Source organism: Theropithecus gelada, chromosome 20 (genome assembly GCF_003255815.1).
Source record: "Theropithecus gelada isolate Dixy chromosome 20, Tgel_1.0, whole genome shotgun sequence".
Lineage (NCBI taxonomy): Eukaryota > Metazoa > Chordata > Mammalia > Primates > Cercopithecidae > Theropithecus > Theropithecus gelada.
The window spans coordinates 15,532,902-15,602,081 of NC_037688.1; the positions used below are offsets into that span (position 1 = coordinate 15,532,902).

The 69,180-nt window shown below is 54.5% G+C and overlaps 2 protein-coding genes across 14 annotated transcripts in view; both read left to right on the forward strand.

Moving 5' to 3' along the window:
- Positions 1-13,605: 13,605 nt before the first annotated feature.
- On the forward strand, positions 13,606-57,175 carry ADGRG1 (adhesion G protein-coupled receptor G1). Of its 12 annotated transcripts, none has more exons than XM_025371203.1 (15): positions 13,855-14,049; positions 34,320-34,437; positions 42,620-42,718; positions 43,258-43,680; positions 45,268-45,400; positions 46,054-46,201; positions 47,431-47,562; positions 47,904-48,020; positions 48,259-48,304; positions 48,547-48,650; positions 49,398-49,516; positions 51,453-51,739; positions 52,914-53,022; positions 53,842-54,110; positions 55,598-57,175. In XM_025371203.1, the coding sequence occupies exons 3-15, from the start codon at positions 42,655-42,657 to the stop codon at positions 55,726-55,728; spliced, it is 2,082 nt and encodes a 693-aa protein (XP_025226988.1). In that variant the 5' UTR covers positions 13,855-14,049; positions 34,320-34,437; positions 42,620-42,654; the 3' UTR covers positions 55,729-57,175. The 12 variants fall into 12 exon arrangements, with proteins under 12 accessions (XP_025226997.1, XP_025226998.1, XP_025226988.1 ...); XM_025371209.1 differs by having other exon boundaries at positions 51,471-51,739; XM_025371204.1 differs by lacking the exon at positions 13,855-14,049 and adding an exon at positions 21,170-21,830.
- Positions 57,176-60,231: 3,056 nt separating this feature from the next.
- ADGRG3 (adhesion G protein-coupled receptor G3) overlaps positions 60,232-69,180 on the forward strand; it is a 21,864-nt gene continuing 12,915 nt past the window's right edge. Inside the window, exons 1-3 of one of the 2 annotated variants that reach the window (XM_025371215.1) lie at positions 60,232-60,440; positions 65,291-65,444; positions 68,210-68,348. In XM_025371215.1, the coding sequence (XP_025227000.1) occupies positions 60,386-60,440; positions 65,291-65,444; positions 68,210-68,348 (348 nt within the window). In that variant the 5' untranslated portion in view covers positions 60,232-60,385. The remainder of the gene's footprint in view (positions 60,441-65,290; positions 65,445-68,209; positions 68,349-69,180) is intronic. The other variant, XM_025371216.1, reaches the window with a different exon arrangement.

Genomic DNA, 69,180 nt, shown 5'->3' on the forward strand with positions numbered 1-69,180 from the left:
TTAATTACTGCAAAGTATATTACGCCAAAGAATAGGACCCCTAAATTTCCTTCAGTAGAGGGTTATGGCTAAATAATTTTACATTCTATGCAATGGAATTCTTGTATTAATTAAAAAGAATGAAATAGAACTGTACATTCTAAGCTGAAATGATATCCATTATAACTTGGCAAGAGAAAGAAAAGCAAGTTGCAAACACTATGTATAGCATACTAATTCTATTTTTGTAAAACAATTGCATATATGAGTTAAAGGGATATATAATAAAATGTCTTGCAGTTACTGAATGTTTACTGTATATACCAGGAGCACTGAATTATTATTACTCCTATTCTACATATGAGAAAACAGGAACAGAGTGGTTAAGTAATTTGCCCAAGGCGGCACAGCTGGTAAGTTACAGAGCAGGGATTTGAACTCTGGTAACCCAACTCCACAGTCTGAGCACTTAATCCTATACATGGCCTTATAGGCCAAAAACACTTCTGTTAACAGTGATGACCTGGAAAATCAACACTGGAGGGGCAAGGTCACTTTTTAATAAATAATTCTAAACAGACATTAAAAAAACATGAACTGGTAAAAAGGACTTATAATGAAAAGCCCCAGTTTCCTGCAAGCCCCCTCCCCAGAGGCAACCACTTCTAATAGTTTGAGCTCATGTGGCGTTACCTCCAGAGCCATAAATAACATGCTTATACTGCCATTTCCTGATTTATTAACCTTGGACATTGTCTGTTGACTTCTACAAACACTCAGAAAAGGAAAAATCAGCTTATCTTTTTTCTCCTTTCTTCTTGTTATGTTGCTTCTTGATAACAAGGCTGTTTGCTGCCACTGACTCTGGTCTAGACCCTGGACTGGACACTCGACCGCACAGTTGCCAAGACTAGGCCCACTGAGGTTCAAGACAGAAAAGGGACTTGCCCAAAGTCACTATGAGTTGGTGCTGGAGGTGGCACCCAGCCCCTGATCTGCGTGGCTCCAGGACCAGCCTGTCTCCGTGATGCCCTCTGGCCCACCCTGAGAGTGACTGTGACACGGGCCTCTCTCACTCTGGCAGAGGCTTAGCATGGCTGGGGTGGGTGGCCCTGGCTGGGTTCCCGCTGAGGGCTGGCTGAGGCCTCCTGCTGCTAAGGCAGGGGCAGGCGTATTTGCAGAGCGGCAGGTGCAGCCTCCCAGTGTTTTATTCTCCACCACTGCCGGGTCTAGACTTTGACCCTCAGGGACTTTTACACAGCTGGCCTTCCAGATCACTGCCCCCATAGCCTCTCTATCTCCAGGGGAAAGTCTGAGCCAGTGGCTGAGACTGGCAAAGCGCCGAGCACTGGATACCCGGGACCCTAAGGGCGAAACCACCAGACTCACGTGCCCTGACCCTGCAGTCACCTGGGGCCATCAGGCGGGGGTGGGGGTGAGGGTGTATAGGGGTGGAAGGAGCTTTAAAAAATTACCAATGCGTGCCAGGCACGGTGGCTCATGCCTGTAATCCCAGCACTTTGGGAGGCCAAGGCAGGCGGATCATTTCAGGTCAGGAGTTTGAGACTAGCCTGTCTCTACTAAAAATAGAAAAATTAGCTGGGCGTGGTGGCGCACGCCTGTAATCCCAGCTACTCGGGGGGCTGAGGCAGGAGAATCACTGGAACCTAGGAAGTGGAGGTTGCAGTGAGCCGAGATGGTGCCACTGCACTCCAGCCTGGGCGACACAGTGAGACTCCATCTCAAAAAAAAAAAAAAAAAAAAAAGAATGTCCTGAAGACCTCTTCAGCCCAGAGAGACATGAGCTCAGGGGCTGCGGACAGACAGCAAAGAAACACGGGGTTAGGGTGCAAGCCTGGGACTTGTAGGGGCCCCTAGCAGTGAAGAAAGGCTTTGCCTAGCACACAGTGGCCCCTGAAAGGGTGCGGGTGGCACGGTCCCCACCCTTGTATTCCCTTTTCCCGGATGTGAGCTCCTGGTAGCTTTATGTGGGGTAGAGGAAGGGTCCTGTTCATGATGTGTCTGCATTTACAAAGGCTGTTCACTCATGAAGTCACAGACTCCCCACCTTTCTGAACCTTGGTCTCCCCATCTGTAAAATGGGTACATGGGCAGGAATGGGGGTAGGAATTGAGGATTGCGGGAGCCTTCTGGCTTTAAAATTATGAGCCCTGAGGAAGGTCCCTGAAAAAGCCTCTGCTAGGTAGGTTATGACTTTGGCTGCTGTAACAAACTCAGAGTAAGAATCCATATAAACAAGAAGCTGTTTACTTCCATCCCATGCGAGGGACCAGGCTGCATGGTGGCTGTGGTGGCTTCTGGACTTTGGGCACTCATACCCCTTCCCTTTTTGCTCCTCCAAAAGGGTGCACCTCTTTTTTTTGTTAAGGGCATGATGCAAGAGTTGCAGACTTTACTTACGGCCGCATCCTATTTTTCAGAACTTGGTCATGTGGCCACCTAGTTGCAAGGAATGTTAGGTAATAATGTCTTTATTCTAGGGGGCCGTGAACCCAGCTGAAAATATGGGGTTCTATTCATATAGAAAGGGGAGGTGGATATTGAGGAACACTTACAGCTTCTGACCTGGGATCTAGAGGTTGCTTGCTGGAGGCCCCGTGGGTGAGATCTAGCCTTAGACAGGCTTTGTTTGGCTTAAGACAGGCTTTAAATCTATTTGAATTCATCCCCAACTTATAACAATTAAGATTTTCATACTAATTTCAAATTTCTGGCTTCCTTGAAAAAACTGAAGGATCAGGCCACATGGGGCTTGTATTTCCTCAAGTGACAGTTCACTGGAGCTGGGCAGTGCTTCCCAGCCAGCATGGCCTGTACTCTCCAGTTCACCCCAGGCGCCCCTACTTCCTATTGTCTCCCACCCTGCCCCCTCCTGCTCTCGTTAGCTTTGCTGCCTGGGCGCTGTGGGCACTGCAGTTTGTGATTCTTGGCCCAGCATAGCCACCAGCTTCTATAAACAAGGAAATTGAGGCACAGAGAAAAAAAGGGACTTGCCCAAGGTCACCTGGTGAGCCCGGACAGAGCTGGGACTGCAGCTGCCGCCTGCACACTCAGCCTCAGTGTACTTTCTGCCACACTGGTCACTTGAGGATCACCTGGGTGCCCATGTGCTCAGGAGAAAGGATGGCCCAGTGGTTGAGCCATTAGGTGCTGGAATCTGATGGGTCTGGGTTTGAATTTTGGCTCTGTCACTTTCCAGGGCAAGTAACATCAGCTCTCTGAGCCTTATTCTTTTTCTTTTCTTTTTTTTTTTTTCCTTTTTTGGACAATGGAATGGGATAATAATAGTTTGCCTAACAGAATCACATGAAGATTAAAGTGAGGTGCAGGGCCATTGGCACTGATGGTGGGCACCTCCTTACACGTTACACCCTAAGTATTTTGCTCTTTCCAGCCTGCACAAGAAATACTAATTACTGGGACAGGAATTCGGAGACAAGTGGAAAAGCAGAAGGCTTTATTCCTAGGCAACTGGGGGACGTGGCTTCCCCTTCTGTGCAGTGCAGCTCAGTTTCCTCCCTGTGGGGCCACCGCAGCCCCACACTGCTGAGACCAGTCTGCAGGGCGAATAGAATCTGTGTCAGGCTACAGAGTGGGCCTGAGCCACGTGTGTGCCGGGCTGTCCCGGAAACACAAACAGCCTGTCTGTCTTAGGAGCTGCGCCCACTTACCCTCTCGTTCTTCAGCAGCCAGAGCTGCCTGCTTGGGTTTTAGTTCTGGCATGAGTTGGCATAACCTCAGGGAGGCACCACTACATCTCCTGCCAGCTCTTCTAAAACCACGCCTCCAAGTATGGCGTGCTTTGGGGCCAGCTGTGACAGCTGGGGGGCAGCCCCAGTGCAACCCCACCACAGTCCAACATTTGGTTTCAGATTCTATTTACATAGATTTATGTACCTAGATACTTGTGGGTTTGGTTTGGTTTGGTTTTGATTGCACAAATAGCATTAGAACAGCTATAATGGAAACAATTCTAAAATGGAAAAAAAAAAAAAAAGGCACGCACAATGCTGTCAGTTGGTTTGGCTTCCTAAAAGCACTGCTTAGGTGCTGGCAATAAGCCCGACACTGTGCTGCCTATGGTTGATCTCACTAAAGCTGCACAACCACCCAGTGAGGAAGAAACCTGTCACAGATGGAGAAACTGAGGCACCAAGAGGTAGGTCACTTCCTCAAGGTCACACAGCGAGGACTGGAATCCATCTCCAGGGTCCTGTGCTTGCCCCCTCCTCAGGGCTGCCTCTCCTTGCCTCTCATCCCTGCCACCTCTCAGCTTGCCCTGGAAGCATCCATTTGACATCATTGTTCACTCTGTGCAGAGCTTTTCCAAGTGGCCCCTGGGTAGCAGCCCTGTCTTTGAGTGGGGAAACAGGTCCCTGAGACAGGTGGAGACATTGCCTTTGTTCTCTGCTTATTTCACTGGATTTTATATTACAGTCATCCCCCAATATCTGTGGGGGACCAAATTGTAGGATGCTCAAGTCCTTCAGTCATGCCCCCCATGACTTGTGCAGAGGGCCGACTGTATAAGCATTTTCCTTTTGTTGTGACCATATGACCATGAGCTGGGGGTGACCAACTCTCAGTTTACTGGAACTAAGGGATTTCCTGGGAGGCAGAGCTTTCAGTGCTAAGCAGAGACAGTCCCCAGCAAAATGAGATGGTTGGTGACCCCAGAGGACAAAACTGGGTTGTGCTTTCTGAGCCATCTCCTGGCTCAGCTGAGCACTTGGACAGCTCCGGCTCTCCACTGGTCAGGCTGGACAGCCCTGTGACCGCAGCTTGTTCCTGGAGTGTCTTTTCTTCAGGACCCCTCCTGGGTAGGAGGAGACCAGGCTTTGGAGGTTCCTCAGAGGAGATGTATGGGACCTGAATACAGCTTTCCTGACCCGCCGCTCAGAGGAGCCTGCAGGGAGGTGAGATGCGGACCCAGGACAGGGCTGAGGGCAGGCAAGGGCAAGGGGCATGTTGGAGCTTGCTGTTTTGGCTTGCAAGAACGGTGGTTAAATTTTTAGGCATTTTGTGAGTTCGTTGTTAAACATAGCCACTGTGAAGAATTAAATTACATACACAAAATTGAATTACAGTCATGCATTGCATAATGATGTTTTGGGCAATGACAGACCACATAGATGATGGTGGTCCCATAAGATTATATGGGGCTTGTAGAGAAAGCTACATATAGCACTTGATATTGGCCTTGCAGATCAACTAGGGGGAAATGATTGATATTCAGTAACAGTGCTGGGACATTTGGTTTTCCATGTAAGAATACATACATTTTAAAATGCATCCTCTAGGCTTGGATAAGTGCACTCTATGATGTTTGCACAACAGCAAAATCACCTAATGACACATTTCTCAGAACGTGTCCTTGTTGAGTGACTCATGACTGTATATTTAAAAAGATAATAAATATTCAGAATGAAACACTTTCTGATTATTTTACCACCATCATTCATTGTAATGGATTGAATCCTCTTCCTCTTTGCCCCAAATTCATATGTTAAAGTTCTAACCCTGAGTACTTCAGAATGTGAGCTTATTTGGAGATAAGGTCTTTACAAAAGTAAGCAAGTTAACTGGCGTTTATTAGCATGGGCCATAATCCAATATGACTGGTGTGCTTATAAAATGGGGGAATCGGGCAGAGACACACACACACAAGGAGGGCACCATGTGAAGATGAAGGCAGAGATCGGAGTGAAATTTCTACAAGCCAAGCAGTGCCAAAGACGGCCAGCCGACCACCAGAAACCAGGGGAGAGGTGTGGGACAGATTCTCTTTCATAGCCCTCAGAGGTACCAACCCTGCCGACACCTTGATCTTGGACTTCTAATGTCTAGAACTGGGAGAGAATACATTTCTGATCAAGCCACCCCGTTTGTAGCCCTTTGCTGTGATCGCCATAGCAAATGAATCCCTCTGTGCTCTTGAGGTTGCCATCTGTTGCATTTGTAGAGCAGAAAGAATGGTGAGTTTCTGTGCACCTTTTCCAAATGCTGTGTTCGTTTGCTATCTTGCAATTGGCCATGGCAGAAGTATTTATGTATTATAACTTTCCTTTTTTTTTTTTAGGTAGAGATTGGGGCGAGTCTCAGTAGGTTGCCCACGCTAGTCTTAAACTCCTGGTCTCAAGCGATCCTCGCACCTTGGCCTCCCAAAGTGTTGAGATTACAGACACTGCACCTAGTCAGAGAATATTAAAACCATGAAAATCTGCAAATGTTACAAATCAGGACTTGCTTTGTTGTTTTGTTGATTGTCTAGATAGAGTTGACAAAGTGATGAAATGTTATTACGGCACATTCCATGCAATCGATGTGTCATGTCTGTAGCAGTTACATCATGAACAGCACAAACAATTTGAAAACCATGATTGGATTCAGCCAACTATTCAAAACCTGTATTCAAAATCAGATTCAGCAAAGATTCCAGTATCTGAAGACTATTATCCCACTTGGCAAAAAATTGCTCACGTCATTGATGGACAAATGAGATACTGACATATCTTTGCTGTTTCCCTTTTTCTTTGTTAATGTAAATGAAAAATAGCAATATAGGTATCCAAACAACACTTAGAGAGCCAGTTGTTAATGTTTAGTAGCCCACCACTAATGTGGGGTGGAGGAGGCCAGCTCTGGCCCGTCCAGGACTGAGGGGCCCAAGGCTGCAGGGCCTGCACGGGTGGGTGGACCGACTGCCTGCCTTTCAGCTGCTCTGGGTAGACCAGTTCCAGTGTCTCCTCCCTGGGAGTGGGGTAGGGGAGCTGCCTTCCTACCCTCTACCCTGAGGGGCTTCTATAAGGCTTCTGCTTGGTCCCTAGTGACCTCTGGCTATCAGGATCCTGTGGTGTTAGCAGCTGAATTTATTTTTCTTTTTTCTTTTCTTTTTTTTTTGAGACGGAGTCTCTCTCTGTCGTCCAGGCTGGAGTGCAGTGGCACGATCTTGGCTCACTGCAACTCCACCTCCTAGGTTCAAGCGATTCTCCTGCCTCAGCCTCCTGAATAGCTGGGATTACAGGCGTCCACCACCACACCTGGCTAATTTTTTGTATTTTTAGTAGAGACCGGGTTTCATCATGTTGGCAGGCTGGTCTCGAACTCCTGACGTCAAGTGATCCGCCTGCCTTTGCCTCCTAAAGTGCTGGGATTTAGGCATGAGCCACTGCACCCAGCCAGCAGTTCAATTTCTTGATGGGGAAGTAAGAGAAGAAATTAAAAATCAATGAAGTAATTAATCAAGTAATTCAGTAAATATGAAGACAAATATATGTAATGAAAGGGCAATGAAGAAAGCAAACTAAAAAACAAAAGAGTGGAGATAATTATGCCTGGTCTGGCATGCAGGAGAGGCTGCTGGGCCTAGCATTGATCAATAGCCTTTATCTCGTCAGAGCAGAGCTGAGTCCTTCAGCCACCCTCCTTGAAATATAAATTGGTCCCCTCACTCCTTGTTTGAATCCACCCATAGCTTTCTGCTGCCCTGGGACTAAAACTGTACTTCCGTTTCTGTCTTCACAGCCCAGCTCTTTGCCCTCATCTCTTTTGCCTCTGTGCTCCAGTCACAATTACCAGATGCTAGTTTCTCCAACATGCTGAGGATATTCCTCACTCTGAGCCTTTGCACATGCTGTTCCTTCTGCCTGGTATGCTGAGCCCCAGGCCCACTCTTTCCAAGGCTGGCTCCTCCTTAGCCATCAGGACTTTGTTACAAACGTCACCTCCTCCAAGAAGCCTTCCCTAATTACCTGGCTACAGTGAATTTTCTATTTCATTTCATTTTCACTCTTTTGTTGTTTAGGTTGCTTTTTAAATTGCCTTCCCATTACATGTATTTGTCTTCATATTTATTGAATTATTTGATTAATTACTTCGTTGATTGTTTAATTTTTTACCTTACTTCCTCATCAAGCTATCAGCTCCATGAAGGCAGGGATGGTTTCTGGGCTCTGTCATGTATGCAGAGCCCAGCTTGAGGCCTGGCACTTGGTGGGCACTTAGGAAGTGTTCGTTGAATGAATGAATAAAATACATTCACTGAGAAACTGTATGACCTAGAGATAAATCATGGACCTATGGTTCAACAGAGATATGGATTCAAGTCCTGTCACTGGCACTGATTGCTGGTGTGCTCTGGGGCAGGTTCCTAAATCTCTTTAGGCCTCAGTCTCCCTGTCTATAACCCCCTATGTAATTCCCTTCAAATGATTGTTATGGTGATTAAATAAATCAATCCATGCAGTTTTAGGAATGGGCCCAGCACAGAGAGGTGCTTGGGAGTGTTGGATGTCAGTATTCTTATAAGTGAAGGGATGTGGGACTTTGGGGTTCAGGGGTTCAGGGGTTCAGAGCCTGACTTCCTATAAAAGAGGATGGGGGAACTCCAAGAGGACTTCTTGGAAGAAGGGGCACTTGAACTGGGCCATAAAGGGGGGTGGATGGCATTTCTCTAGGCAGAGATGACAGTAGGGAGATCAGGAGCCAGGAGGGACATCTGGTCCCAGAAAGAGATCTGCGGGTAGGCCAGGCCTGCTCTGGGGCTGGGAGGAGAGCCACTGGGTGCCAGGGATATGCTCAGTGTGAACTGCTTTGTTCTAGGCCACAGCCTCTGCCCCCTAGTCTTGACGTTTGGTTTTCACCTGTTTCCTCTGTGTAATTGACACAGCAGCTGTTGACTCTGAGGAGGCATGGGGAGGCCTGGCTGAAAATGCCCCCAGAAGAGGTGACTCAGTTGCTCCTATCTCGACCCTGGCAGAACTCAGGTAACTCAAAACACAGGGCAAACCTGGAGAGACCCCCGCTGCCATGCCAGGACAGCTCTGCAGTGTCACGGAACACACGGAAGTGGCCTGATGCTACTGACTCATGGAGGCTTGGTGGATTGCTCTGAGTTGTTTTCGGTCACCCTCCATCTCCTTGTCTGTAAAACGGGGATAGGCACTCCTCAGAGCTGCTGGGTCTGTCAGGGGAGCCTTTCGGTTGGCACCGTGTGTTTCAGAGTGGTTCTGTGTCCCCTCGGCCCCAGGTGTCTTCATGTGATTCGCTTGAAAACACAGAAGGACAGGTCCTGTCATTATCCCCATTTCACAGATGAGGAACACTGAGGCTCAGAGGAGGGCCCTGACCTGCTCAGTACCACACAGCTGGAGAGTGATAGACCCAGGGCTGGAGTCAGACCCCAGACAGTGCACAGATGGATGATCACGTATTGACAGAACTTGGGTGTGACCACAGGATACAGAGAGTGGAGAACTGATCTGATGAACTGATTGCAGGAGGCATGGTAATACCATTTCCTTTCTAGAAAGCATGGTGAGGATGGTGGGGCTGATCCTAGTGCTGGCTGCAGAGCAGTGGCATGGAGACCACCTTCCAGATGTGGCCAGAATGGAGGAAAGTTTTCCTATTGTTCTAATATGAGGAGGCAACACTGCAGCCAGAATGGTTTAAAAGGGCAGTAATTTATTTTTATTTTTATTTTTTGAGACAGAGTCTCTCTCTGTCACCCAGGCTGGAGTACAGCAGCACAATCTCGGTTCACTGAAACCTCTGCCCCCTGGGTTCTAGTGATTCTCCCGCCTCAGGCTGCCAAGTAGCTGGGACTACAGGTGTGCACCACCATGTCCGGCTACTTTTTTGTATTTTTAGTAGAGACAGCGTTTTGCCATGTTGGCCAGGCTGGTCTCGAACTCCTGGCCTCAAGTGATCCACCCACCTCAGCTTCCCAAAGTGCTGGGATTACAGGTGTGAGCCATTTCGCACAGCCCAAAGGTTAGTAATTTAAATTCTCCTCTGGATTTTGATGTGGCAAATGTTTACTGAGCACTCAGCCACGTGCCAGCCATGGGTGGAAGCGCTTAGCATTCGTTTAGTCCTCACAACTCCATGGATAGATACTGCCATCACGTCCATTCTGCAGAGGAGCAGACTGAGGCTAAGGGAGATAAACCAGCCGGTCAGTGGAGCTGGATGCCGACCCCAAGGCTCATCACGCCTCTGCTGCCTGCTCTGTGGACTGTTTGTTTTCTAAATAAATCTAAGGCCCTGGTACCCAGTAGTTGCTGTGCAAATATCAGGTTAGTGGATGCATACATGAATTAGTGAAGAATGGCCCAAGTGAAATAACCTGTGAGTAGGAAGAGATTTTAAGAGACCATTTAGACCTCCCTGTAGATGTGGCAAGTGTCTTATCTGCAATGCCCTAGCTGAACAACTCCTTGGCTTCCCTCTGAGACAGGTAGCTCACCCCCTGACCTTGTGGACGGCACCAGCTCTCAGAGGGAGCAGGGAGGCTGAGCCTGCAGCTCTGCTGGAGCACAAGACGTCAGAGCTGGGGACCCTTCCTGCCCCTCCACACCTCCTAAGTGCCCCAAGAGGTAAGGAGTCTGCATTTCCTGAGGCCCTCCACTGAGTGGGGGTGAGGGGTGTGCAGGCTGAGACTGGCTCGATAAGGGGCCTGGAGTCCTGGTGGGAGTTCTGGAGTCAGACTGCCTGGGTGGAACCTCCGTTGTGTTCCTGAACCCCCTGTGCCCTATCTGTAAAATCCACATTATAAAGTGGCTCCCTGAGGTCAGGAGTTCGAGACCAGCCTGGCCAACGTTGTGAAACCCCATCTCTACTAAAAATACAAAAAGTAGCCAAGTGTGGTGACACATGCCTATAATCCCAGCTACTTGGGAGGATGAGGCAGGAGAACTGCTTGAACCCAGGAGGCGGAGGCTGCAGAGAGCCAAGATCGCATCACTGCACTCCAGTCTAGGGGACAAAGTGAGACTCCATCTCAAAAAAAAAAAAAAAAAGTTGTAAAGTGGCTTCTGCCTCTTGGGGTATGGTGAGGAGTCCGTGGGCTGATCCCTGTAATGGGCCTAGCACAGTGCCTGGTTGCCAGGATTACATAATAGCTTTATTATTATCATCTATGGCTACCAGACATAGAACTGGACACTCTCTGGCTCTACCCCTTCATCCCAGGGGTGCTGGGCTAGGTCCTGGATTGGTGGTGGGGAAGGAGTCCCAGAGACAAAGCCCTCACCTCACAAATGCTCCCTAGGTACCTGCTGAAGCAATTTCCTGACGCTGTCTCTTTTCTTCCCTTTATTTTTATTTTATTTTATTTTATTTTATTTATTTATTTGAGACAGAGTTTCACTCTCGTTGCCCAGGCTGCAGTGCAATGGCACGATCTCAGCTCACTGCAACCTCCACCTCCTGGGTTCAAGCGATTCTCCTCCCTCAGCCTCCAGAGTAGCTGAGATTACAGGCACGCGCCACCACCCCTGCTACTTTTGTATTCTTAGTAGAGACAGAGTTCACCATGTTGGTCAGGCTGGTCTCGAGCTCCCGACCTCAGGTGATCCACTCGCCTCAGCCTCCCAAAGTGCTGGGATTACAGGCGTGAGCCACTGCGCCTGGCTTCTTCCCTTTACTTTTAGAAGGCAGACAAAGCAAAGGCATGTGCCCTCATTTACTAGATGATCTGAGGCACAGAGAGGTTAAGAAACCTCCCCAGGTGCACCTAGCAAGTGAAGGTCCCAGCCCAGGGTCTCAGGCCCAGCCCCTGCTGCTCTATCACAAGCCAGGGGCCCTGAGGCCAGAGGGCATGGGGGATGGAGCATGGGTGTCAGGGGTGGAGGAGTTGCCAGCGGATAGACAGGAAGTCACTGGGACTCCCCTGGTATTCTTATCAGGGTAGGTGGCATCTCTGGGGCTGTGGGGAAACCCTGGAGCCTAGAGGTCAGGCTGTCATCCCGCAGATCCTCCTTTCTCTGATACTCCACCTCCCTTCTGGTACCCCAACCCTGTCTGTACTCAAGCAGGAGACTCGTAGGGCAGAGCAGGCCTGCAGGCCCATGGTGCAGCAAAGGTGGCATCGGCTGGTGGGAATTTGCCATGGGGAACAGGGGCAAGAGGGAGCTGGGACTAGGAATGCCAGTGGGGTCTGGGCTGGTCTCCAGGAATGGATCTGGGCTGTGGCCAGCAGATACCCCTTCTTTACCACCTTGGGGAGTCAGAGAGGGCTCCAGTCCAGACCTGGCTCCACCAGACCTGGATTCACCTCTGCTCCCATCTGACCATCTGTCCACCCATCCCTGTTTCACCTCTTGTGTCTCACCTCTACCTCAGCTCCTTTTTTCAGCCGTGGAATCGAGCTGGCCTCCTCCTCCTTGCTTCTTAAACACCAAGCCCCGGCCTCGAGGGATGTCCCAAAGGCCACTTTCCTCACCATATTCAGTCCTCATGTTTCACTTCCCAGAGAGCATCTAAGCTGCCCCACCCCACCTCCATCACTCTTTCCCCTTTCCTGGCTTAATTTTGCTCCATAAGTCTTACCACTGGATTTATTTGTTTATTTATTTGAGACTGAGTCTCACTCTGTCACCCAAGCTGGAGTACAGTGTCACAATCTCGGCTCACTGCAACCTCCTCCTCCCGGGCTCAAGCAATTCTCCTGCCTCAGCCACCTGAGTAGCTGGGACTACAGGTGTGTGCCACCATGCCTGGCTAATTTTTGGTATTTTTAGTAGATACAGGGTTTCACCCTGTTGGCCAGGCTGGTCTCGAACTCCTGATCTCAGGTGATCCGCCTGCCTCAGCCTCCCAAAGTGCTGGGATTATAGATGTGAGCCACTGCACCCCACTGCCACTGGATATATTTAATACTTATTTGCTTATTCATTTCTTGTATCTCTGCCCACAGTTCTGAGGGCAGAGGTTTCTGTGTTTTCTTGGCTGCAGGATCCCCCATGCCTGGCACAGGACCTGGTGCACAGCAGGCCCTCAATAGACACTCACGGAAGGCATGGTTCATCCCCTGCCTGTCCGCACTTCCATCCATCCACTGTCTGTGCTTTCTTCCCACACTTCTTCACCCATCAATCACCCAGAATTTCTCAATTCCAGGCCCTGTGCTGGTTCTCAGGTTTGGTGCGCTAGCAGGGCACACAGATCAGGAAAGAAAGAATTCCCACACTTAGGGGTTGGTCCCAGTCGGGGGGGAGCCTGGGGGACTGTGGGAGAAGCAGTGGGGTGAGGGGAGGTGAGGGAAGGTTCCTAGGGTGCATTTAGGTGCATGCAGCACCTCGCACCAGCTGTGACCCACAGCGGCACCTGACAGAGACTTTGTAGAATAAATCAGCCATTGCCCGGATGGCTTCTAGAAGGGGTGGCGGGGCTCAGACGGTGTTCTCAATGTTGGGGATGTGACGTAGGAATCAGAAAGCATCTGGAGGAGGGGTGCCTGGGTGTGAGAGCTTGAGAAACTTCCTCTGGAGAATTGCCGGACTGAGACAAGGAGTGAAGGGTGGGGCAAGGGCCAGGGAGGCAGGGTTAGGGGTGAGTGGGCCAGGGCTGCCTGGAGGACTCCACTCAGCACCCTCCCAGGACACCTGGAGCAGTGGCCGCTGAGCTCTTTCCAGGAAGAGGCTTCCATCCCTGCCCCTTTTTCTACCTCAGTTCTCCCTTTGTCCGGTGTCCTGCAGGAGCCTGGACACTCAGAGAGCAGAACGAGTAGGACTCCCCATCCCCCTCACTTCCCGCCTCCTGACCCCACCAGCTGCTGGCTGGGGCCTGTTTTTATTACAGGCAGGTGAGTCTGGGCCCAGGATTCCAGGCGGGGCCTGGACTGAGGGAGGAGGCAGGAAGAAACTCACAAAGAGTTGGCAGATTACGGATGGAGGGCAGCATCTCCCAACAGCCTGGGCGGCCGCTGAGACCCTAAAACAACCAAGGACTCCCCCAGGCTCATCCAGCAGCCTCTGCTTCCCAGGAAAGAGGTGCTGAAGTCCATGGAGAGGTGAGGGGTGGGGGGCTCAGCACTTACGGGCCAGGTTGGCCCCTGCAAGGACACCTGGGAACAAGAGAGGGTGGCAGCTGCAATGGCTGTGGGGCAGCCGGAAATGGAGCGAGACAGGCAGGCGGAGCCTCACCTGGGGCTGCCCGCCAGCCCAGACAAGCTCAGACTGGGTGCCTGTGGCCCTGGGAGGAGGTGGAAGGGGAGGAGCAGGCCACACAGGCATAGGCCGGTGAGGGACCTGCCCAGACCTGGAGGTAAGAGATGGGTGGGGGACAGGGGTGGGAAAGATAAGTAGGGTGCCACTGCCAGCCTGTCCCCTTGACCTTGGCCATCCCTCAGGTCTAGTTCAATGCCCTGAGGGTCCCGATGTGTGTGGCCTGGCCCTTGGCCTGTTCAGGGTACTGGGCGTCTCTCAGTGGAGGCCCTGGCTATTCTGGGGTTACCCCTTGCAGTGCACAGCGTGGCCGGGCATGCTGGCATGGTGGTCATCCTGGCACCGGGAAGCTGGCAGGTGTGAGGTGTGTTCCCAGTGTCCAGAGGAGGACACTGCAGGACGCAGGGCAAGGGTGACGCTGTGGAGCCTGAGTGTGGACGGGAGGCGGGCGGCAGGACCTGAAGCCTCCTGCCTGCTTTCTGCAGCGCCCTGAGCAGCTTCCTGTTGGGATCCCACGGAAACTGGTTTGGGAGCAGGTTGGCCGAGGTTGTTTGACTTTTGACGGGTGAAGAAGGCAGCCTCCCCTGGCGAGCCAAGTGGAAGGAACGGGGTACAGGCCTGGGGGCGTGCCTGGCCAGTGGCCAGCAGAGGGTCCCCCTGCTCCCCCCAGTTCCCTGCACCCAGCAGCACAGCCCTCCCTGCCCTGGCTGCAAGAGGCAGGAGAACTTCAAACCGTCCCTCCCTCCACCGGCTGCTTGTCTCTTCTGGGCCAGGCCCCTCAATGGTGGCTGAGGACTCTTTGGAACAGGGTACTGTTGTGGAAGAAGGGGCCCGGCCCTGCCACTGCCTCCTGTGGGGCCCTGGGCCAGGCTTCCCTTCCCTCCAGGCCTGTTTCCCTGTCTGTTCCATGAAGGAGAGGCAGGGGCACTGGTCTGTAAACCCATAAGCTGCAGCAGTAGGCCCCTCGCCTGGTCTCTTGGGCCACACACGCCAGCCACCAGAGGTGGGTGTCTGGAGTTGCGGGTGGGGTGCTGGCACCGTGCCTTCTCTACCAACTTGGCTCCCTGGGGCGTGTGGGCAGCAAATGGGCCCCCCGCATTCCCTCTGTTAATTAGGCAGCACCTGCTAATGAGTGGCTATCATCATTGCTCCATTATGCCTTCTGCGCCATCTGTGCCCCAGCACTTAGGGGGAGACCCCAGGGGCTCCTGGCTGCTGGGCAGAGGCACATGCAGAAGGCGGCATTTCTGGGATGTGTTGGGGGACTGGGCGCTCCGTGGGCTTTCCACAAAGTAGTTTCAACTTCTGCTCTTCATTTTACCAAGAGAGAAGTGGTGGCAGTCCTGGTGTCCAGGTGAGGAAACAGTGGCGCCCTGTTTATGATTCTCCCAGTGGGAGGTCTCTTGTAGCCAACACCTTAACACATTCTGTGCTGGGCACTGATGGGGTGTGTGTATGTGTGTAGGGAGTGGGGGTGGAGGTGGGGTGCACAGGGAGATCAAAGCTGACATCCGGGGACACTGTGGCATCGAGTGAGATGATACACAGTCCTCTCGAGATGGACCAAGTCCTGCCATCTTTGCACACTGCCGTGCCGCCTTGTGGGTAGTCACTAAACCTCTCTGGGTCTCATTTGGCTCCCTTGGCACAGGAGCGATGATGCCTCACTGCCTGACCAGAGGCACCTGACCCGGGTCTGGCATCCGAGCAGCTGCTACTCAGACCTCACAGGCCAGGGCCAAGGATGCTGCTGATGCAAGAGGCACAATTTTAGAGGCAAGAACAGCAACTAGGATGGTCTTGAGGTAAGGGGTCTTGCTGGTGACCCCATGCCAAGGCTGGGACCCCTAGTTCAGGAAGGGAGGCTTCTACAGAGGAGTCAGAAGCCTCTCCTGCTGCCCTCTCCACTGGGGGAATTTGGATTTTAAAAGAGAACCCAAGCTGGGCGTGGTGGCCCACCTGTAATCCCAGCTCCTCGTGAGGCTGAGGTGGGAGGATCACGTGAGCCCAGGCGTTTGAGGCTGCAGGGAGCTCTGATTGCACCACTGCACTCCAGCCTGGGCGACAGAGCAGGATCCTGTCTCAAAAAAAAAAAAAAAAGAGAGTGGGGAGTTCATGCTAAACCAAACACACAGCAGTGGCAGTGACAGGTTCTCCAAGATAGACGGATATCCCCGTTTTACACATGAGAATGCTGAGGCACAGAAAGGTCAAATTTGATGCAAAATCTCACGGTTGGCTATTTGGAGGGCTTTAGGGTGACGCTGGTGGCATCTAGGCGGAGTGATGGGCAGTTTGGAGCCTCCCAACCACTGGCGCTCCTCCAGACAAGGCTGCTTCTAGCTGGGCGCCGGGCAGGGATCCTCCCAGGAGCCACACTCAGAGGAGGGGCTGTGCTTCTGGCTCCAATCCCCTGAGCTGCAGAGGGCACCGTGACATCCAGGGATGTGTAGAGTCTCACCCAAGAACCCAGACTTCTGGACGCCCAGCCGTGCACACTGCAAGAGGGGCCCAGGCTGGCAGGCATATGATTGGGTGAGGAAAGGGCTTGATAGAGGTGGCCCAGCCTTGCTCTGGGCTCAGGGCCTTCTGAAGGCTGGGAGCAGGGGTATGGCCAGAATGACCTATTCTGGATGGATCCAACCTTCCTGCCAAGTGCTCTTGGGAGGTAGGCAAAAGGTCAGACATTCCGTCATGCTTAGGGAGAGGGGGTGGCCATGCTGCCTACCTTCTATCTCGGGCAGCGGGGCACCCAGGCGTGCCTTCCCCGCTGGGGAGGTCAGCAGACGGGGGTGGGCCTTGGAGGCCCAGCCAGCCTGAACCCTAAGGAACTGCATTCTGCAGTGGCCCCTCCCCGGCAGGGCAGGGACAGGGTGACCCTGGGGAAGGGAGAACGTCTGCCTGCATCGGGCTCAAGGCCATTTTTTGTTGGCAGGTGGTCAAGATGCCATTGGAACCAAGAAGCGGGTATGGAGGGAAAAGCAGGACTGAAATAAGGCAGCTCTAACCCTGTGTGACCTGTCAGCCCCTTTCCCTCTCTGAGTCTCAGTCTTCTCCTCTCACAAATGGGGAAATCCTCCTTGACAGAGTTGTGGGGAAAAACGCAACTCACCTGCCTAGCACAGTATAAGTGTTCAACAGAGGTCCACCTGCTCCAAGTCTGGAACTTTCGGGGGCTGGGGTGGATAGAGGCCAGTGCTGCAGCCAGGTGTGGACACAGGAGCCTGACTGGCATCCGGGCAGTGCCTCCTCCCTGACCACAAGCTCCAGCGCTTTTGAAACCAGATGCAGGTTAAACATGGGCAAGGCACCTGCCCAGGCTCCACTCACCAAGGGAGCCAGCTAGATGGAGTCTGTCCTTGGAACTCCAAATAAGGTATCAGAAAATAGGCTTGGACCTGGGCACGCTCGCCCCTCCTGTGTGCCCAGCCTTTCATTCTATCATCTGAACTGGCACCGACCTCTTGCATCCCAAGGCTAGACCTGAAGCGCCATTAGACTTGTCCCATTTTAGCGGTGAGGATGACCTTGCTTCCCCCGCATCTCGGCTAGGCCAGGCTCCCTGCTTTTTCCCCGACTGGGGGATGGGCAGTGGGTGGGGGAGGCAGGCCTAGGGAACCAGACACACAGCTCCCTTTGTGAAGGAGGCTGAGTCACATGTGCAACGCAATCCCTGTCGGGCCCTGGGGCGGGTGTGATGGGAGATGGCGTTATCATGGGACTGTGGGTACCCCCACGCCTGTGTCCCGGAGGCTTTCCCACAGGAGATAGCAGGGAGATGGCTGGGAACACTGGCCGCCAAACACATGGTCTGAGCTCAGGTCCTGACTCTGTTGCCGACTTGCTGCAAAGCTTTGGGAAGGTCCTCTGTCTGAGCCTCAGTTTTCATCTCTGTGAAATGGGAATGATCATCACTGTTTTGTGGAGGAGGTAGTAGATGTGAAAGGGTTCTGCAAACTGCAAATGGTGGAGTGCCGGGCCTTTGGCATTCATGTGGGCTTTATGATGATAATAATGATGTTGGCAAAGATTTGTTGAGCACCTACTGTGTGCCAGGCATTGTGCTCAATGATTTACATAGTCACTCCGCTTACAAGGGGAGAAGCCTGGATGTGAACAGCTCTTGTCTAAAAATACCCACCTCTGAGGCTGGGTGCAGTGGCTCATACCTGTAATCCTAGCACTTTGGGAGGCCAAGGTGGGAGGATTGCTTGAGCCCAGGAGTTCAAGACTAGCGTGGACAACATAGCAAGACCCTGTCTCTCCAAAAAATACAAAAGTTAGCCTGGTGTGGTGGGACATGCCTATAGTCCCAGCTACTTGGGAAGTTGAGGAGGGAGGATCGTTTCAGCCCAGGAGATTAAGGCTGTAGAGAGCTATGATTGCATCACTACATTCCAGCAAGGGCAACAGAGTGAGACCCTGTCTCGAAAACAAACAAAAAACCCACTTCTGAGCTGGCAGTGGTTGCTCATGGCCATTTGCACAGGTAGGGACAGCTTTTCACTGTTTGCTATGCTGGTTCCCACTAAATGCTGCGGCTCTGGCTGGAGGGTTAGAGGTAGAACAAGGGGCTGAAGACCTCCTCCTAACCCTCCCAGCCTCTCCATGTCTTCCTACTCCCCCAGGCCTCAGTCACAGCAGACAGTAAGGATGCCCTAACCTCTTATCCCTGTCCTGAGGCCGTCATGTTCTTGGAGATCTCCTACCTCCCTGGCAGCCCCCTCTCTGCCTCCTTTGCAGGCCACTCTGAATAACAGTGTCCTGGCCAATGCATCAGGGTGCCTATTGTCTGCCAGGCCTGGGCTGCAAGATTTACGCATGTGGCCTCATTTAATTGCCCCAATAGGAGGTGCTATTTTGGTTCCCACTTGGCAGGCGAGGAGATAAATGGATGGAGAGATGCTTGCCCAAGTCATCCAGCTGGCCGGCTGGGAGTAGAGGCCAGCTGGCCTGAACCCAGAGTCTGTGATCAGAGACTCCGGGCTCAGAGAGGGGGCAGCAGCATTGCCCCCTCTCCTCTGTCCCTCAAATGAAGGGCTTCCTGCACCTTCAGCTTTCTGCTGTGTTATAGAAAGGCATGGGTACCTCCCTGTACCTCGATTCCCCTTCTGTAAAGTGCGGATAGACTGTTGTGAAAACCGAAGGAGAAGATGAAGTGCCTAACAGGGGCCGGATCCCTGGTGTCCTGTGTTTGGTTACAACCCACACACCTGGAGGCCCAGCCAGGTCCAAGCTGTGCGATCTTGGTTAAGTTACTTCATGTCTCTGACCATCTCTAACATACAAGTGGTACCTAGCCCACAGGGTTGTGTGGATAAAATGAGAATGATCTGCATAAGCAGAGCATCTGACACCATAAAACCTCCAGACATAGCAGGTTACTATTAGTCCTGTTAATCAGCACTCATAACAGACAGTGTTGTGTTTAATAATTCATTGAATTTCTCCCCGTTTACTCCCAGAGCCCCCCTGGATGCTGAATACCAACTCTGGGTATCACTGTGATGAGAGCCAGGCTTGTCTCCCTAGCCAGGCTCAGAGCTGGGGGCCTGCTTCCTTACCTGCCTGCCCCTAGCTCCTAGTAGGTCTCTGCAAAGCCGGACGGTGAGACAGGCAGGCAGAGCTGGGCAGCCAATTCCTGCCCAGCCAGGCGGCCCCATAGGCCTCTCCTATGTGGCCAGAGCGGCAGCTGGCTCTGCACTGTCTTCAGCCATCTGCAGAGACAGTGGTGCCTGCAACTCTCCATCTGTGCTCTTCTGGTTGGTACCCTCTGTGGGGTGTGTGTGTGGTGGTGGAGGAGGGGGACAGCTGCCCTGTGGGCCTGGTCCCTGGGGAACAGCTGAGGCTGCCCCGGTTACCAATTGATCAGGCCCTGAAGGACTGACCTTGGGGAAACTGAGGCAGAGGTGGTGGTATGTCAGGGACTCCGCATCCTCCGCTGGATAACTCACTTGCCCTCCCTTGTTAGTAGGCCCCCCAGTTTAGGCTGGTCCCTGCTGCTTTGGCAATAAGGGAGCTCCCACTGTAGCCCTGGGAGGGAGCAGAGGGTCTGACATGGGCCCAGTGCCCACTGTGCCTCCCTGCCCCAGGCATTGGCCCACAGCCTGGACTGGGGGCTGTGAATGTGGGGAGCACAGTACTATTTTCTAGAAGCTCTCACCTTGTGGCCTCCCTGCACCCCACGGGGTGGCTTTGTGGCCCTTCCTTTCTGCAGCTTGATTTCAGGCAGGTAGGTGAGGAGTGCAGTTCACCTGCGGCAGCCCCGGCTCCTAGGCTGCCTGAGACGTTCCATTCATTCTTCCTCCACGTGGCATTGGGAAGCTTTTCCAGGCCCCCTCGTTTAGAAGGCAGATCTCTGCCGGAGAGAAGGAATCTCAAGTTCCCCAAGCATCCACGTGTCCAGGCCCCAGGCCGAGGCCTGGGGAGCTGGATTGCTGAGTGGTTAGGAGCCAGACCTCCTGTGCCCCCGCCATCCCAACTCGGGCACCTCCCTGCTGTGTGATCTTGGGCAGGTTCATTCTCATCTCTGAGCTGCATGTCTCTGCCTTAAGTTCCCTCTTCTTCATCACCACATTCACAGGGAGTGTTTATTGAGGGCTTGGCAAGTACCGGGCGGCGGCGCTGGTCTGAGCAGCAGGTTTGACTTCCCTCCACTGCCAGGGGCGCTCTGGAGCTGGAATGCAGACGGTGATCAGCGAGTGTAATTACTGTTGTTGTCACCACTCACCCTTCTGACACTGTAAAATCCTCCCAGCATGTCTGACTGAGGAATCATCTATCCTCATTGCTCGGAGGAGGGCAGACGGGAGCCTCTGCAGGGAGTGTGAGTCATCCAAAGCCTCTTGACTTGAGAAGGGTGCTGAACCCCAACAGCGGGAGGTACTGCTGACAGAGGAATGACCAGAAAGGGGATGGGGCATGGCCTATTCCCACTCTCTGAGCTTTTGGGGCCATTGGGAATGGCTCTTCACCCAGGCCTCGGTTTCCCCTTTGGCTCAGCAGATGGATTAAAGGAGGCTGTTTCTAGAAGCCCCTGGGGTCTCAGAATCCAAAATGACTTGGGATATTGAAACTGCGGGTGCTTGAGGAGCACTGAGAGGGGAGACGGGTCACCCCCTAGAGGGGACGCGGGTCAGCCGGTCCGTCGTGCGTGGCCTGGCTGGCCTCCTGCCCGGCTGCCTGTCACCCGCTCCCTCCTGACTGCCTTCCGCTCTGCCGGTCAGCACTGGCTCCCGTCGGCTGCCAAGGAGGCTGGACTCTCCTTCAGGAAAGGGTAGTTGTCGCCCTGACTTGGGGGGTGGGTGGACAGCATCCAAGGACCCTGTTGCCATGGCAACCCTGGCCTCTCTGTGGGAACTTTGGGGATACTGGCCCTGGGAAGCTACAGATGGAGGCTGAGGAAGCAGAGTGATCCCCGGCCCCTGCCTGTCCCTGAAGTCTGTCTGCCTGGATGAGGGGTGAGGCTGAGGTGCCCCCTTGCCCGGCGCTGAGTCATGGGCATCCCCCAGGGTCACTGCCTCAGCGCTCTCAGCCCTGCCCCCTCCTGGTCTCCCTCTGAGAAATCCATGACTCACGTATATCGTCCGTCATCCCCAGTCAAGCTCAGGGAGGAGGGAGGAGCCCAGCTGGGGCAGGAGGGGGGTGTCTCCCCACCAAACACACCCGGTCCCTCCCTCTCCACACTAGCTGCCTGCCCTGCCCTGCCGTAGGAGATGGACTGGGAGCCTCCCACACTCTCCAGCTCACTCGGCAGGCAGCGGGGACCAGGGCTGGCAGGTTAAGCCTCTGGGGGTGGATCCTGAAAGGTGGTCCAGCCGCCTGGCCCTGCGTGGGACCTTCCACCTGGCAGCAGGTACCCAAACACGGGCTGGACAGCAGGTGGGAAGAGGAATAGTGTGTGAGTGTGAGGGTGGGTGTGTGCATCCATGCACGGGTGGCTGTTGGGCAGTGGGTAGGGGTGGTGGGGAAATGGGGAAATGGGGGGGGTCTTGGTATCTTGGTGGGATCTAGCCCAGATCAGCATGGCTGTGGGGGGTCTCTAGAGTCGGGGTGGACCCACAGGGAGATGCCTGGGAAAGGGCTGGGGCCAAGGGGGAGCGGCACGTCCCAGGGCTCCCAGGCATTTTGTAGCAGGGGAAACTCAGAGTGGTGTAGTCACTGGGCCCAGCAAGCTGGGGTCTGCTCTCTGGGCTGTGAGATCAGTGCTCCCACCACACAGGTGGGAGAACCGAGGCTCCGGGAGGGCAGGTGGCTTGCCCAGGGTCACCTAGCACATCCAGGGATAGAAAGCCGGGGGCCGGGCTCAGGGAGGAGGGGGCACTTGAGGGGACTCCTGAGGGCAGCTTTCCTGCAGCTGCCCCTGGGGCTGGGGCTGGGAACGGGGTCCCCACTAAGCTAGGGACAGCTGTGCTCTTCATCACCAAGGCCAGCTTTGGGAGGAGGTGGCCCCACAGGGTCTCTGAACATGGGGCACCTGGGTGAGAGTCCTGGAACTGGTAACACGCAGACGGGAAGCGCAGGCTGCGGGCTGAACACCCTGTCGGTTGCCACCAGACCTCAGGGCTCTGGCTGCCTGGGACTGATAGGACTTCCCACCCTGGTCCCCGCGGGGGCTGGGGGTGTGTAGGAAACCGATGGTTCCTGTCCTCCCCCGTTCCCAACTCACCTCCGCTGTGTGGTAGAGTTGGGGGGTCTCCCAGCGCCCCACCAGGAGGGGCTTGGTGCTCATTTTACTGAGTGGGGAGGAGGGGATGGGCCAAGGCAGGGCCGTCCCACTCCCCACCAATGTGGAGCAGCTGTGGCCTGGAGTCCACGGGCTGGGTAGAAATAGCCTTTGTGGCTCCTTCAGCGGACCAAGGAAGTTATTTATAGAAGCATTTATTGAGCGCTTACTGTGCGCTCTGTACTCTGTTGGGGACATGGCCGTGAGCAAGGCGAATAAGGTATCTCAGAGCTCGTGAGTGGCCCAGACCCCAGAGCCAAGACCCCTGCCCCTCCCAGAGGGTAACCCCAGGCAGCCCGTTGGCTCCTTGGGGTCAGAGGCTGTGTGAGAAGGAGCATATCGGGGCTTTAATAACCATGGGCTGCCAAGTTGGCTCCCCAGAGCCCAGGCAGGGGTCCTGGTGGGCTCTTGTCTGCCAATGTCCAGGTGTGGAATGAGCTCTTAGGGCCAGACCTGACCCCTTCTTTGCTGCAGGGACCCGAGATATGGAGCCACCTTGGTCACGGCATCACTGTGGCCTCCTTGCCCTTCCTCTCCTCTGGCCTCAGGAGCTCAGCTGTTAAATGGGTATGTAGGGGTGATCACAGCTGGCCTGGCCCCCGGCTCTGAGAGTGCTGGGTGATGGAGAACACAGCTCCAGGTGTGATCTGTGACGGACAGGCTGTGTCCCCACCTGGGCCACTGGGCAAGGGCCAGTCAGCCTGGCATGACACTTCCTTTTGTCAGGGACACAAATAAACAAAACGTTAGGAGGTGAAATGGAGGCATGAGATAAGCTCGCTAACCGGAGGCCCAGAGAAGGGGAAGAGGACCAGGGAGGCTCTGCGGAAGGCACTTAGGCTGGGCTTGGGAGAAGGTGGGAGGGGAAGGAGCTGATATCTGTATGAGCACTGTAGGGGGAGTCCTAGTGGAGGAAACTAAGTAGGAAAACATTTGGGGAATGATACAAGCTGAGGACCATGGGAAGGGTGTTACCGGACCCCTGGCATGGGTCATTTCATGGGACTTGATGAGCCAGGCCAGCAGGTCCCAATCTGCTCTGTGGGGGGAAGAGAGGCAGGAGGACTCACCAGGTGGGTGCTGTGTGGGGCTGGGGGCCCAGGCTACAAACCCAGCAGGACGGGGAGGGGCAGGATGGGTGTGCAGTGTGAGGTTGGCCAGGCAGTCCCAATCTCTGGCTGCTGGGTCAAGGCTGAAGCTTGGGGGCAGCTTCACGTATGAGGGAGATGAGGTGGAGGTGGCGCCCAGTCGAGGGGAAGGGCAGGAGAGAGGTGGCAGAGCTGCAGCAGGGTTGGTGTAGGGGGTGGCCTCCTGGCAAGGCCCAGCATGACAAAGGCAGGTGCGGGCAGTGGGCAGAACAGCTGTGGAGGTGCCACTGCGGACTGTGCTCCAGCCGGACTGGGATGCGGGTTCCGCCATCCTGTGCAGAAGCTGTGTACAGGTGGGGCCTGGGGGCTGTGCTGTCTCAGGGATGCGGGATGGGTTTCCATGTGGTAGGGCTCCCAGGGAGGCCACGGAGGAGGCCGTGGAGAAGTTGGGTGGAAGTCGGGAGGAGAGGGAAGCGTGACAACAGAGCCCCAAACCCCAGCACTACCTCCTCCTCCCAGACCCAAGCCTGAGCAGCGCTCAGCCCCCGTCCCCATGCTGGGGGTGGCCCTGTGGACCCCGCCTTCTGACTCACAGCAGATGGGGGCATCATGTGAGCAAACCCAGCAGTCGGGGGTGATCAGACGCAGCAACCGGGCAGATGGCAAGTGGGGGGCGGGGCGGGCTGGCACAAAGGGGTCTCTCAAACCGGGTGGGGCGGGGCCCTGGCACGGCCTCAGCCTCCCAGGCCTACTTTCTCCTGAGCCGTCACTCGGCTGAGAACCTGCCCCTCCTCCTGTCTCTGGTGCTCCATCTGGGGCGCCTTGAAGCCCCCAGGGGAGCCCTGTAGATTCTGGGCTTAGGCCTGGACTGCTGGGTAGAGGGGCCAAGGGTTGGGGAGCAGGAAGGGACACACATTTTCTGACCACTGCGTAGTGCTAGCCTGCCCTGGCAGGAGGTCAGCTAAGCCCCAAACTCTCCCTGATTCCCTGATGGCTGAGCCTGGACGAGAGCAATCCTGGACCTTCCCCGACATCAGACTCTACCAGGCCTTGGGCTCAGTGCCTTGCACACGACACCCACTTTTCAGATGAGGACACTGAGGCAAGGGAGGCTTACCCAGTGAGCAAAACCACATCTTTGGGGGTCCAGAATGTGGACTCTTGTGTCTTGGTGGAGAGGAGGCTCCTCAGCCAGCCGGGCACATGTCTTGAATCCCGCCCCTGCCACTGCCAAATCCGCACACCTGTAGGGACACCCTTACAGACAGCAGGGTGGCTTGCCCAGGGAGAATCTCGGCTTTGTTTCTCTCTGGTTGTGTGAACGTGGGCCTGTGCCTCAGTTTCCTCATCTGTAAACTGTGGATTACAATCACATCTACTTCCGAGGCTGTTACGAGCATGAAGAGAGTTGATATAGGACAGCATATGGGACAGTGCATTTCCCATACTTGGGAATGTTAAGCCTTTTTTATTACCTCTCCCATTCAACAGATGGGTGTACTGAGGCCCAGAGATAAGCTGTAATAACTGCGAGCACTTCTCCCTGCCCCCGCTACTACTGGGAGAGCTGTGGCCACCTGGACACCAGTGGCGCTCACTCACCCACCTCTAGCCTGACTCGTGCTTTGGTGAGGAGGCCAGTGTGGTGGGCGTCGGGCTCCCAAGCTGGCGCCTGCGCAGGCTCAGGCAGTTTGTGGTATGCTTGGCAGTTCCAGGCAGAGATAAAAGCTCAGCCCTGGAGGAGCTGGCATGCTTCCGGGCACCAGTGGACAGGCCTCTCTGCATTAGTGGGAGATGGCCTGGCGGTGGGGAGACGGCCTCACTGTCCAAGAGCCAGCCCAACCCTGGTGGCCTGAAAAGTTCTGCGGTGAATGGCTCTGGTTTGGCTTCCCAGACTCAGGGCTACTTACACCAACTCCAAAACAAGAAACAGTGAGATGGAGAGCCGCCTCTGCCACCTCCCAGGCCCTCTCCCCTCCCGTTCCCAGGTCTCTGTCCTCCTCCTAGTACCCCAGCCTGGATGCTGAAGGCCCACGGAGGAAGACTGACTTTTGAGAGGAGCTGTGGAGGCTTGCATTCCACTGTCAAAGATGACAGCTTCTCTGGACCCGTTTCCCTGCCTGTAAATGGAGATAACAATACACCCCTTTGCAGGGTTGCTGTGGAATTTGGGGCAACAAATGGCTGCAAAGTATGTACCTAGCACAGTGCATGACTTCAAGAGGTCCTCCCTAAACCTCAGCTCAAGGTTTAATCTTCCAGGTCATGGGGTCGTTGAGTTAGGCTCAAATCTTTGAAAAATGATTTAGAGTAAGCGGCTGAATTTCTCAAAACTTCATTACTTGGGCTGTGAAAGTCTCTGATATCTAAATGCGGCCCTGTGGAGATGAACTGAGACAGCCACATGTTGTAGGGGCTCATGAGATGTAGACCCTGTCCCCAGCTGGCCCAGAACTCTGCTTTTCCATCCCCCAGCCAGGCTGCCCCCTAGGAGAGGCAGCACGAGGTGGGCTGTTAGGGGTGTGGGCCCTGGGGCTGCCTGATTCTGTCCCAGCTTCACTGGCGGTGTGACCTGGGACAGGTATATTAACTTCTCTGTGCCTCATCTTCCTAACTGTAAACATGAGGATGGTAATGGCACCTTGAGAGGGTTAAGTGAGCCTCTAGATGTTAAGTGCTGAGTGCAGGGCCGGGCACACCTCAAGTGCTGTTGTCATTGCTCCTTCTGGGCCATGACCAAGCCTTGCTCTTAGACAGCAATGGAGACTTTATCGGGAACAATGACGCCATCCTCCCAAGATGTTACTGGGAAAACCACCAATCCTGTGACAGCTTCCCCTTTGGACATGCCCATTACTAGGGTCTTGATCTGCTGCCCTGAGGCATTGTCCAGTCTGGGGCTCCTTCATGTTCCTCAAGACCTGAGACCTGACCCAGGGTTTGGAGTGAGTTGATATGACCCTGGGCCGGGGAGCTGGGCTGCAGCCATTACCCACAGAACCGCTGACCTTTCAGCGGACCAGAGGCCATGACACTAGCCCTGGAGAGGAGGCCTGGGTTCTAGTCGAGCTGGTTTCCTGGGACAGAACAGCACTGTGGTCACTTCTCTGCTGGGTGAATTCCTGTGGCCCCTGGGAGCTAGGCTGAGCAGCTGACCCCTTCTGGGTCCTTGGCAGAATCTGGGCCTCAGGGTGTGGCTCTGTGGCTGGCACCTTGGGTCTCGGATCCTGTGGCAGGGGGTCAGACAACTGCCCAGACCCACCTGCTTTGATGGTGACAGATGCTAGGGGTGAGCCCCAGGGGCTGGGGGGGCCGCTGAGTCATGCTGTGCCCTCTGCCCACTGCTCCTCTGCTGTGTCACCATCTGGGCACGGGCCAAACAGTTCAGGGGCGACTCACAGCCCAAACCTCCACCCCTGGGGCATACACTTCACTGCCTACAAAGACCCTCATTCAATCTTGAGTGCTGCTGGCCCTCTAAGACTTGAAACTTTATCCACATTTCACAGATGAGGAATCAGGCCCAAGAGCTTGGAGCAGTCAGTGGTAGCAGGGCCCGAACCCAGTCTCCGGCCTGTTAGCCTGGACTTTTCCCCAGAGTGCCACAGATGGCCATTCCCATGGTAGGTAGTGAGTTCCCCATCTTTGTAGGTGTTCAAGTGTGGCAGGGGAGTTGCAGAGGCAACTTGGGTATTGCATGGGGCTTCTCTTCATGGCACCTTCCAGCCCTGAGCTTTCCCAGCCTTGGGGGAGATGGGCACCTGATTCCCACGTTCCCCCAAGTCGTTATGTCCCTAAGCAGCACATGGGTCATTCTAGCTGTATCAGGCCGTGCTTGTGGGCAGGTGGTGCCTTTATCTGGAAACCCTCTTCATACCCTGGCCAACTGGCAAGGTTCTTCCAAGGAACCTCCACCATGAAAGCCATGAATGCATCTTCAGAGACTCCTGTCCATGTGTAAATAGCTCAGTGGGCTGGATGGGAGGGAGCAGAGGGGGAGAGGCATCCAGCCGAAGAGGACTGGAGTGAGCTGGGAGAGGCTGATGGAGGTCAGGAGGGGCAGGACACCTACCTGGGGAATCTTCAGGGCCCCTTGCTCTCCCTTATCCAATAGGCTTGAACCTGAATAGGGGCCTTCCTGACTTCATGGCACTCCCCCTGCCCCCTACCTGCCTAGAGGACAGTGGGCAAGGCTGGAAGAAATCTTCATGTACAGTTTCCTCAAAGCTGTACTTATCCTACACCATGGCCGTGCTGGCCACACCCTCTGGGGGGCTATGCCACCTGTGCGCACACCTAGGGGACCAGATGCACATGGTCGGTCCTCCAGTTCCTCTCCTGCCTGCGTCCTGGCACCTTAACTGGAGGTGGTGGGAGCTGGGACCAGTGCAGCACCCTCACCAGCCATGGTGGGGGAGGACAGCCAGTGCCTCTTCATGGAGACCCTGCAGCAGGTGGCGGCATGCCCCAGGGTCCTGTCTCTGTCCCTCTACCTGGGTTTGGGAAACTGGAGTCCGAAACTTTAGTGACTGTGATCGGGGAAGGACAGCAGTGTTTGCAAACCACATGAGCAAAGGAGAGAGCAAGGTCCGGCCCCGCCCCTGTTCCTGGGCCTCGAGGCTTTGGGCCCTGTGGCTCAGCACCTCTGAGCCTCCCATTCCCTCTCTACGGAGTAGCTGCTGCTGACTCTCCATGTTGATGCCAGGGCATGCAGGACAACAGAGGCAGCCCAGGGAAAGGAGTACACCATGCTCCTTTGGATCCAGTTTTACCAGCTCTGTGTCCCTGGGCAAGCTCCGTGTCCCTGTGTCCCTGTTATAAAATGGGAATGATAGTACCTCCTCACAGAGTGGCCCTGGAAGCATGTGAGGCCAAGTGCATATCCTACGGTTTGTACTCATGCATGGTTTCCTTCTCTGCCCCAGCTGCCTCATGAATCTCTGCAGACTAGTCCTTGGGACACACCCCACCCCCAGCTTGCTAGACTGCAGGACCCCATGGCCATAAGCAAGTGCCCTTTCTCCTCCTTGCTTTACCTGGGAGAACCCATGGGGAGCACAGGTAGGAGCTTGGTGTCTGCAGCAATGGGAACGTGCCCCACTTTCATTGGCAAATCTGCTACCTGGGCTCTCCTTAGACCCGAACCACAGGAGTGGGCCTTTGAGGGTCTTGGGGGTGGTAATTTTGCTTTAATGTAGAGAGAAAATCCAAGGTTCAGTGCTCACAGATTCAGATGGAATCTCAGACATCTTCTAATGCAGCACTCATTCAAACTGTCTGTGGCCCTAGCGGCATAGGAAAGGCACGGGCTCCCAGGCTTCCATGCCGCAGGACTTCTCAGAGCCTTTACCAGGAAAGCAAAGGAGAGTTTGCCTTGTGTATCAGATCCTATCAGGCTATGCACAGTCTTGGGAACCCTTCTCTGGCCAAGCACCCAGCGAGGTGTGTGTGCTCCTGATCCTGTTAGAGGCGGGGGAGTGGAGATGGCTCAGTGCTCGAACCCTCTCCATCCCCTATCCCCTACCCCTCACATAGCCTGAGTGGCACTTCTGGGTTGGATCTTCTAGATCTTCTATGGTATCTATCAAGAATGGCTCCTTTTAGGAAGAGGTGTGGAGCCTGCCTGCCCTGGGTTAGAGTCCCAGCTCCGTCTCAGTCTTCATTTACTCATCTAGCAGTCCCTGGGATTATCTGTGGACCAGGCACTGTGCTAGGTACTGGAGATGTAGGTGGTGAGCAAGACAGGCGAGACAGCAAAGCTGAGCGAGGGATAACACGTAAGCAAACTGCAGAGTCTTGTCAGTGTTGGGTGCCGTAAGGGTAATAAATCACAGTAATACATCACATGGAAGCAAGTGATGGGTGCGGAAGATAATTTTAATTGGGTAGTCATGGAAGGCTTCTCACAGGAGGGGACATTTGAGTTGAGGCCTGAGAAGGAGGCAGTCAGGGAAAGGGTCCTGGAAAGGGTGTGCTATGTTGAAGGAAAAGTGCGTGCAAAGACCCTGAGGTGTGTCTGAGGATAGAAGTCTAGAGTGGCTGGAGTTGGTGACTGCAAGGAAGGGATGGGGTGGCATAAGGTTGGGGGACGGGAGTAGGCTTGTGGTCACTGGCTTGTGATTTCAGCAGTCCTGCTGCTCCCTGAGCCTCAGTTCTCTGACTTACAGAATGAGCTTCAGCATTTCGGTCCCCGCCCCCACCCTGGTGGGGAATGTTGTAGGTGTGAAGTAAGACAGTGCTTTGGCTTTTGGCTCTGGACAGCGATGAGCTATTGCAGTTATTTTTATTATTACCATGAGTGGGACGTTTAGGGACTATGGGTGGGGCTGGGGAAGCTGTGCCTCTGTTTCTCTGGGTTGCTGTTGTAAGTGAGTACTAAGTGTATGTAAAAGCCGTGGCGTGCCTCGTCTGTACCTCCCCCCAGGTCCCCTGAACCACAGCCCCCTGCCAGCTCCCTTTAAGCCCAGGATCCTTTGATGCAACAGAGGCCGCCTTCTCCGGCCGGCAAGCCCTGTGAGCCTTTCCGGGAGAAGGTTTCACCAGAGAACAGCAAGTCCTTTCTTTGCTTTCTTTTCCTCTTCCTCCGGGGGCCAAAAATAGGGCCTGAATGGGACCCAGCTCTGGGCCTGCAGTGAGACAATAGCGGCCTCCTAACTGAAGCTGCCTCCTGGCTCTGCTCCACGGAGGGGCGGGAGAGGAGGGGAGTTGCAGAGACGCCATCCCCTCAGCCCCAAGCCCCTGCTGCCTTTCCCATGGCGTCTGCCAGAAATCACCCCAAAGCCCCTTCCTCTGTCGGACGCTCCCCTCGGAACGTGATGGCCAGTGGGGTTCCCTGCTTGTGTTCTCAGAAAGTGCTTGTAGCTGGTTGACTGAGACCCCAGGACCTTTTGCACCCCTGAGCAATCCCACCCTATCTGCTGCCCTGTTGCTGGTCTGGAACCGAAAACCTCGGTGGGGGTTCTAACTCCTGGTTCTCTTCTGTGCCCTGTCCGGGGAATACCACAGTTTTTATGCCTTTTCCCCTTTGATTCAGTGGGTATGAGAAACTTAGAGATCAAAGGAATGTGCCCTCTTGGAAGAGAGTGAGCTCCCTGTCACTGGAGATGTTCAAATAAAGTTGGCCGAGCATTGAACGTGGGGGAGAGTTAGGGATTAGTCAAGCGCCAGATGGACAACTGGTCCTGATATCTTCATGTCCCAGAGAAGATCTCCGTTTAAATTCCATACCCCTCCCTTACCAGCTAGGAGGCTCACGGCAAGTCACATCCCCGAGCCTCTGTTTCCCCCATCTGTAAGGTGGGTCCCATAGGGCTAACCTTGTAGAGTGGTAGAAATGGATCTCCAAAATGCCCAATGTAGTTCCTGGCACACAAGAGGAGTTTCAGAAGCTCTGCCTCTATTTTCCTCCCTCCCCAGACTGGAAAAAGAGAATCTGAGCGCTTAGCCCCCTGGGAGCTCTAGAAGGAAGCCAGGAGGAACCTCCAGGCCTAGGACTAACTCAGAAGGGAGATTCTTGGTAGGCTGTGGCAATCTGAGAAGGCTTCCTGGAGGAGGTGGACCCTAAGGAGTTTTCAGAGAAATATGATGCACACATTGTGCTCACAAAAGCCAATGGTGGGATTAGAGGGTGTTCTGCTTGTTTTGAGGCCAGGGCCACAGTCTGGCAGCTTCTAGAAGCAAATCCAGCTATTGTTAGGCATAATTTGGTTACTGGGTGGCCTGCACTGCGTTCTAAAAAAGATTTGGTTTCGGGCTGGGTGCAGTGGCTCACACCCGTAATCCCAGCACTTTGGGAGGCCAAGGCGAACACATCATGAGGTCAGGAGTTCGAGACCAGCCTGGCCAACATAGTGAAACCCCGTCTCTACTAAAAATACAAAAATTAGCCAGGCATGGTGGCGGGTGCCTATAGTCCCAGCTACTCGGGAGGCTGAGTCAGGAGAATTGCTTGAAACTGGAAGGCGGAGGTTGCAGTGAGCTGAGATTGCGCCACCGCACTCCAGCCTGGGCGAAAGAGCAAAACTCCATCTCAAAAAAAAAAAAAAAAAAAAAGATTTGGTGTTAAAGTCAATGTTGACAAACTTGCAGATTTCATGTAAAAACCTGGGGCTCTGCCTCTCTGGAGAAATTGGAAGCTCTGGCTCTTTGTGGTCCCTTCAAGACAGGCAGGTGTCCCTCAGGCTCAGGCTCTCTATAAATCGCTGTCCTAACCCCTGCCCTCCCTCCTGCCAGCTCCCTGTCTGGCCTGGGCAGCGTCTGAGTTGAGGACTTGGGCACAGGACAAGTTACGGGGCCACGTTGCTTTGCTGGGTCTGAGCCAGGCTGTGACGTAGTCCCTGCAGCTGCCAACGGTTGCCAGGGCAACGGTTGCCAGGGGCTGCTGTCACCTGCGCCCCTTCTCCCGCGCTGACGGCTGGGGCTTCTCAGCCTCTCTTCCCTGGCTGTCCCCTTTGTTTGAAGCTCCAGTGAGGGAGCAGTGGCTGGGGTGGCACAGCTTCAAAGTCTCCGTCCTCTTGAAAAGAGGTGGTGGGGGGGAGATTGACACCAGCCCCGCAGGCTACTGCCTGCAAACAAGAACCCCTCGTCTGCCATGCACATTCTTAATGTATCTATAGTCTGCTTGACGCCACAAAGGAGTCCAGGTACGATTCTCCCACCTCCTCTCCTCCCCATCCCTCTCACTCCTGCTCCCTCTCCCTGTTCCCCGCTTCTCCCCTGTCTTCCTCCTTCACTCTCCTTCCCCTCCAGCTCCCCTCTTTCCTCCCATCCCTTCCCCTTTATCTTTTTCCTCTCCCCTGCATCCCCCTTCTACCCAACATTGATGGTGTAGCCAGTGGGTGGGGTAGCACTAGGGACCCTGGGGGGGGTCAGATGGTACTCCAAGGGACTTGGGCAGTTAAAGACAGCAGCTTCAACTAAAAGGAAGTGGTTGGGGGTGAGAGTTCTGCACCCCTTCCTGCAGCCCAACCCTTGCTGAAGATTCTTTTGGGTCCCTGGGCTGCACCCCAGAGGTCAGAAATAAGCCTCTGACAAGTCCAGGGCATGAGGAGACTGGAAGTGCAGGAAACAGCCGCCAGTGGGGCTGGGATCCAAGGTCACCTCGGTAAGTTCCGATGGGCCCCCCGATTTGGGCCCTTGAGAGGATGGCGTCCAGCTGAACCCATGGAAACACATTGTGGGAAGCTTTCTTTACTGTCACTTTCCAAGAGATACGCTTTCTAAAAGTCAGGTAAGTTCAGGGGGGAAATAGGCTTCGAGATGAACAGCGTGTGTCCTGGAGCTGGCCCTGGTTCACATTCAACCTTCATTACTCACTTAGCTGTGTGACCTCAGACAGATAACTTGACCTCCCTGGGCCTCGCTGGCCTTTTTTTTGAGTGGGTGTGATGGTACTTGTCTCAAGGGTTTTGAGGAGGCTTAAATGCGTGAACATGTGTAAAAAGCTCACAATCCTGTTTTGCATTTTCAAAGAGCTTAATGAACATGGTTGTGTCACTGGAGGTGGTGAGCACCCCGCCTGTGGAGTGTACAGCGCCTGATGCTCAGTGATGCTGTGCTGTGTGCTCAGGAGCTGGGATGGAACTCAGTGCTTCTAATTCCCTTCCCTGGACGGGGCCCAGGCGCAGCCAGGCTCGGGCCCCCAGCCTTGGTGGGGGAGAACTTTGTCCTACTCAGCCTACTTAATAGGGGAGGGTGCTCTCAGCCCCTCAGCCAGCAATCCAGGACCTCGAGGAGGGGGAGGAGAAAAGAAAGGGAGGGTTGGTGGCCAGCGTTGGGAATGCTAAGTGTCCTGTGCTCCAAAGATGGGAGTTTTGCCAGACCTGGGGTAGCTGAACTGCTAAACAAGGAGGGAGGTGACTGAGGCTGACCTTGAGGGCCTGGCCTTGGGTAACGTGGGAACACAGATGGGGAAGGGGAACCTCAGCCAGACAGTTGAGGTCCGGCTGTGGTTTGAGAGGGAAGACAGTCTGGACAGGCCAGGGGAGACGGCTCAGCATCCTCTTTGTCCCTTGCTGCCAGCTCGGAGGTAAGCTCTGTTCTTACCTGTAGACATCCTGAAGCCTGCGGGAGCCTGGAGGGCGCTGACTCCAGAGAAGGCACGCAGGGGACAGGCATCAGTGTCGCCCACTTGACAGGGGAGAAAATAAGGCCCAGAGAAGGGACAGGCTGACCCCAAGCTTCCAGTTGCCTGCAGAGCTTGTCTGAACCTTATGCCCCTAACTCCTGCCACCCCTGCTCTAGGCATGTACATTCCCTGGGCAGGTACTGACGGGCGTATGCCTTGGCGCCCAGGAGGCTGGCCTCAGCTGCTTCTTGGAGACGGCCAGGTGGAGACTTGGCCATGAGCCTATGCCTGGCTGCAGACCACCCCAGGAACATAAGCTAAACAGGTCTGCACTGGAGTGCTCGGACTGCTGGCTCTTTGGCTCTTTGAGATCCCTTCAAGACAGGCTGGTGTCCCCAGTGCCTTCCTAATCCCTGTTTTTCCTTTAGGTTCTAAGTCTCTTCAATCAATTCTAAAAGTTTTTTTTGTTTTGTTTTGTTTTTTTGAGACAGGGTCTTGCTCTGTCGCCCAGGCTGGAGTGCAGTGGTGTGATCTCAGCTCACTGTAACCTCCACCTCCCGGGTTCAAGTGATTCTCATGCCTCAGCCTCCCGAGTAGCTGGGATTACAGGCATGTGCCACCATGCCCAGTAATGTTTATTTGTTTGTTTGTTTTTTTAGAGATAGGGTTTCACTGTTTTGGCCAGACTGGTCTCAAATTCCTGACTTCAAGTGATCTGCCCACCTTGGCTTCCCAAAGTGCTGGGATTACAGGCATGAGTCACCGTGCCTGGCCTCCAAAATTCTTCTTCTTCTTCTTCTTTTTTTTTTTTTATTAATTTGTATTTAGAGACAAGATCTCACTCTGTCACCCAGGCTTGAGTACTGTGGCACGATCATAGCTCACTGCAGCCTCAAACTCCTGGGCTCAAGCAATCCTCCTGCCTCAGTCTCCCAAGTGGCTGGTACTACAGGCACGCACCACCACCCCTGGATTGAATTCTGAAATTCTAAGAGGCTTTGATTCTCATCTCCTAAAACTCTTGCATCCTCATATTCTTTCTCTCTCTTTTCCAACATCCTGAGTGTCTCAGCTGCTTGAGATGAAGTCGCAGGCCCAGCTGGCCATGGCCAACTTTAATGGAATGGCGTACCTGGGGACAGCCCTGGCAGTGCCCTTTTCCCCACAAGCTGGTGCTGCCGGCCGAAGGGAGGTGGGATAGGCCCGAATATACCCCAGGCTCACCAGGGACCTCTTTCCTGGAAGTGTCAGGGATGATGATGAGTGGCCCTGGGGAGTGCCTAAGTATCTCCTCTAGCTCATCTCATGCTAGCTAATGACCTTTGGGACAGCTCAAAGGGGAAGAGGGGGGAGGGGGCTGGAGATGCTGGCAGGCTTCTGTGTGGCGACAAGATTTCTGAGAGCTTTTCTCCGTGTTGATAACAGGGGTCCATGCAAAAAAGGCTCTACCTTCACGTTGGGCTGGGAAACTCCCAACCAAGCTTTATGGGTTTCTTTCCTGCAGGACTTATCAGGGCCTTTGATATGCTAATATACAAGAGAAAGTATGACCCCCAACCCTTTCTCTAATATGGGGACTAGTGCTCCCTGAAAGTGCTTTGGCAAGTTACCTCATGGTAAAGATGGGGAGACTGAGTCCCAGAGAAGAGAAAGAACTCAAAAGACCACAGTGGCTAAAAGTTTGGGCTCGGAGGTTAGGCGGACCTGAGTTTGAGTCCCGGCTCGGCTGCTTATTTGCTGTGTGATCTTGGGCATAACTTAACCTCTTTGGGCTTCAGTTTCACTGTCTTTAAAGTGGGGACACTGATAGCATTTGCTTCACCGAGTTGCTGCGAGGATTGCATGATTCACGGGCTCTGCTGTTAGGGTTATTGTGAGGATTGAACAATTAATTTTTTGCCAAGTGCTTTGCAGGATGCCAGCGGCTAATTGAGCACTTGGTGAGTGGAAGCTGTGATCCTCCCTCTCCTCTTAGAATCTCCCTGGATTCCAGGGCTCTTTTCACTGCACCAGATAGGACCCGTTTAGTCCCACTCATCATCTGGCGTCCTGCCAGGCATGGGGACTGGGAGGATGTGGGGGCCTGAGGCCAGGGCACTGGGACTCTCACAGATATGTCACAAGGCTGGCATCACAGGGAGGAGGACCAGTGTGTGCAAAGGCTTGGAGGTGGGAGCATCCAAGGCCAGGCTCCTTCCTGGCTGGGTGACTATATGTTGGCTTCTCTGAGGCCTCTTAAGCAAATGCCCAGTTCCACATACGGGAGGCACAAGGGCAGCCGGCTTTGGACAACTGACTCTCTGGGAGGACTCAGAGTCCCTTCCCATGAGCGGGTCCTTCCCTCTCAGGCTGGCAGGGAGTGCCCCAACTTCTCCCCTTTGTCAGTCTCCCCACAGGGTGTGTCTGGGCAGGCAGAGGGTCTTGTGGCCTAAGGACTTGGCTGGACCAGAAGCTACTGGGACAGTGAGACCTGAGCTGGCGGTGTTGGGGGGTGTCCAGCAGGTCTGGTGTAAGAGTGTGAGCCTCACCCTGGGCAGTGAGCAGGTCAGGCCTGGGCACCTGCTAGCCTCCGAGGCAGGCAGCTTGCTTCATTTTATTCTCCTTTATTGTAGGAAAATTCCTGAAAACTGAAGTCACTCTGCTTCCGCCAGTGATCTTGGAACACCCCTCCTGTGGGTCTCTCTGGGAGACCCTAGGGAGCTCTCTGTGGTCACCTAACTTGGACTTCAGTCATTCACTTGGGGAGTGGGAATGGCGGAGGGGAGTGGTTCGGCCTTTGCAAGCTGTTATCCCAGGACTCATGGGCGCGGCTGAGGGGCTAGGGGACTGGGCTGGGAGTGGGGCATGGCCCTGAGTGCCACCTGGGTCTGACAGGGGCGTCTCCTTTGAGCTGTTGGGTACATGCTATTTCCAAGTAAGATTTACTTTTATAAAAAACGTTTGGAAACCGTTGGAGGGAGGGTCCTCTCAGACGCCACCCCACCCACCATGGAGGAAGCACCTGCAAGAGCCCTGCTCTTCGCACTGTTCCCCGCCCTCCCTGTCCCCTCCCCAGCTTTGAAGTCTGTTTGAGCGGCTCCCTTGTTCCTCCTCTGCGGAGCTAACTTGCCTCCTCTGTGGTGTTCCCAGCCTTCTCTTGCTTTCTCCTCCTGGCCCCCTGGGTCACTATGTTATGCACGGGCACACACACTCATGTGCGCACACACATGCACACTCATGCACACACACACTCATGCACAGGCACACACACTCATGCGTGCACACCCATGCACACTCATTCACACACACACTCATTCACATACACATGCACAGGCACACACATTCATCACACACTCATGCACACACACTCACACTCATGCACGGGCACACACACTCATGCACACCCATGTGCCTGTGTAACTGGCAGGAGTTCATGCTCACCCTGCCCCCTGACTCTCCCAGGCCAAATTCTTGCTTCCAAAGGCTCAGCAGCTCCGTGTTGTGTCCCAGCAGCCCACGGGAGAGCAGCTGCGGACGGGAGGGGAGCTGGGGCAGTGGAAGTTGAGCTGGGACCTTCCCATCTGCCTCTCCCAGCGAGGATCAATTTGAGGGGAAGTCCTCCAGGTGGGCAAGACTAGGCTGGAACCTGGAGATCGCCTCCGGGTCTCCCTCGTTCCTCCCTCCTTGACTCCCTTCCCACCCCGCCACCCCCCACCCGATGCCTGCCCTTCTCCTGATGTCTTTCAGGAGGCCCCTTCCAGGGCCTGCTAAATGCTAGGGGAGCCACAGAGGAGCCTGATGGGTCCGCGTCACAGGGCAGGGAAGAGGCGGTGCTGGAACGCAGGCTGCCCTGGCCCCGAGTCCAGGCCCTGCCATCTAGCAGCTGAGGGATGCGTCGCTAGTCCCTCCCCTCTCTGACCATCTCTAAACCAGGGCTGCTGGTGCCTATCTCTGGTTCATAAGCCCCTGGTTCCCAAGCCTGCAGTGTGTTGATCAACGGGATGCTTGTTACAGCCAAGCTCCCAAGCCCACCCCATCAGACCCTCTGCGGGCCGGGACTGTGTATCTGCATTTTAGCTCACTCCCAGGGGGAGGTCTGAGCACCGGCAGGCTTGGGAGCCTCTGATGTGAGCATCTGTGGCAATGCGGGGAGCGTGTCATGTTGAGGGTGGGTTGTGGGCCGGCAGGAACACAGGTTAATTTTGGCAAGGAATGGACGGGTAGCTGAGGCTTCATGGGGACGACTTGTCTCAGCTCGTCTCAAAGATGAGTGGAATGTCACAGGGCTAGGTGTTATCCAAGGCAAAGGGACAGCAAGGGGCAAAGGTCTGGGGGTGGGATGCCTGTGCTCAGGGGCGGGCAGTGGCCGCTGTGTGTAAAGGGAAGAAGGAAGCAGTGGACGGCCAGCTTCGTGAGTCTTCCCGGCAGGAGACGGCAGAGAGGCGCCTGCCCAGGAAGGGTTAATCCCAGAGCCATCCAGGTCCTGTCCACTCAACTTCCACCTCCATCCTCCGAGGAAATGGGTTTTCCAGGAGCTTGGCCTGGGCAGCGGTGACTCGTGGCTCCACACGGAAGTGACTCAGGCCCCCTGGGAGAAAGTGAGCCGTGGGTCCCCCCTGCCCACCGTGCAGAGGGGCAGGGCTGAGCTAGGTCTGGAGCTGGAGCCCTGGGGGCGGGGCAAGGGATGGGCTGGGGGTGGGGTGGGGTCTCAGACAAACTCTGGCCATCCTCCACTCTGTTGGATCCTTGGGGAACCCCATGATGTGGCCCCCATTGTGTCAGGTTGGACCGGCCTGTTCTGTCCTGTGTGTGTTTACGGAAGGTCTGAAGTCAAGGGTGGCTGCTCTGGAAGCTGGGGGTGGCGGCGGCTTCCCTGGGCCTCGGCCCGAGCACCCTCTCTCCCAGGCTGGATTCTCTGTGCTACTCCGCATTCTCCTCTCCTTCCCTTTGGGGGGATTCTAAAGCCAGGGGATTGGAAAGGATGTACATCTCCGGGGCCTTTACCAATGCCAGCTCTACAAGGAGGGGGAGGCTTGGCACCACGCCCATGTGATCTCAGAACACACAGCCTTTCCCAGCCTCAGTGTCTGCATCTGTAAAATGGTAGCAGTGGGACCGGCATCACAGGGTGGTTCTGAGGGTTTGGTGTGATACCACGGACGTCGCCACTGACATTATCATTGTGGGGATGTTGCTAGAATGCCCCCTGCTCAGCTACTCCCTCTGGCTCTGTGTGAGCCGAGGCAAGGCCCTCGCCTGTGGGGCCGTGCTTGGTACTGAGCGCCTGATGGCTGAGGCCCTGTAGCGCTGGGCTTCTGCAGCTCCAGAGGCAGAGACAGGTCAGGTCCCAGGGGTCTGTGCGGAGACTCATGCTACATCCCTGGTGCCTGGGTAGGTGGTGGGCAGCTGGCAGCTGTGCGTGTGGGGGGCAGACCTGGAGGGGTGGCATAGGCAGGGATGAAGGAAGGGCGCTAAGCAGACAAGCGGGACAGTGCCCCCCGGCCCCATCTGCGTGGCGACTTCCTTGTCCCCAGCCCAGCTCTCCTGCCCCAGTGGGCGTCTGGAGGAGGGAAGTTTTCTGGGTGGGGTTTCGGCCTTCCATTGCGCTCTCCCGGAAAGGAAGCTTCATGCTCTAAGAATTTCCCCTCAAGGTGCTCCGGTGGGTGAGCTGGCTGCTGGGGGCCGCAAGGAAGAGAGGGAAACAGGGAGGAGGGGCCTGTGACAGGCCCAGGGGCTGAGCTATTTCGAAAGTAGAGCTACTTAGCTGAGACTCATGGCGCCTGCCTCTAAGCCCTTTACAGGCATCAATTCTTTAATTCTCACAATGACCTTTGAGGTGAGCTTGATTTCTTTATTCTTCTTTACAAGTGAGGAAAGCGAGGCCCAGAGAGGGTGAGTAACTAGCCCAAGGACACACAGCTAGCGAGGGAGTCAGGATTTGAACCCAGGCAGCCTGGCTCTAGAGTCTACCCCTTAGGTTAAAGGAAGCCAGGCAGCCCCTCCCCATCAAGCCTAAAGCATGTTGATGGAGCCAGAGCTGTCCACCTTGGAGTAGTTGTTCAAATAGCTGAGGTGGAGTGGGGATGAGTCAGGAAGTGGTGGGGACAGTTGGTCCCTTGTGTGTGTTTGGATTTCTTCCATGGAACCCCATGTTGTCACTTCACTTGTTTCCTACCAGTGATGGGGAGCTCACTACCTGTACTCCCCTCCTTTACTCTCAAGGGCCAATCCAGGAGGGCTGAAGTGAGGCAGTGGTTCTGCTCTGTCCTTCAGCCATGCCTACTGGTAGTGAAGGCTCACTTTGAAGGTCAGTAAGCCAGGGAGAGGCATGGATTCTGGCCAGTTCCTTCCTTGCTTGCTGTGTGACCTCAGTAGGTCACTGGCCCTCTTTGGGCCTTGGATTCAAATTCTCCAAATGATTTGTCAGCTTCGAGTTTACAGGCGGAGACTGGTGGTAGCAGTGAGGGGCTGCTTGGAGAAAGTGGCATTTGGACTGACAATCAGAGGGGGACAGCAACAGAGACTGACAGGAAGCAGAAGGAAAGAAGGGGTCTGGGAGTCCTTGTCCCCAGATGTTGGGTTTCCTTCCGCTGGTCGGGGGTGGCAGGAGGCAGTTTCAAAAGGAATCAAAATGCTTACAAATCACAACCTGGGAAATGTGCCCTTCCCTAAAACACTTCCACATCCTTCTTCTCAAAGGGCCCTGTGATGCCACCAGGGCAAGATGCTGAGCCTATTTGACCTATGACTGAACTGACAAGGCCTAAGAAATTGGGGTTCCATTCCACATGGTGGGACGCAGGGGATAGGCTCGTGATCAAAGGGGCCAGGTTTATTTGAGGGAGGACTGGCCCAGGAAGGAGACACTGAGCTCCTGCCTGGGACACCCCTCCTTTTAATGCTGCTCTCAATTATTCGGTTCAAAAGCCACCTCTTCCTGAAAGTCCTCCTTGGTTTCTCTCAAACTCAGACTCCATGTGTGTTCTCCGGCTTGTGGCCCATGAGTGCCTCTGTCACTGTGGCCAGCTGCCGTGCCACACAGGATGAGGTTCTGTCTGTGTCTGTGGGCATCCAGCTCTGCCACAGGGCCAGCTGGCCATAGGGAGGGCCAAGCCTTCTGGCAACTCTACAAGTGCCAGGGCCACAGGTTCCCTGCCAGGCACTACAGTCCTGACCAGGCAGGGAAAGCCCCTGGCCTCAGGAGCATTTTTGGGCAAGTCATTTAACCACATGGGCCTCAGATTCTCCATCTGCGCAATGGATCAACAGCAGTGCCCACTTCATAGGGTTGGAGTGAGAATCAGTGCAGATGCAGGGGTGGGACGGGTCAACACAGAGGCTGGCAGATAGTAGCCGCTCAGCTAATGGAGAGCTTGGGGGGTCAGATGTGCTCCGTCCTTGCCAGGGCGGGGCAATACCGAGTCCTTGTCCCCAGCAGAGACCCTGGTCCCTTTGCCGTTCCAGATGCTCCGGGCCCTGGGAACTGGCGCCCCCTGGCGGTCATTATAGGAAGCGCCCTTCCCCTCTGGCTCCTGTAGAGGGCGTCGCGGATGCATCGATCCTTTAGTTCCTTCACTGTCCATCCCCACAGCCTTTATCCAGCAACCTCTGTACAACCAGGGCCTGCCCACAGAGATGGATCAGGTGCTCCCTGGCTGACCAAGGAGGAGGGAATGCACCGTCTCCCACTACCTGGAGGAGGCTAGAGGGGGTGGGAGGGACTTCGGCCAGTGGTGGGAACCAAAGGAGGCTGGGACTGACACTGGAGGGAGTTGAGAAGGGCTTCCTGAAGGAGGTGTCCTCTGAGCTAGGTCTCAGGAATGATGATAGGGAGGTAGCTGGGGAGAACTCTGGGAACCCCCTTTTGTCTGTGTTCCCTCCGGGCCTGGAGGGGCAAGGTGGTGACGGTTCTAGGTAGAGCACTCACACCAGATTCTAGACAAGATCACACCGTCACTCTGGGTTCAGGAGAGAGGCACTATGATTAGCCCGATTTTGAGTGACTTACACAAGGTCCTGCAACAGGTAAAAGGTGGATCTGAGACTGGAACTAGTTGGGCTCTGAAAGTCCGCCTTGTTTTCTCTCAAACTCAGATGGCAGCTGTGGCCAGCTGCCGTGCCACACAGGATGAGGTTCTGTCTGTGTCTGTGGGCATCCAGCTCTGCCACAGGGCCAGCTGGCCATAGGGAGGGCCACGCCTTCTGGCAACTCTACAAGTGCCAGGGCCACAGGTTCCCTGCCAGGCACTACAGTCCTGACCAGGCAGGGAAAGCCCCTGACCTTGGAAGCATTTTTGGGCAAGTCACTTAACCACATGGGCCTCAGGTTCTCCATCTGCGCATCTTTTTTTTTTTTTTTAAAGCAGGGTGTCACTCTGTCACCCAGGCTGGAGTGCAGTGGCACAGTTATAGTTCACTGCAGCCTCGACCTCCTGGGCTCAAGTGATCCTTCCACCTCAGCCTCCCTAGTAGCTGGGACCACAGGCATGCACCGCCATGCCTGGCTAATTTTATTTATTGTAGAGATAGGGTCTCACTATGTTGCCCAGGCTGGTCTGAACTCCTGTGCTCAAGCGATCCACCTTTCTTGGCCTTCCAAAGTGCTAGGATTATAGACATGAGCCGCCGCGCCTGGCCTCACTGCCTCTTGATAATCAGCTTCTGGCTGCACTGGAGAGGTCTATGGGCTGTTTCCACACTTGCCTCCTCACCTCACCTCCCACATCCATGCCGCACTGGCCTCCTCTTCTGCAGGGCCAGCCCAACCGCCACACAGGCCACACTCCCAGCTAACACTCCTGGCCTTTTCCAGGTGGTGACTTCCAAGAGTGACTCTGTGGGAGGAAAATGACTGCCCAGTCGCTGCTGCAGACGACACTGTTCCTGCTGAGTCTGCTCTTCCTGGTCCAAGGCAAGTCTTCCCAGGGCTCCCCTGGGCTGTTGGAACTTATGTTAAAAAGTCCCTGTGCCTAGGGTGGCTGACAGCATACATGCTAACTCCTTTAGGCAGGTACAGCTCAGCTAGTAGAGGGTACCTTGGAGAAAAGAAAAAGACACTCCTTTCTTCTGGCAGGTGCAGCCCTGCAGTGCACAGCTTAGGGTATGGAACCTGGATGGGGTCCTGGTCCCACTCACCTTTGCAGCCAGAGCATTCTTGTGCAGTGTACCACCTGCACAACCGTCTATGGCAGCCATGGCCTCATTAAATACTTCATTGCTGTTAAGAGTATGTTTTGCCTTTGAAATTACTACTTGTTTTCAGTTTCCTTGTTTTATAGTTTGATGCTGATAAGTTTTAAGCGGGAAAGACTAATACATTTTTGTAGACCCTTGGAAAGTGTGTGAGTCTCAGGCTCCAAGTTCATATGTACTCAGCCTAGGTCCTGTCCCCTTCCATGCCTCTGGTCAGCCCCTGCCACAGGGTCCCATCTGCAGCCTCTGCCTCCTCAGGTGCCCACGGCAGGGGCCACAGGGAAGACTTTCGCTTCTGCAGCCAGCGGAACCAGACACACATTAGCAGCCTCCACTACCAATCCACGGCAGACCTGCGCATCTCCATCGAGAACTCCGAGGAGGCCCTCACAGTCCATGCCCCCTTCCCTGAAGCCCACCCTGCTTCCCGATCCTTCCCTCACCCCAGGGGCCTCTACCATTTCTGCCTCTACTGGGACCGACATGCTGGGAGATTGCATCTTCTCTATGGCAAGCATGACTTCTTGCTGAGTGACAAAGCCTCTAGCCTCCTCTGCTTCCAGCACCAGGAGGAGAGCCTGGCCCAGGGGCCCCCGCTGTTCGCCACTTCTGTCACCTCCTGGTGGAGCCCTCAGAACATCAGCCTGCCCAGTGCCTCCAACTTCACCTTCTCCTTCCACAGTAAGGCAAGAGGGAATAACTTCCAGGCAGAGGGAATAACTGGGCAGTGGTCTGGAGGCAAGGAAGGCAAAACGCAAAGTGGACTGGGCTCGCAATGTCAGATCAGGAAGCCTGGACTTTGCTCACAGGCACTGGGGAGCCAATGAAGGTATCTGAGGAGGGGGAGGAGTGTGATCTAAGTGCTAGGATAACAGGCATGAACCACTGTGCTTGGCCCCACTGTCTCTTGATGGTCACTTTGTGGGCAGGCAGGGGTGAGGATGGAGGGGCAAGGGCCCATCCTGAGGCTGCAGAGAAGGTCTTGGTGAAGGAGGATGAGGTCTGAACAGGGTGGGAGAGCAGAGACTGGAAAGGGACTGAAGATCAAGAGCCAGGGGAAAAATTCTTCCTCAGCATCAGTGTAGACTGTTTATTTCCTTTCACAGAGGAGGAAACTGGGGCACAGAGAGGCTGCCTAAAGCTGCACAGCTAGCCAATGGGAGAGCCAGGATTTGAACCCAGCAGCTGATTGGAGTGGGGTGGGGGTGAGGGGCGGAGCACGAGAGGTCAAAGGTCAGGAAAGCAGTGAGGCTGACTCTGAGGTCCAGAAGCTGCATCTTCCCCCTTGAGTGTGACAGGTTCCATGTGGCCACTGCCATTCAGCACCATTAAATGCTGAACGGTGGCCAGGAAAGGAGGAGCATCAGAAGCAGCTTGAAGGTTTACTGGGGGGGTTTTCATGTCTTTCCAGCACCTCGAGTTTGAGGCAGGGCTTTCAGGCCTGGAGGGCACAGCACTTTGATTGTGTTAGTGTAACAGGCTAACTGACTATGTCCAGTGCAACAGGCAGGGCCAGGCCAATCAGTGGTCGGGGGGTCTCCACACGCCAGGCTGGGATTCTGCCCTGCAACCTGGGAGGATTTAGGCCAAAGTTGGTCCTAGTTGCAAATTGGCATTCTGAAGACCAGACTGAGCCTGGTCTTGTTTGACCTGTAAAGGGTTTTTAAAAAACATGGACCAGGGATTTCAAATCGCCTAAAACCCAGGCTTTCTGGGTTATGCGTTCAAAAGATGTGGCTACCCAGGGCCTGCCTTCCTCAGTGGCACAGAAAGTATACCCTCTAACCCCCACTGTCTGTCTTCCTCATCTGACTCCCAGCTAATCCCTGGAGATACGTTAGTTGGCCGCCTTTGAGTGCAGGCTACCTGGGCAGAGGGGCCCGAGCCTGGAGTCAGGGAGGCTGGTGGGTGTGGAGTCCCAGGAACCACCACCAAACCACCAAGCCCCCCACATCCCTCCTAAGGAGGCCTGGCTAGACCCTCCCTGCTCCGTGTGTGTAGCTGAGGGCGCCTGCAGAGGGTGCTGAGCAAGGCGCATCCCACTGGGGCTGGCGTTGCTGGCGGGTTCTGTAAGACACAGCCCCCACAGGCTGGCCTCATCTGAGTGACCTTGGCAGAGTCCACTCTACTTCTTGGAGCCTCAGTTTCCCCTCTATAAAGTCAAGATCGAGGCATTCAGAGTCTTGTCAGGGTGGCAGGGGGCAGAATGGGAGGGTCCTGGGGCCTGAGTCAGCAGCCTCGGCGGGGGCCTGTCCACCCCTCCCCCAGGTCCTCCCCACACAGCTGCTCACAATGCCTCGGTGGACATGTGCGAGCTCAAAAGGGACCTCCAGCTGCTCAGCCAGTTCCTGAAGCATCCCCAGAAGGCCTCGAGGAGGCCCTCGGCCACCCCCGCCAGCCAGTAAGTGTGGCACCTGGGGCTGTGAGGGGAGCCAGGAAGGCATCAGAGATCTGGACCTGGGCATGGCGGAGACCTGGAGCGCGGGGCCACTGCGAGGCCTTCCCTGGGACTGGAATGCTTCCTTGATTGATCTTTCCACCTTTTGGGAGTCAACACAAGCCCCCCAGGCTGAGCTCCTCTCCCGTCTGAGTCATGAACCAACATTGCATCCGCCATCCCAAGCCCTCCTCCCCCACGTAAAGAAGGGACAGGTGGTCCATGGTACAGCCCAGCACACCAAGGCTCAGAGATGGCAGAGCCGCTCTAAAGCCACGGAGTGGGTTGGCACAGGCAGAGCTGGGCCCGAATCCACAGTGCGGAGTCCCAGGACAGCCCCCACAACCCCATTGCTCTCCTTTCCTGTGGCTCCCAGGCCCCCCGCCTCCTTTGCCTGACCCCACCCCCAGCTCATTCTTTCTCTCCCTCATGCACACAGCTGCCTGCTTTTCTCTTTTGTCTGCTCTCCACTCTCTCCTGCCCACCCAGCTCCTCTCTCTGTCTCTGCCTCTGCCTCTTCCCTGTGTCTCTGTCTGAGTGTCTCCTCCTCCTGCCTCAGTTTCCCTGCTGGCCCGGCCCCCTCCCCACCATCACTGCCGCTTTCTCCTCCCTGCCAGGCAGTTGCAGAGCCTGGAATCGAAGCTGACCTCTGTGAGATTCATGGGGGACACGGTGTCCTTCGAAGAGGACCGGGTCAATGCCACGGTGTGGAAGCTCCAGCCCACAGCCGGCCTCCAGGACCTGCATATCCACTCCAGGCAGGAGGTCAGATGCGGGCTGGGCTGGGGCTGGCAGGAGGTGGCGGCTGTGAGCACTCTCTGAAGCTCAGTGCCCCGCAGTCTCTCCCTGGGGCCTCCCGAGAAGGTTCCAGGCCCGAGGATAGCCATCCTCAGTCAGTAGCTCAACCGTGGGATTGAGGACCCTGCGTGGGCACAGCGGCAGGACCTGCTTCCTACACCAGTCTCCTGGGGCCACCCATGTGAACAGAAGAGCAGCCCCTAAACGCCTGTCCATGCACCCCCTTTTTTTTTTCGAGACAAGGTCTTGCTCTGTCACCCAGGCTGGAGTACAGTGGGGTAATCATATCTCACTGCAGCCTCGAACTCCTGGTCTCAAGCAATCCTCCCACTCCAGCCTCGTGAGCAGCTGGGACTACAGGCTTGCCACCACACCTGGCTTGAAAAAATTCTTTGTAAGACCAGGTGCAGTGGCTCACTTCTGTAATCCCAGCACTTTGGGAGGCCGAGGCAGGCAGATCACTTGAGGTCAGGAGTTCGAGACCAGCCTGGCCAACATGGTGAAACCCTGTCTCTACTAAAAATACAAAAATTAGCTGGGCATGGTAGTATGTGCCTGTAGTCCCAGCTACTCGGGAAGCTGAGGCAGGAGAATCGCTTGAACCCGGGAGGCAGAGGTTGCAGTGAGCCGAGATCACGCTACTGCACTATAGCCTGGGCAACAGAGCGAGACTCTGTCTCAAAAAATATTTTTTATTTTTGTAAAGACAGGGTCTTGCTATGTTGTCCAGGTTGGTCTTGGCTTCCTGGGTTCAAGCAGTCCTCCCGCCTTAGCCTCCCAAAGTGCTGGGATTACAGGCGTAAGCCACTACACCCAGCCACACCCCCGTATTGAGACTGTTCCCTGAGTGGCTATGGTTAGCTGGGAACCACCCACACCGCCCACATGGCCATCCCCCACTTGGCTGCTGTAGGCAGAGCTGGCATCTGAAGCCCCAGACAACAGAACAGAACCACGTGGTTCTCCCAGGGCTATTTGCCCTGGAGTCCTGGATTCCAACCATGAGACTCCCCCGCCAGAGCTGGTAGCAAGGAAGAGAGGGATGAGGAGGGCTGTCATGAGTCAGGCTTGACTTCCTGAAGAAATAGGCTTAGAAGTGGCGGCGTCAAGGAGGGGATGGGGGTGTGTGTGTGCTGGGGCGGGGGGGACGGATCTGGGGGTCCACATTTGGCTGAGCCCTGAAGGGACCTCTGCAGGAGGAGCAGAGCGAGATCTTGGAGTACTCGGTGCTGCTGCCTCGAACACTCTTCCAGAGGACGAAAGGCCGGAGAGGGGAGGCTGAGAAGAGACTCCTCCTGGTGGACTTCAGCAGCCAAGCCCTGTTCCAGGTATGGGGTCCTCAGGCCTCCCAGGAGAAAGCAGTTTTTTTCTGACAGAGGTGGAAAGAAGGCGTGCAGATGAGCTCCTTCCTCTGGGAGTCAAAGCCTTTCCTTGTAAAGTTAGAAATTGCACTGCAATGTGCAAATCTCCCTGTGAGAGGGCTAAGCAATGTTCTTCTGACTATAGTGTAAATGACTACATGGGCAAAATTGGTTCCAGAGGGAGACGCAGCATCTCAAGGCAATGTGCTGGGAGAGAGAGTTATCTAGAGAGAGTAAGGGGCTTCTGGGCCCTTCTTCTCAGCCCTGAACTCCCTCCCTACGCTCTTCCCCTAACCCCATGTATCTAGGACAAGAATTCTAGCCAAGTCCTAGGTGAGAAGGTCTTGGGGATTGTGGTGCAGAATACCAAAGTAGCCAACCTCACGGAGCCCGTGGTGCTCACCTTCCAGCACCAGCCACAGCCGGTGAGTGGGGACCAGCCATCGAGGGGACAAGCGCCCCTCGGCCATATCGCCCTTTCCTCTCCCTCCCTCCAGACTCATTTGTCTTTATAACGAAACGATTGCCTGATTGAGGGCTCCAGCCAGTCAGGTCCAAATGGGGCAGGTGGTGGCTTGACTGTGTTCTAGGCTTCCTCTGCCTGGCCCGTAAAGCAGGGGGGAGTGTAACAGAAGCCACTCTCCTTCTTTCTTGTCCCTACAGAAGAATGTGACTCTGCAATGTGTATTCTGGGTTGAAGACCCGACATGTGAGTATGCAGGGGTCTCAGGGCTGGACAAGTATCTGAAAGAGAAATGGAGTCCTGGGGGGTGGCGGAGGTGGGGTTAATCACCGAGGGCTTCCTGGAGAAAGGTGGACTTTGAAGAGAGAGCAATGGCAGGCTATGAGTAGGCCGGGCGGAAGAATGACACAGTCGTGCTTTTGGGAGTGGGCACAGTGGGGTCCTGGAGGACTGGACTTGATTGGAGCCCCATGCCGTCCCCTCCTCAGTGAGCAACCCGGGGCGTTGGAGCAGTGCTGGGTGTGAGACCGTCAGGAGAGAAACCCAAACATCCTGCTTCTGCAACCACTTGACCTACTTTGCAGTGTTGATGGTGAGGGTCCCCGCTCCCGCCCTGCACTCATGCCCCAGGCGTGTTCTGTGCAAGCACTTTTCATATATTAAGTCATTTATTCCTCATAACAGCTCTCCAACGTAGCTTCTATTGTTGTCCCATTTTATAGATGAGGAAATGGAGGCTCAGAGAGGTTAAGCAATTTACCCATGGCCACCCGCTAGTCAGTGAAAGAGCTGGTTCGTACAGACCCTGCTCTTTATTCCCAAAGTTTGGTGTGTGCTAAAATGCAGATTCCTGGCCCTCACCTGGAGTTCTGATTTGGCAGTGCTGGGGCCCGGAGTGTTTCTAATGATGCCCCTGAGGTGGCCTCTAGTACCCCCAACACCGCAGAATTCATGCTCCCAGGACTGCAGGATTCTGCCTGTGGGTATCCACCTGGGGCTTGAACACCCCTGGGTGTGGGAATCTCGTTCCCTCACAGGAAACCTATTCCCATGTTCAATGTTGTAGGAGAATCATCAGTGCCAGGACAGAATAGGGGTTCTCTCATGAAAGGTTCTTGGCCTCTGTGGGTCAGGAAGCCCCTTGAGAATGTGGTCAAATCGAAAGATGCCCCCACTCCAGAAAAATGCATTCATGGGACCACATTCTGCTCAGTTGGGAGAGGGGGTTCTTAGGCTTCTGAGGCCCACCAGGGGCCCCAGGTTAGCCCCTCATGCAGGGCAAGCCTCCAGGTTGGGTGGGGGACATGGAGGCCAGCCCTCACCTGTCTCCTGGGGCCAGGTCTCCTCGGTGGAGGTGGATGCCGTGCACAAGCACTACCTGAGCCTTCTCTCCTACGTGGGATGTGTCGTCTCTGCCCTGGCCTGCGTCGTCACCATTGCCGCCTACCTCTGCTCCAGGTGAGGCCTGAAGGGGGTGGGACAGGGGAGGGGACCCTCCATTGCACACACCTCCGCCAGGGCAACACACACACCTCTGGTCGTGGCCCACCCGCATGACCTGGAACTGTGTGTGTGGTTAGGGGAGCTGTGGCGGGTACAGCATGCTGACCCCTAGTGGCCATATCTCCTCCTCAGATCTGTGGTGTTTGGATAACATAGCATTTACAAATTTTAACTGTCAACATTTTATTTATTTATTTATTTATTTATTTATTTATTTATTTTTATTTTATTTTATTTTTTGTGAGACAGAGCCTTGCTCTGTCACCCAGGCTGGAGTGCAGTAGCACGATCTTGGCTCACTGCAACCTCTGCCTCCCGGGTTCAAGTGATTCTCCTGCCTCAGCCTCCTGAGTAGTTGGGACTACCGGTGCCCGCCACCACGCCCGGCTAACCTGTGTATTTTTAGTAGAGATGGGGTTTCACTATGTTGCTCAGGCTGGTCTCAAACTCCTGACCTCAAGTGATCTACCCACCTCAGTCCCCCGAAGTGCTGGGATTACAGGCAAGAGTCACTGCGCCCGGCTAATTGTCAACATTTAAAATTGAGGGAGTCCACCTAAGAATCTGTTTCTTTCTTAGAGTAAGACAGGAAAGCAAACCAAAAAATTTAAAAAAGGAAAGAATCTTCATTTCTGCCTTTGAATAAGCAGATTTGTGGGAGCACTGGGTGGACAGAATAATATCAAAGCGATAATGATCATTCTTAACATGTGTGTCCAACTTCCCACGTGCCATGCACTGTTCTAAGTGTTTTACATGTGTGAACTCAGTTCTTCCTCACAACAGCCCTATGAAGCAACACTCAGACAGGGTAAGTGACTTGCCTGAGGTCACACAGTGGGGAAGTGGCAGAGGTCAGATTGTCAGTGCTTGACTTGGCCTAAATTGGGGTTCACTTGCCCTCAGTGCTGAACCCTTTTGGATAGAGAAGAGACACCCTCAGTTCTCACTGTCCCCAGTCACGAGGAAGGAGGAGAGGAAGGTGAAGCTGTATTTATGTGTGGGCACAAGCATGTGTGTGCATATATGACTGTCATGTGTGCACACAGCTGTGTCCCCGGGGAACTAAGTAGGTAATGGTGATGAGGAAGGACAGGTGGGTGATGAGATGGGCCCAGCGGAAGGCTGGGGGTGGAGGCAGAAGTCCTCAACACCCAACTGCCCACAAACATGCCCAAGGACACAGCACAGGAACCCTTAGGAATTGAGCACCTTATCTGTGTCAGATGCTTTGTGTCAGTGTAACTCTCACCCGACCCTACGAGGGCACCATTCTCCCACTTCACAGATGGGCAAACTGAGAGTCTCAAGGGGAAGGGACCAGCTCAAGATGGTGCCATGAGTTAGGGGCAGGGCAGGGTGGGACTCCAGGGTGGTGATGCTGGGACCTGCATGTTCTGCGGCACCCTCTAGGGCCATGTAGAATCCTGGAGTGGGGATGGGAGGTGGGGTGTGCACACATTGACTTGCAAACCTCAGACAGACCGATGAGCGCAGCCCACACTCAGACTCACAGGTGCACAGTCGTGCAGACAAACAGGCAGACACAGAACGTGGACGGCATGGATTCTCCAACACGGTGAAAATGCCAAAGTGTTTGGCATTCTCCGACTTTGGGGGTCTCTGGTTTATTATCGTGGTTGATTTGTCTTCCTCGCTCTGCCTGGCTGAGGCTTCTGTTAAACGTGCACATGGCGCCTGGGTCTGTGGGTGCTGGGCACACAGTAGGTGCACAGGGGGATGTGGGGAACAGCTTGGCTGCAGCCACAGGAATAGGATAGGGGGCGTGTATGATTGCATGTGTGTGTCGGATTTGGGGGCAGTCTGGGAAGGCTTCCTGGAGGAGATGTGGGCACACTCCCCTCTCTACCTTCCCACACTGGCCCACCAGGGTGCCCCTGCCGTGCAGGAGGAAACCTCGGGACTACACCATCAAGGTGCACATGAACCTACTGCTGGCCGTCTTCCTGCTGGACGTGAGCTTCCTGCTCAGTGAGCCGGTGGCCCTGACGGGCTCCCAGTCTGGCTGCCGAGCCAGCGCCATCTTCCTGCACTTCTCCCTGCTCGCCTGCCTTTCCTGGATGGGCCTCGAGGGCTACAACCTCTACCGACTTGTGGTGGAGGTCTTTGGCACCTACGTCCCTGGCTACCTGCTCAAGCTGAGCGCCATGGGCTGGGGTAAGTTGGATGGGGGGTGCCTCAGACCTGCCTCTCCCACTTGGCTCTGGTAAAACCCAGGCACCTGGTTCTGCCTCTCCACCTATCTCTGATTTCCCTCCCGGCCTCCTTCACTCATCCTCAGGTGTCCTTCACCTTGGCTGGGTCACGGTCCCCTTTAGGAAGAAGTGGTGAGCCCTGTCCCCAAGAAACACTTCCAAATTCTCCACATCACTCACTGCATTGCAAAGGGGATTTATGAGCAGGGCCACTGTGTGTGAATGTGCAGGTTGTGCACTGCTCAAAGGCACCCAGTTCAGAGATCAGCGGGGCTGAAATCCAGTCCTGCTCCACTCATTGAATTAACTCAGGCTGGCAGTAGCCCTGCCTCAGGATCCCCCTGGACCTTGGGTAACAGATTCCCTGCGGCTTTGGCATTTTGTTCGTGGCCAGTGACTGTTCAATTCACCTGTGGCTCAGCCCCCTTTTGTCAGACCTACAGCCCAGAGGCTCATGATGCCACGAGTCTTTTTGGATGTTGCACAGACCCCCAACCTCTGCATGCCCCTGACTCCAGCTTGCTGCTCCCGTGGGTTTGTCATTGGACCCCTTCTTTGTCCATTCCCCCATTTGCATGAAATTCATTTGGAGGTGTCTCTGTGTGAGGACACTGTGTTTGGAGGTGTCTCTGTGTGAGGACCCTGTGTTTGGAGGTGTCTCTGTGTGAGGACACTGTGTTTGGAGGTGTCTCTGTGTGAGGACCCTGTGTTTGGAGGTGGGCAGCCCGCTCGAGGGAGCTTCCAATCTCCACCTAATGGACGAGGTCAAGGCCCAGTGCAGACGTCCCCTGATGGCAGAACTCTTGCTGTCCCTTCTAAACTCTCTGCCCCTCCCATCTCCCCTGTGACATCCAGCCCTGCAGCAGAGACCCACAGGCCTTTCTCCCAGGGGCCCCCGGGGCGATGAAGGGCAGGGCTAAGGTTGGAGGAGATGGCTTCCCCTTATAGGAAACCCGAACTGGAAAGGTGAGGGGGAGGGTCCAAGCTTGGGGGAACTTCGCCGGCAGATGGGGCTGTGTTGGCTTCGGGAGCCCACACTTCAGAGGGGCCCTCGCCCTCCAGACCCCCTGAGGCCAGCAGGGAAGGGGCAGGCCTCAGAGAGCGGGAAGTGGAGCAACATGCATTGCCACCCTCAGGCTTCCCCATCTTTCTGGTGACGCTGGTGGCCCTGGTGGATGTGGACAACTATGGCCCCATCATCCTGGCTGTGCATAGGACTCCAGAGAGCGCCATCTACCCTTCCATGTGAGTGGCTGTGTGCAATGGGGGCAGGAAGGTGGATCTCTGGGTGCAGAGGCCAGAGTGCAGGCCGGGCCCAGGTCATGCTGGCCAGGAGACACCTGGGTTCCAGTCTCCTCAAGGAATTGGCCTGGCAGTGACCAGAGCACTGGTCTGAGTCATGGAGGGTGAGAAAAGGCCTGGATCCGCCACTCACTCACGAGGTGACCTTGCGCAGGCCCTGGCCCTTCTCTGAGCCTCGGTTTCCTCGTGCATGAATGTGGGTATGGGTTGGAGCAGATGAGCCTCAACACATTCCTCAGCAGCACCTCTCTGTCTCCCCAGGCAGATGGGAAGACGGAGGCTCAGGGAGGGGAGAGATCCACTCTTGGCCACCCTGAGGGCTGGCGTGCTGTTCAAAGGCAGGAGATGAGTGTGGTTGAAGTCCAGTCCTTCTCCACTCACCCGATTCACCCAGCCTGGCAGTGGCCCTGCCTGTGGATCCCCTGAACCCAGCCTGGAAGCCAGGGTTCCCGAGCTCCAGGCTGGGAAGGAATCCTTCCCATTGGCTCAGTGGTTTTGAAATGTTCAGCTCTTCACATTGTGACCCAGTGATTTCTGCCTCACTTTTGTACTATCTGTATTATTACTTACTTGATATTTTCTTTTAAACAATCTGACTGGTTAACTTAAATGTATTTTAAAAATTACATCAACACTGTAAATAGAAAACAAGCAGTATTTGCTGTAAACAGTAGATAATCCTGAAAACAAACATGACAACCACAGCCCAGGAAATGCTGCCTCTGCTGGCTGCACACTGAGCCCTCCCGCCCTTGCCCGCAGGTGCTGGATCCGGGACTCCCTGGTCAGCTACATCACCAACCTGGGCCTCTTCAGCCTGGTGTTTCTGTTCAACATGGCCATGCTAGGCACCATGGTGGTGCAGATCCTGCGACTGCGCCCCCACACCCAAAAGTGGTCGCATGTGCTGACGCTGCTGGGCCTCAGCCTGGTCCTTGGCCTACCCTGGGCCTTGATCTTCTTCTCCTTTGCTTCTGGAACCTTCCAGCTTGTCGTCCTCTACCTTTTCAGCATCATCACCTCCTTCCAAGGTAAGGAGAAGACCCGTCCTTTGGCCCAGGCAGGGTGCCTACACATGGAGCACAGGGCAGGGAAGAGATCACCCAGGGAACCTGAAGGCTTCCCTTCTCTGGGCCTCAGTCATCCCATTCATAAAATGGGGACATTCAGGCCACGGTCAACAAGTCTTTATTGAGCACCTACTATGTGCAGGCCCTGTGCAAAGCCACAGGGCTATGGCTGAGCTGGTTGGGTGTGGGCCCTGTTCTCATGGAGCTCAGCTCTAGTGGCGAAGACTGAGCGTCAGCAGACAAGCATGTAGCCATCAAAGGTGGTCCCAGATAGTAGGGATGTCGTCATGAGGACGTGCTGCACAGAGCCTGGACTGGGGTGGGGGACCCCTAAGAAGGGTGGCCAGGGAGGCCTCTCTGGATAGGAGATGTGTGAAGACAAGAGAAGGATCTCGCCATGGAGAGATGGGGGGCCTCCCTACTCCAGGTGTGGTCCATGACCAGCAGCAGCAGCATTGTTGGGAGCTTGTTGGAAATGCGGCCTCTGGGCCACCCAGGCCCTGCTGCATCAGAATCTGCATTTTCACAAATGCCTATGGGGTCATGTGCATGTGACAGACTCAGGAGGCCTGGTCTAGGGGAAGGAAGCTCCAGGCAGAGGGAGAGGCAAGAGCGAAGATCCTGAGGTTGGAACCAGTTGTGTGTAGGAAGGACAGTGAGGGAGAGCGTGGCCAGAGGGCAGCAGGTCAGGGGCAGAGGGGTGGGATCCCGGGGCGGGGTTGTGAGGGCCCTGGCTTGATGCCAGCAGGGTCCATTCCTGTTCTTATATCTATGTGTGTACATTCAGGTGCACACACAGGCATGCACACCCCTCTGTTCCTGGCCGTGCAGAATGGGAGGGGGTTTATGGCCAGGCCCAGGGGCTCACATGGGGTACAAGGCCAGCCTCCCATATAAGGTCACCCTAGAATGGGAGCTGGGAGTTGGTGGTGGGGAGATGTTACCAAAATTTTGGTTATTTAACATTCAAGCCTTCTTTCCTGCCTATGAGATGAGGGGACTCAGGACTGTAAGTGAGGCGCGTACATTCACACAGACATTTACCGAGCTGTGAATACATCATAGTGCGGTTAATTTACGGGGTGCAAAATCACACAGTGCTTAAGTGAGTGGGCTCCAGAGCCTGCTCACCGCGGTTTGAGCCCTGGCTCAGCCACAACCCCTTACCTGGGCTTCCTGGGCCTCAGTTTCTTTGTTTACAAAAGAGAATAGTGATGAATAGGACGGGCCTGCAGGAAGCTTGTGACAGTGAGAGGCCACACGGGGACTTAGCGTAGTGCCTGGCTTGTAGGAGGTGCTCGCTGGGTCCCATGGGTGCCCGACAGCACATGCTGGGCAAACACTGGTGGGGAGGTGGGGCAGACCCGAGTCACAGTGGCTGGGGAGGGAGGAGGACGGGTAGGGCAGGGCTCCCCCACCTGCTGACCCCGTGCCCTCGCTGCCCGCAGGCTTCCTCATCTTCCTCTGGTACTGGTCCATGCGGCTACAGGCCCGGGGTGGCCCCTCCCCTCTGAAGAGCAACTCAGACAGCGCCAGGCTCCCCATCAGCACGGGCAGCACCTCATCCAGCCGCATCTAGGCCTCCAGCCCACCTGCCCGTGTGAGGAAGCACAGATGCGGCCTCACTGCACACTGACTGTGGCCCCTGAGCCAGGCCCAGCCCCAGGCCAGTCAGCCAGACACTTGGGAAGGCCCAACGACCATGAGAGATGGGCTGTTGCCGTGGTGGACAGACTCCTGGGCTGGGCTTTTGAATTGGCCTTGGGGACTACTCGGCTCTCACTCAGCTCCCACAGGGCCCAGAAGCGCACCGCCATGCTGGCTAGGGGACTGTCCTCACATCTGTCCTAACCCGGGTGGAGGCCTGGTCTCTCCTTACAACCCCTGGGTCCAGCCCTTGTTGCTGGGGGGCCAGGCCTTGGATCTTGAGGGTCTGGCACATCCTTAATCCTGTGCCCCTGCCTAGGACAGAAACATGGCTCCAGTTGCTTTGTCTCTCGTGGTCACCCTGAGGGTGCTCTGCATCCTCTGTCATTTTAACCTCAGGTGGCACCCAGGGCGAATGGGGCCCAGGGCAGACCTTCAGGGCGGGAGCCCTGGCGGAGGAGAGGCCCTTTGCCAGGAGCACAGCCGCAGCTCGCCTACCTCTGAGCCTAGGCCCCCTCCCGCCCTTAGCCTCCCAGTCCTCCCTCCATCTTCCCTGGGGTTCTCCTCCTCTCCCAGGGCCTCCTTGCTCCTTCATTCACAGCTTGGGGTCCCCGATTCCAATGCTATGTTTCGGGGAGTGGTTTCTAGGAGCTGCCTGGTGTCTGCTGTAAATGTTTGTCTACTGCACAAGCCTTGGCCTGCCCCGACCCAGGCTCAGGACCGATGCCTGGGCTGGGCTAGGTCCCTCTGTCCATCTGGGCCTTTGTATGAGCTGCATTGCCCTTGCTCACCCTGACCAAGCACATGCCTGAGAGGGGCCCTCAGCCTCTTCTGAAGCCCTCTTGTGGCAAGAACTGTGGACCATGCCAGTCCCATCTGGTTTCCATCCCAGCACTCCAAGGACTGAGACTGACCTCCTCTGGTGACACTGGCCTAGAGCCTGACACTCCTAAGGGATCCTCTCCAAGTCCCTGCAAATAGCTCCAGGCACCCTCAGCCGCCCATCATGGTTAATTCTGTCCAGCAAACACACACGGGTTGATCGCTGGCCTGTGCTAGGTGGCAGGGACACAGATGACCGACCTGGACACTCCCCCTGCCACCCCTCAGTCTGGTATGTGAGGCGTGCATGAAGCAAGAGCTCCTGGAGCTACAGGCACGGGGACAGGGAGCCATCATTCCTGGCTGGGAATCCTGGAAGACTTCCTGCAGGAGTCAGCGTTTAATCTTGACCTTCAAGATGGGAAGGATGTTCTTTTTACGTACCAATTCTTTTGTCTTTTGATATTGAAAAGAAGTACATGTTCATTGTAGAGAATTTGGAAACTGTAGAGAGAATCGAGAAAAATAAAAATCAGCTGTTGTTATCACCTAGCAAACTGGCGTAAGCGTTTTGGGTCATTTTCTTCTGAGCTTTTTAACAAGCTTCTATTAAAAGAGTCACTGATGCAAATACCTTGAGGCCAATCAGGAAACATGAAAGAGAGAAGAGGGCTGTGTGTGTGGGGAAAAAAAAAAAAAAAAAAAAAAATTGACTGCTGAAAACCAGGGCAAAGGGGAAGATAAATGTCAACTTGGTGTCTGTGCTGGGGAGGCAATGGGGAGTGGTGGGGTCTGTGGCGAACTGGAGATTCCCAACCCTGTGCTGATTGGGTGGCTGCTCATCAGCTCCAGCTGGTCACTGCATTGCAGGGATGAGGGCCCATGTAGCCAGATCACCTGCCTTTTATGAGAAATGGGAAATCCAGAATGTGGTTTGAAATCCCCTGATTTTGGCGAATCCAAAACATCATCTGGCCAAAGAGATTACCGTCAAAAGCTGCCTGGTCCTGGGATTTATGCAACCAGTTTACTGACTGCTCTGCAGCAGGTGGGCTGCAATAATTAAATCACCGGACTTCTCTCCCATCCCTGCCTTTAACCTTGTTCCACCAAATCAATCTCTCCTCCCCCTCCTAAGGCCCAGGTTAGGCAGATCACACAGGTTCCCATCTTCCCTGTGGTGAGGGCAGTCGCAATGGATCATTGCCACTATGTTCAGTGCAGCCAAAGTTCTCCCCAAGGCCCACAGCCCACTCTCTCCCTTCTGTAGGCTCCCCCTCCTCCCCTGGCCACTCTAGGGGTACGCCCAGCAGGGGAAGAGGCTCGGGGTCTTGGATTGGACAGGGTGGGTGTGAGGCAGCCGGGCCTAGACTGGCAATGCCCTCTGAGGGGCGTGAATGTGGGATTTTGGGACCTGCAGGGACCAAGAATCAGTGTGCCCTGTGGCTCTCCCAACCCTCCCTCCACTCGCTCCACTGACCTCTGTCCCCACCTTTCTGCAGGTGGCGGGGGGGCTCCTCTTATGCCCCCAGCTCCAAAGGACAGAGGCCAAACCTTCCCAAGCCTCCCCTACCCCAGTGTCCGGACTGGGCAGCCCAGGGGGATCAGAGCCAGCTTCCCTCCTTACAGGCCTCTAGGTCTCCATGAGGGTGTCTCTCAGAGCCCCATGGCTGGGCTAGGTCCTGGGTCGGGGGTTGAGGCAACTCCCCCATCCTCCAGAAGGGAGGGAAAGGACCCAGCCCCCTTCCTCCGCAATTCTCCCGCTTCTCATAGGCCCTGGACGGGGCACCAACAGCTCCGTGCTGATCCTTTCACCCTGATGGTTCTTATCATGCACTTTCCTGGGCTATGGGGCTTTGGACAGCGGGGCCGCCCTTTCTGCCAGCACGTGGCCAGGCCTGCATCTGGAAACATCCCTTTAACCTGGGAAATGGATTGGAGTAGCCGAGGGCTGAATGCTGGCTGGGTCTGGCTGGAGGACTTGAGGCCCCGCCCACTGGAGCCATTGGGAGAAGCCGGGGCAGGAGGTGGCAGGAAGGGACACTACGGTTTTGTTGGCCCTGGGATTGGGGGGGGTCTCAGGGTTCTGTGAGTGGCTCCAGGCTAGTCCTTGGTCCCCATGGGGCCTTTCAGGGAAGGGGTCATAGGAAAAGGTGGCCCTCCTTCCAGCCCTGCCTGACCTTCCCCTGCCCTCCCCCAAGGTGCCCTGAGCCTGCATTCCCAAGTGGGCTGGGTGCTCAGAGTTCCACTCTGCTCACCCCCAGGCCCTTCTTCACGCACGTGTACCTGGGAGCCTCTCTGAGGTCCCAGGCGCCAGGATGGCCCGGCACATCCAAGTCCACTGCCCCACCTCACCCTCACCTGCAGCTGGAAGGCAGGTCCGCAGGTCTTCCCGGAGAAGGCTGGCTGGGTGTGGAGCAGTGGCAGGCCCAGCCATTTATCTGCCTTTGCAGCCCTCCCTGCAGGGGAAGGTTTTGGGGCTCAGGAAGCCCTGGACTCTGACCTGCTGCTCCATGCTGAATTCCCACCTGCTTCCACCCCATGAGTGACCCTGACATCCCCTCCCCACCCCTTCCCAGACTCAGAGGGCTCAGCAGGAGACACTGAGAGGGAGGAAGGGGAAATGGAGGCCAGCGGGGGCCGAGTGGCTCCCCAGTTCGATCCCAAGGCTAAGTAGGGCTAGTGCCAGCCCTGTGGGCCAGAGGGGGATGCCAGCAACCACACACCTTGGCGGGATGCCCTTCACCTTCCAATCTCCAAGTGGCCATGACCTCATCCACAGTGCATCTGTGGGGCCTCCAGAGTTGAAGCCCGAGTGGCTGGAGCCCCAATTCCTTTAGGCTGAAGCCCAGGCGTGTTTGCCACCCGCCCCCGCACCCGATCAGTGACCAGCTGGGGTGTGAAGACAACAATTTCACAGCTCTGATGATCAGAGGCGATGTCATGGCCACATCCACTGGCTGAGCGGCTCCGCCTGAGTTATCCGTGAGTTCATCACACACCTCCGGGGGCTCAGGGTGACAGACAGTGCATGCAAGGTCACCCAGCCAGGAAGTGGCCAGGACGGATGTCAGTCCAGACCTGACCAGCCCCCGGGGCCGCACTCCTGTCTTCCTGCTCCCCTGCCTGTGGGACTGTCCTGTTATCCAGGCTGGTGGGGGAGGCTCAGGCCACAGGGTCAGCTCCTGCTCTCCTCCCACGCCTTCCACCCTGGTTCAAGCCACAGGCTCCATTTGGGTCTTTGTCCTCATGCCCAGAGCCAGGCTCTGTGCCCAGCTTCTTGCAGGTCTCATCAAACCCTGACACAGCCTTAGGAGGCAGCCCCATTGCCATTTTCACTTTACGGAGGAGGAAACTGAGGCTCAGAGAGGCTCCCGGCTTGTGAGAGGAGGGGTCTGAGTACATGCGTCTGACTCCAAAGCCTGTGCTCATCACAGTTCCCAGGGGTCTGCTCTGAGCCAGGCCTGTGTGGCCACCCAGCCTCTAGCCCCATAGATCCACCCCAGTGGGGCCCTGGGGCACATACCTGGGTGGGCTCAGCAGCTCCCTTTGCAGGTGGACCCAGGCTGTGGTGAGACTGGGAGCACTACCCAGTTCCCCACGCTAACCTTTCACAACCCAACTGATGGGGCCATTGAGCAGGAAGGGTGAGACAGGAAGCCAGAGCGGTGGGGCTGCAGGGTGGGGGCAGGCCAGCTCGGCAGAGCCTGGGGCCAGAGGGCCAGACAGCTGCAGGGCTCTGGTGGCATGCGCAAGGCTGGCCAAGGATGGTGACGCCCAGGTGTCTGGGATCCCTGCTCCTGCTTCTGCTCCTGACCTCAGGTGAGTGGCTGGCTCCTCATCCCCTCCTGCCACACTTGGCCAACCCTGCCCTGCCAAGGGAGGGATCCAGGGACAGACGCAGGGACTAGAGAGGGTGAGGAGTTGGAATGTCTGGGACGTGTCCTCCGAGACCCCCCGTGGCCGCCTCATCACCTCCTCTAGCCCTGTCCCTTTGGGTCAGTCCTTTCCTTCCACCAAACTTTGCTCAGGACTGGTCTCAGGTTCCCTTTGTTGCTCCACAGTGCCCTGGAGATAGGGGAGGTCGGAGGGTGCTCCCTGACTCCCCGACCTGGGCTGTGTCTCCCTGACAGCCCTGGCTCTGGGACAGGGGTCGGCCCTGGGCAGGCAATTCTCCAACTGGCTTGTGGGATCCTGGGGACAGTATTCGGACACTCTGGAAGCTGAGGCCAGGAAAGTCTGTCACCTCGTTCTTCTGGCCCTCTCCTCCTGTACATGTCACCCCACACCGGCTCCCTCTCCCAGTCTCAGCCACGACCCCTTGGTCCTCAGTGGCCTGAGCCAGGATCCACACTCCTCCCCATCACTCTCCTCTCTCACACACAAACACGTGGTGCGTCTCCAGAGGCCGTGGAAGTGCCCAGGCCTTGCCTTCGCTGGCCTCTCTCCCGGGAAAGCTGTCCCCCTACCCCTTGCCCACCTAGCCGGCTCCATTTACCCTTCTTGGCCTCTGTGGTGTCTTAGCAACCCTCTCAGACAGAGGGAGGTGCTTCCCCGTTAGTGCTCCCTCCTCAGTACTCCTGTCTCGGGGCCTTGCGGGCCGCTCTTGTTTTGCTCCTGACTCAGTGAGGGGCCTGCATGTCCATCTCCCTGTGTGTCCAGCATGTGGTCGCATGACTTTGGCCACACAGATCAACTGCTTTAGGCTTCAAAGAACCGTCTTCTCTTCAACCATTGGGAGATTCAATGGAGTGAATCAGTCCCTGGCTCAAAAAAGGGTGGGAGATGGTAGCACTGTCCTCCTAGTGGCCCCGGGAGGTCCTGGTACAGAGCAGGCCACCGGGCAGCCCTTGATGGAGGGATGAACGGAGCCACCGATGGCAGCTGTGACCAGGGCTCGTGGGCATCCTCAGGCCCCAGTTGTCATCGCTGGTTGGGTCTTCAAGGCTCCTCCAGGCGATGCTGTTTCCCCCATGGTGATGTGGGCGCTCTGGTTGGGGCAGAACAGCAGCCATTTGACCGAGCGAGGAGCTTTGAGAGGTCTACACACGGGAAGGTCTACACAATTCCTGTGTGGACAGTGATGTGTTAGTCTCCATTCATCCATTTGCCCATTCATTCATTCATTCATTCAGGAAGCAGCGATGGTGCCCTCTGCTCCTGCTCGTACCACTTGGCCCCTGCCCTCAAAAGGCTGACAGTCTGCAGGAGTGACACAGTGTGGTGGAGACTCGCGTGTGAGGCCCAGCTGTTAGGACTGAGCGGGGTGGATGCAATGGAGGGGCTGGCATGAAGGGACACGTGACAAAGGTGCAGGCAGAGCACGGGGAGCAAGGAGGGTGGTTGCTGGGCAGGCTGGCACCTGAGGCGGCCTTCAGCACCGTGAGGTCTAAAGGGCCCAGGAGGGAGTGGACCCCTGGGCTTCTGGAGCCACGCTGTGGCTGCAGGAGGGAAATGGCGGTGGTTTGCTCGTGGTGAGCCAGCAGGGGCTGAAGCAGCCATGCGGGGTGGGGGTGAATGCCCACCCTGCCCTCTGATCTCCAGTCCACTCCCCATTTGCTGACCCCTAAATGAGGCAGTCCATGGAGGCCAAACTCTGGAGCGCAGAGGGTCTGGAGAGGAGGGGAGCGTTATCCCACCCACAGGCCTAACACAGCGTCTCCTCGTCTACGTGAAGTGCTTGCGGTGTCTTCAAAGAACAAACACGGAAAAGATATTTAACGATCCTGTCTGTGTAGGGTGCTTACCAAGAGCTTCACTTACATGCCTGCACTGAAATTCATGGCAATCCGGGAGGGAGTCTCTGATGTCACCCACCAAAGGGCTGCCTGCACCTGCGCTCATTCATGACAGCAGGGCTGGGATGGCAGAGGATGGCACCTGCCCTCAAGCTGACGATGTTCTCTCCCGTCCCCTTCCTTCCCCTCCCATTCCCTCCTCCCCTCTCTTCTCTTCTTCCCTCTCCCTGTTTCTGTCTTCCTCCTCCTCTCCCTCTTCTCCCCTTTATTTAAAAAGCAAACGTGGATCATATTACATGCATGCCATCTATCATTTTCATTTCCTATTGAACAGCGCATCATAAATATCTTTGTAAACTAACAGAAATTTACAGTTCCTTTATAAGCTATCTAAAACAAATTATCACATATAGAGTCCATTATTACAAAATCCACTCTAAAATGTTATTTTTTTACTCTATTGTTACTCTTTATGCAGCCATTATTTTTATCATGTATTTTTTTGTCTTAATGATTAAAAATGAACAGTTTTTTAAAAAATATGACAGTAACACTGGACATGATTTTTTAAAAATCAAAAAGCAGAGAGGGAAATAAAAAATGGAAAGCAAATGAGCCCCTGCCCGCCTCACCCCCCAGCACCACCCATTGCAGAGGGAGCTCTTCTAACAGTCCCTGGGGGGCAATCCGAAAAGTGACGACACAGAGCCAAGACCTACTTCCCGTCCTCAACGGGAGAAGGATACAACAAAGCAATTCAGAGTAAAAGACATATAAGTGGCCGCAAATATATAGGTAGATGCTCAAACTCCTTAAATGAAAATAAGATTCAATGTCATCTCTCAGACTGGCAAAAATTCAAAAGTTTAGTAAACTATAGAATAATAGGCATGTGAATAAATAGTCACTCTTACCCACTTTGAGTGAGAGTATAAATAGGAACACCATTTTCTGGAGGGAAATTCAATAACACCCAGCAGTTTTTTTAGCACATACAGGAAGTCCTATAACAGGAATTTTTGTTGTTGTTGGTTTTTTTTTTTTTTTTTTTGAGACAGAGTCTCTCTTTGTCGTCCAAGCTGGAGTGCAGTGGTGCGATCTCGGCTCACTGCAACCTCCGCCTCCCAGGTTGAAGCAATTCTTCTGCCTCAGCCTTCTGAATAGCTGAGATTAGAGGCACCCACCACCACGTCCAGCTAATTTTTGTATGTTTTGTAGGGCTTCCCCATGTTGGCCAAGCTGGCTGGTCTCAAACTCCTGACCTCATGATTTGCCCGCCTCTGCCTCCCAAAGTACTGGGAGTACAGGCGTGAGTCACCGCGCCCAGCCTTCCTGGCAGTGTTTTAAAGCACATACAGTTAGATACAGAAAGTCCTATGATAGGAATGTTTTCTATGAGTTCTCAACATAAGCTGAAAGATGCACACTCAAGAATTTTTATGGCAGATTGTGAAAAACAACGTCCACCAAGAGGGGACTGGTTAAAAAAAGTGTTGCAAGTGCCCATGTAATGGAATAGTTTGCAACTATATAAAGAATGAGGTGGAAAGTTCTTCAAGATATATTGCTAGTCCAAGCGTGGTGGCTCGTGCCTATAAATTCCAGCACTTTGGGAGGCCAGGATGAGCGGATCGCTTGAGCCTAGGGGTTTGAGATCAGCCTGGGCAACACAGCAAAACCCTGTCTCTACAAAAAATAAAAATAAACAACATTAAAAAATGAAAAACTAGCCAGGCATGGTGGCATGTGCCTGTAGCCCCAGCTACTTGGGAGGCTGAGGTTGGAGGATCAATTGAGCCTGGGAGGTCTAGACTGCAGTGAGCTATGATCATGCTATTGCACTCCAGCCTGGATGACAGAGCAAGACTCTGTCTCAAAAGAAAAAAAAAAAGATATATTGTTAAGTGACCTTATTTGTGTAAATTTTAAAAATGATGTATTGGCAGGGCGCAGTGGCTCACACCTGTAATCCCAGCACTTTGGGCAGCCAAGGCAGGAGGATTGCTTAAGGCCGGGAGTTTGAGACCAGCCTGGGCAACATGGTGAGAACCCTCTCTAATCAATTAAAAAATTTTTAATTAAAAAAGATGTACTTATAAATACTTGCATATACATACCTTCTGCAAAATTTCTAGAAGGCTGTGCAATAAACTGTTAAAGGTGGTAAACTCTTTGAACACCTACAATGAGCTATGTCCTTTATCTCCAACCCTTCCCAAAACTGGCAAGGAACGTATTAGTAGCTCCGTTTTGCTGGCAAAAGATTGAGCCTCAGAGAGTTTAAGTTGCCTCAGGACATACAGCTAGTAGATGACCCAAAGCTTCCACTTCTTGCCCTGTGTTAGGTGAAAGGGAACTGAACTAAAAGTCACAAAAGCTGGTCTTTAGTCCTAGAGCAGCCTCCAACTACCTAGTAACCTTTCTCAAGTCATTTTGCTTCAGGGGCCTTGGTTTGGTGTATTTTCTACCTATCCCAGGAAGTAGCTGTGAGGGTTGTAGTGTGAATGTGGGAGAATGAGGCAAACCAAGACAGAATACATCCAAGAGTTTGACCAGGAGGCCACAGTTACAAGGGCTTTGGAAGGTCTGATGTGGAATAACTGAAAAGCCAGGCAGATTCCGTGGAGGAAGGGGTAAAGGAGTAATAGCACAAACATATTAAACCTTGTATCTACAAAGCCACGTGCCAAGCCTTTTGTACATGCTTTTTCCAAAGCATCCTACCAGCCCTGGGAGATGGGGGTATTTGCTTTTACCTTGGAAACAGCCCCAGAGACGGTCTGCATCCTGCTCAAGTGCACCATTAGTGTGATGTATGGAGCTGGAATTCCAGCCCAACCACCAGACTCTGGAGCCTCAGCTCCTTTCCCCCATCCTCGTCCTTGTTGCCCATCTTCATCCAGCCCATTCACACTCTCTGCATTCCTTCCTCAGGTCAGGAAAAGACCACCGAACAGCCAAGAAACACCTGCCTGGGGAGAAACAACATAGACAAGTACGACATCCTCAACTTGAATGACAAGGCTTCGTGCTTCACCAAGTGCAACCAGTCGGGCAGCAACTCCTGCAATGTGGAAAACTTGCAGAGGTGAGGGGGCCCTCTGAGCTGGAAGCGGAATTTGAAGCTGCTAGAAGGGGGCCTATCAGGAAGGGATGGGGCCATCTGACCCCATGGCCCCAGAAAATGCTGCTGCCATCTGACCCTTCCACCTTATTTGACACTGCAGTCCCCCGACCCAACACCCCCATTCTGGCAGTTGGGGCCCCTACTGATCTAGGGGATTTAGAGATGAATCCACTCCTATCCTGGCCCTTGGGAGTTGTGGAAGGACTGACACAGACCCAAATAATGATGACTCCAGAGTGTATACAGAAGGGCAGACAAGGCGCCAGGTTAGCCTGGAGGAGGGAAGTTGGCCAAGGCTTCACAGAGGAGGAAACCTGGAAAGGGCTTTGAAGGGTGCATAGGAGTTTTCCAGTTGGATCTAAGCAATGGTGGGGATACAGGCAACAGAACTTGAGAGTAATGGGGGATAACTACAATGCTTTGAACAGTAACAACGTAAACTGCGTGGGGATGGAAGAGACAATGGGCAGATGCGATGGGTGGGAGATAGGACTGGAAATAAAAGCAGAGACTAAGGTGTGAAGGGTTGTGTAAGCTATACCAATGGCAGGGGTGTGGCAGGGCAATTACATATTTTAAGCGCAGGTAGAATATAGTCAACTCTGCATTTTGTAAAGATTGCTCAGGCTTCAGGGACGGCTACAGGGGTGGTGATGCAGGAAGACATGACCAGGGGTCTGGGTGGGAGTGAGGGCCAAGCCAGCACCACCAGCAGCAACTGGCATTGTGTACTTGGAAAGGAGAGATGGAAGGGGGAGATGATATGATGTAGACTCAATAAGACAAGAGATTGGTTAGATGTGGGGGTGAGGGAGATGAAGGGGTTTAGAACACAACATCTTTAGGAGACATCTCCAAAAATATCTCTGCCTCTCTTTCCTTCTCCCGCTCTTAATCAAAGTTGCCCATAACTCTTCTGGGATACCTAGAAAAGCATGTGGCTTGTATTAGTACTTAATGAATATGTGTTAAAGGAATGAGTAAAATCCCTGTGCTCTCAGGCTTGGTGTTAGGACAGCCATCTCATTGGATCATGTTATTTCGGTGGCCTGAAAATGCTTCCATTCCCACCTGCAGCTGATCCAGTAGCTTCTTAGCACCCTAGAGCTGTTCAGAGGCTCCTCTTTGTGCTGCCAAGGTATATACCCAAAAGAATTTAAAACAAGTCTCCAAACAAAAGCTCATACATGGGACAGGCACGGCGGCTCATGCATGTAATCCTAGCACTTTGGGAGGCTGAGGGGAGCAGATCACTTGAGGTCAGGAGTTTGAGACCAGCCTGGCCAACATGGTGAAACCCTATCTCTACTGAAAATACAACAAAATTAGCCAGGCATGGTGGCAGACGCCTGTAATCCCAGCTACTCGGGAGGCTGAGGTGGGAGAATTGCTTGAATCCAGGAGGTGAAGACTGCAGTGACCCGAGATCTCTCCACTGCATTCCAGCCTGGGCAACAGAGTGAGGGACTCCATCTCAAAAAAAAAAAAAAAAAAAGAAGAAAGAAGAAGAGGAGGAGGAAGAAGAGGAAGAGGAAGAAGAAGAAGAAGCAGAAGCAGCTAGTACATGAATATTTGTAGCAGCATTTTTTCACAGTAGCCAAAAAAAAAAAAAAGAGAGAGAGAGGAAAATACCCAAATGTCCCTCAATGGATGAAGGCATAATCAAAATGTGATCTCCCCATACAATGAAATAGTATTCACCCATAAAAAGAAATAAAATACAGGGGCCAGGCACGGTGGCTCATGCCCAAAGTCATCCCAGTACTTTGGGAGGCTGAGGCAGGAAGATCACTTGAGGCCAGGAGTTCAAGACCAGCCTGGGCAACAGAGTGAGACACCAACTCTACTAAAAATAATTTAAAAAAAGAAATAGGGCCAGGTGCAGTGGTTCATGCCTGTAATTCCAGCACTTTGGGGAGCTGAGGTGGGCGGATTCCTTGAGGTCAGGAGATCGAGACCAGTCTGGTCAACATGGTGAAACCCCATGTTTCTCTACTAAAAATACAAAAAATTAGCTGGGTATGGTGGCTCATGCCTGTAATCCCAGCTACTCGGGAGGCTGAGGCAGCAGAATCACTTGAACCCGGGAGGCGGAGGTTGCAGTGAGCTAAGATTGCGCTACTGCACTCCAGCCTAGGCGACACAGTGTGACTTCATCTCAAAAATAAAATGGAATACTGATACACGCTACAACATAGATGAACCCTGAAAACATTATTCTGAGTGAAAGAAGTCAGAAACAAAAGGCTGCATGTGGTATGATTCCATTTGCGTGAGCTATCTGGAATAGGCAAACTCAGAGACAGAAAGCAGATGAGTGATCGCAGAGGCCGGGGGAAGGGGGAAGGGAGAGTTTCATGGGTATGCGTTTCCTTTGGGGTGACGAAATGTTCTGGAACTAGATAGTATGACGGTTGCACAACATTGTGACTTACTTAATGTCATTGAATTGGACACTTTAAAATGGTTAAAATGGTAAATTTTACGCTATGTGCACTTTACCACATGCACAAAAAAAGATAAACACATAAAATACTCAGAGGGATGCCTAGCGGGAATCCTGCAGCAGCAGCCTGGACGGCCCCCAAGCCACTTTCCTTCCTCCTGCCCTGATCCCAGGGTTTTCACTTTGAGAGTTTGGGTCGGCCCTCTCACCCCAAGAGCCTGATGAGTGAGTAACTCAGTCTGCAGGATCTTACCCTCCCCCCATTCCTGGCCCTTTGCAGATACTGGCTAAACTTCGAGGCCCATCTGGTGAAGGAAGGTTTGACGGAGAAGGTGAACATGACTTTCTTGAAGGCTTTGGTCCAGAACTTCAGCACCAACACCGCAGAAGACCTCTACTTCTCTCTGAAGCCCTCTCAGGTGAAGAGCTCCCTAGCCCTCTTGGCTGGTTCAGACCCTATTTTTCCTGGTCATAGATTTCAAAACTCTAAGAGAGTTATATCCTGTGATTGGTGCTCATTAGGGCTTGTCTCTCTCCCACATCCCAATTGGCAGAGCTGTGTCTGTAAAATGAGCTCTAAGTCTCCTCCAAGCCTAAAATTTCCTTGAGCTCTTCTACTGAGGGAACATATTTGAAATGAGGGAAAGGGTTCAATGGACAGACTCTGGGTATATGCTGGTCTGGATTCAAATCTCAGCTCTGCTCTTGACCAGCCATTGTGATCATGGGCAAATTACTTTTCTGAACTTTGGTTTCCCTGTCTGTAAAAAGATGAAGGTAGGCCGGGCGCGGTGGCTCAAGCCTGTAATCCCAGCACTTTGGGAGGCCGAGACGGGCGGATCATGAGGTCAGGAGATCGAGACCATCCTGGCTAACATGGTGAAACCCCGTCTCTACTAAAAAATACAAAAAAACTAGCCGGGCGAGGTGGCGGGCGCCTGTAGTCCCAGCTACTCGGGAGGCTGAGGCAGGAGAATGGCGTAAACCCGAGAGGCGGAGCTTGCAGTGAGCTGAGATCCGGCCACTGCACTCCAGCCTGGGCGAAAGAGCGAGACTCCGTCTCCAAAAAAAAAAAAAAAAAAAAAAAAGATGAAGGTATTGCCCACTTTCAAGATTCACATGGCCAGGTGCAGTGGTGCACACCTGCAATTTGAGCACTTTGGGAGCCGAGGTAGGAGGACGGCTTGAGGCCAGGAGTTCTAGACCATCCCGGGCAACACAGTGAGAGTCCATCTCTACAAAAACAAAACG

Bases quoted from the DNA above. Each gene is read 5' to 3' on its own strand.
- ADGRG1 (XM_025371203.1), top strand. From the start codon at position 42,655: ATGACTGCCCAGTCGCTGCTGCAGACGACACTGTTCCTGCTGAGTCTG. The intron at 46,202-47,430 runs GTCAGATGCGGG...GGACCTCTGCAG, and splicing joins ATATCCACTCCAGGCAGGAG to GAGGAGCAGAGCGAGATCTT. The intron at 47,563-47,903 runs GTATGGGGTCCT...CCATGTATCTAG, and splicing joins GCAGCCAAGCCCTGTTCCAG to GACAAGAATTCTAGCCAAGT.